The following is a 60,948-nucleotide window of genomic DNA, read 5'->3' on the forward strand; positions in this document are numbered from 1 at the left end:
TCAGATCGTCTATAAGTACGTCTTTTTACCCTGGTCCTCTGTAATTGTGTAAAGGCTCCCCGGTCCCTTAAACTCTTCAACAAAAATTTTCAGGCTCTTTTTATGCACCAACATAATTTGAACCGTATTCATCTATAAAGAATACACTGGCCTTTAATTACACTGTCGTGGACTTCTGATTGTCTATCAAAATGTTTCTAAAATGGTTTCTTGACTTTTCAGATCTTTTAAAAGTACTCCCCAGTTTTAAGGCAATCTGTAAAGTATTTCTGGCCCTTAAACCCTTCGACATAGATTCTCAGGTTCTCTTCTTGTAAAATGACACCCTGGCCTTTCAGCATATTTAAAAATATTTCTGGGCTTTCTATCGTCTATAGCATCTCTACGACTTTCATCTCGTCCATTAGAACTCCCTGGCCTTCATCTTGTTTGCAATGACTCACTCGTATCTCAACTAGTCTACAAAGATTCCGCGGACTCTCCGATCATATATAAAGTGTTCCAGGTCATTCATTATTATTACAAAGACTTTTCGCTTTTTAGGTCATCTATAAAGGCACCCTATTCATTCAATTTGTCTACAAAGACACCCTGACTCATCAGCTGATTTTTAAAGGCTCTCTGGACCTTTAATACACATACGAATGCACCCTGGCATTCAGCTCGACTATGATGTCACATAGCCTCGATTCGATTATAATTTCTCCCTTCAGCTCGACTATATAGTCTCTCTTCAAATCGTGTTCTAAACATATTCTTCGCCTTTTATAAGAAGACCTTTTTCGCCTTAATTTTTTGTCTTCTATATAACTCCATTCTAAGTTTTTTCTTTTAAAAATTCTCATCAAAAATGGCAACACCGTCATAATGAGGTCAATAAATAAACAAGTGACACCAAAAAAAAATTATACGTATGCGTGTGTAAGTGTGTTTTTGTGTATTTAATATAATTCATAATTAATGGATTACATGAAGCGCCATATAAAACGGCACTGTGTCAGAGCTCTGAGAAAAAAACAAACGGCAAAAAAATAACCAAACAACCAAAATAAGGTTTCTAAACCAGTACTCACTCCATGAATGAAGAAGAAGAACAATTACACGGTTATGGCTGAGCTTGAAGTCAAGTGAGAGTGACGTGTAAGTGTCTGTCGGCTTTGAGGTATGGATAACACCCAAAACCAAGACCGACCGACCATCCACCATGGCTAAGAAATGACGAATTTGTTGTCACCAAATCTGGTTTGTTCGGTTACACCACGACCAGAACCACCACCATTATCACGACCCGGTAATAATTTTTTGAGTCATACATGCCGGTGGTGTTGGTTTCTTTCACAGCCAAGTCTGTCAATGCGTCTTCTTTTGTTGGTCATAAAAAATTCATAACCGGAAGTTTTGAGTTTTTTAATTAAAAACTATATTTAATGTTTCGGGTGAGAGCGAACGAGTCACACTCACGATTGTCAATCAAAAGAATTCTATTTTTTGATAATCTCACGTTTTGTTCTACCGTTGGTTTGTTGACTTTATTGCACCCCATAAAGAAGACCAGTAGTCAGGGAGACAATAAAATATTTCAGAATTTCAAACGTATCGCAACGAAGTGACAAAAATGTTAAATGACCAATCGATTGAATGATGATTAAATAAAGGAATGCTCAGCTGTGTAGAAGAAGAATAAATTATAAAAATAAAAAGAGCCACTTAACCCATTCTGCCATAGCTGCAGGTGAATACAAGAAGGCTATAGGAGAGTTCTCGAACTGAAGAAGGTATCCACAGTCAAGTTGAATACAATGTAAACTTCCTGGACTTCAATTCATCTGTAGGCTCCCTCACCTTGGGTACCCTCATCTATTAGAACTCCCTGGTCATTCATCTAGTCTACAAAGGCTCTCAGACCTTTCATCTGGTCTATAGGACTCCTTTTAGTCAATATAGATTAAGAATACAACCTTATGACTCTTCAATGAAGAATGAGAATCTACGTCTTATCAATAAAGAAGACCTACAGACTCTTCTGTGCATAAGGAGACCCGCAAGACTTTCAGACTCTTCTCCTTCCCTGAAGAAGAAAACTTTCAGTACCTATGTGAATAAAAAGATTTTAAGCCTTTCTATGAAGAGGAAGATCTTTAGGCTCTTCTATGAAGAAGACCTTTGGATATCCTATGAAAAAAACCCTTTCAGCCTCTCTATAATGAAGACCTTCAGCTCTAATGATAATATTCTGAAAAATAGGGTCATTATTTTGAAATTGAGATGAGTTCATAGAATTTATGTAAAAGTTCATAAATTTTTTGAACTGATTATATATCTAAGGAATTATATGACCATCACAAGGGCCTATGATGACCCGACAGTAAAGACAATCAACTCGTTATCAATAAAAATATTCTGAAGAAAAACGATTACTGCAGAATTGAGAATTGTTCATAAAATGTATAAAAAAGTTCATTGATTTTATGAATGGACTAATGACATAGTAAAATTGGCCACAAGAAGTAAATTGTTCGTCCCCCTTTTTATAAAAATGTTTAGAACTAGAGTCTATAAAGACGATCAGCTCGTTATTAATAAAAAATTGCAGCAAAAATATTCTAAAGATTTTGAAATTATGTTAGAATTGAGAATTGTTCATAGAATTTATGTAAAAGTTCATATATTTTATGAATAGAATAGAAAATCGGCTAAGGAGTAGAATTTGACACAAAAAAGGCTTTCAATTTGCCTATAAAAACTCCTTGACACTTCAGACTGTTTATAAGAACTCTTTGGACGTCCTTTAGCTGGTCTATAAAGACTCAATGGTCGCAGCTTGCATATGAGAGGACCCCCAGTCTTATTAGCTCGCATTTAAACATTATATATCCAATCAGAACGTCTATAAAATATTACTGGCCGATTATTTTAAAATTGAGAGATGTTCATAGAATTTATGTAAAAGTTTATATATTTTATGAACTGATTATAAAACGACTACAAATTAATAAAAAAAATGGACAGAACAAGGTTCTGTAAATGCGATCAGCACATAATTAATAAAAGATTGAAGCAAACATATTCCGAAGATTTTGAGATCATTATTAGAATTGAAAACTGTTTATAGAATTTATGTAAAAGTTCATATATTTTATGAATTGATATAAAAAACGTTTTAGTTCGTACATAAAAACTCCCTGGCACTTAAGACTGTTTATAAGAACTCCCTGGTCTCATAAACTCGCCTTTAAAGACTCCTGGTCTCATAAACTCGCCTTTGAAGACTGCCTGGTCTCATAAACTCCCCTTTAAAGACTCTCTTATTCTTCAATTTGTCTATATCGACACTCTGGTCCTCTATGTTCACATATAAAGAGTCCCTGATCCCTTTTAACTCACATATAAGTGTACACTGACCCTTCAACACGCATGTAAAGTTACCCTCACCCTTCAACTTGTCTATAAAGGCACACTGACCCTTCGGCGCGTCTATAAAAAGTCCTTGGCGCTTCAGCTTATTTATAAAATCGATTTTGTCGTTTCAGATGTCCTATAAAGACTCTCTGACTCTTCATTTCGCATATAAGGACTCTCCCTTACATTTTAGCTCGCTTAGTAAAACTCCCTGACATTTACGTTCTCCTTTAATGACTTCCAGATTCTTACAGCTCGTGTTAAAAGGCTTTCTTGCCTTTTAGTTCGTCTACGTCTAAATTCCTTGACCCTTCAGCTACTCTAAAATGACCCTCTGAGCACTTTAGCTCGCATAAAGAGACTCCATGCCCTTTCAGCTCGTATATAAAGTCTTTGGCTCACTTGAAATGACTTCGTTGCCCTACAGCTCGATTATAAAATCTTGCTGGTTCTTCAGATTGTCAATAGAGACTGCCTAGACGTTCAGATCGCTTATAATTACTCCCTATATTCTTCAGCTTTTAGCTCGCTTATAAAGAGTATCTAGTTCGCTTATAAAACGTATCTGGCCCTTCAGCACGTCGACAGAGGCTTCCTGGCAGTTCAGATGCCAAAAAAAAAAAAACTTGCTGACTCTTACGTGTGAAACCTGGCTATTCAGCTCGCTTATATATACTCCCTGTCCTTTTAAGGTCAAATAAATAGTTTTCCTGATTATTTGCAGATATATAAATATCATCTGGAACTCTAGCTATCTGTATTGGACTCCCTTCTTCAAGAATACCTTTTGGTCTTCTTAATGAGACCTTCTGGTGATATAAAGAAGGAGTGATTTTGTTTCTCTCTAAAGGAGGCCTTCTGGTCTTCAATGATGGGGCACTTCTGCTTTCCAAATAAGACCTTCTGGCACATAGTAAAGACGCCCCCCTGTTCTTCTTGGCCGTCTGGACTTTTGGATAGAAGTCGCTCTGTCATTCAAAGAAAAAACTTTTGGTTTTCTAAAGGCCTTCTTCTATGGCGAAGACCCTCTGAGTCGTCTATAAGGAAGACATTTGGGTCTTCGAAAAGAAGACGGTGATCTCTATGGTGAATACCCTTTGGTAATTGAATGAGACGACATTCTGACCATCAGTGAAGAAATTGTGGTATTCATAGCCTGTAAGATATCCAATGAGGAAGAAGCACTTTAGATTTGATATGCATTTAAGAAGAAACCCTGATGGGTATTCTAAGGAGAATATGATCTTCAGCTCTTCTTTGAAGAAGAAGATCTTAAGTTCTTCTGTAAAGTGTAACAACTTCAGTTCTTCTCTGTTCCCTTAGTTTGTCTATAAAGACTGACTATCGAGCATTTAAATCTGCCTATAAAAACCCTCTGGGCCTTCAATAGCATATCAAATTTAGTGACCCAAAACCTTTTCTGAAGAGTTACCAATTCCGATTTCCCCATCTTGATGCCAGTCAGAAAATGAAAGGGGAAGTAAATGGCCAAGACACAAAAAAAAAATCGTCGTCATCAAACATTCTTATCATTTGAGAATGGGAAACAGATTTTGTGCGGGTTGTTCGTGTTGGTGGTGGTTTGAAAATCGTCGCTGTCTTCTTCTTCTGGTTTAACTTCAAAACCCAAAATTTAATTCTAAACACGTACGGTAAGCGTGAATATTTGCTAAAGTGGAAGTTAAAGACAACATCACTTGTTGTTTTTGGTGGTGTTGTTATTGCTGTGTTTGCTATTGGAAGTCAGCGGAATTGAAAGAAGTGGTAGAGGATGATTGTTGGTTGCACATTGTGTGCTACAGCAACAACAACAACACCATGGACAATAATAAATATTAGCAGACGACACAAGAGTCGCATAGAAGTGGTGAAACAAAAACGAAGAAAGAAAAGGTGGGGGTGGATAAAGGCGTGTGTATGTTTGCGGGGTGAGTGTGCGGTATGTGATGTGCGTCTATGACTCTGTGTGAAAGGGGGCATGACTGTCGGTTGGTCTGTCTGTCAAACAAAATTACACATATTTACGCAAAATGAACAATATTTCTTCTACTTCGTTGTCTACTTCGATGACGAAAATTAAAAAACGCAAAAGAAAAAGAAACGCAAAAAGCAACAAAAGAAATATACAGACAAAAAGGAGAACACGAAGAAGAAGAGGAAAAAAGTGTCACCAACACTAGAGACATAAGGATAAAGAGGAACGGCTGCATGGCATGGCCTGGTCTGACAGCCAGCCACAGTCTTTTTTTTTAGAAAAGTGCAATGGAATTTTTATTTTACAGCTGTCAAGCGGGCAAGCAGGCAGTCAGGTCGTCTTTCGTCTCTGCCAGGAAGGTAGGAAGGATGCATGCATGCCCATGCAGGCAGCACATATTGTGCCATAAGAAAAAAAAGAAACAAACAAAAAACCTGCTGGTAGGAGCTTCGCTTCCATTCCATTTTAGATGGAATAATAGAAACGAAGCAACAGCAAACAAAAAGGAAGAGATTAAAAGCAAAAACAACAACATTATCCTTATGGTGCAAAGGATGTGTTTTTTCATGAGTCGGTTTATTTATTATTAACAACAAATGTTAACTGGTAGTAAGGATAAACAGACAGGCACACACACGTACATACACACAAACATATGCATATTGCACGCAAGGCTTCTCGTCCAGACATAGGCTCCACTCTTTGGCTGCTAGGAGGACCGAGCAAGCTGTGTTGAGCTCCTTTTTTTGTTTTGCCTTTTGATTGAGTTCGTTTTGTTCGTTCGTTCGTTGGTTATTGTTGCTCCTAATGAGGCCAAACAAAACAATCAAATTCAAAGAGGGATTCAATTGTTAATCTTTGTTTTCTATTGTGTGTGTGTGATGAGGAAGAGGAGTAGGAGGGAAAGGGATAGATATGGAAGAGTACACAAATCGAAATGGCTAGTGTCGGGCATAAAAGATAAGAGATGTAAAGGATAAGGATAGAAAAAAAAATAATATAATATTCGAAGAATACGTATCAGAGTTGTCCTGCTGTAACAGAGAGACTCAAAGACCAGGAGAAGGCATTCAGGTCTTCCAAAAAGAAAACCTTCTTGGTATTCTATGAAGAAGACCTTCCGAACTTCTATGAAGAATACATTCTACCAAGATGCCCGCCTTATGCAAAGATGATCCTGAACTCTTTTATAAAGAAAATCCTCATACCTCTCTATAGGAAGCTGGTCGACGAAAAATACCTTCTCGTCTTCTATAAAGAAGCCTCACTGTTCTAAGAAGAATATTTTACGGTCTTCGATGAAGAAGTCCCACAGGTCATCTATAGAAAAGTTATCACTGAACCTTCAGCTCGTCTATAAAGACTCACTGAACCTTCAGCTCGTCTATAAAGACTCACTGAACCTTCAGCTCGTCTATAAAGACTCACTGAACCTTCAGCTCGTCTATAAAGACTCACTGAACCTTCAGCTCGTCTATAAAGACTCACTGAACCTTCAGCTCGTCTATAAAGACTCACTGAACCTTCAGCTCGTCTATAAAGACTCACTGAACCTTCAGCTCGTCTATAACGACTCACTGAATCTTCAGCTCGTCTATAAAGACTCACAGAACCTTCAGCTCGTATATAAGAACTCACTGAACCTTCAGCTCGTATATAAAGACTCACTGACCCTTCAGCTCGTCTATAAAGGCTCACTGACCCTTCAGCTCGCCTATAATGACTCTATGACCTTTCAATTCTCTGCTCCCTCAGCTCGTATATAAAGATTTCCAGATTCAGCTTGTCTATAAAGAATCTCTAGTCCTTCATGACTCCTATAATGACTCCCTGGATCTTCAGATCACATAGGAAGACAACTTGACGTTCAGCTCGTCTATAAAGACTCTATGGCATTATAAATTATAGATTATCATTATAAATTATAGAATCCGTAAAATATAAACTTCCATATTGTAGAATTTAGAGTTGTTCATAGAATGTATGTAAAGGTTCATATATTTTATGAACGTGATTATAAATGGACAACGGAGTTAGTATAAATGGCCACAAGAAAGAAAATACTATGAACAAAGAAAATTTACTCAAGAATTGGATGTTGTTCATAGAATTCATGTACATGTTCATATAATTTATGAATGTGATTTTAAAACTTTTAATGAGATGATATAAATGGCCACAAGAAGGTATTTAAGCTCGTGTACATAGAATTTCCGGCTTTTGTCTCGTCAATATGAGCTAACTACTTCTTTTTTAGATCGGGAGTTGTTCATAGAATTTAAGAAAAAAGTTCATATATTTTATGAACTGATTATAAATCTACTAAGGATGTAATGTAAATGCCCACAAGAACGATCTCTAAATGATCGTCTATAAATTCTCTGGCTTTCGTTTTGTCTATAAAATTATGATAACATCCCTGGATTTATCGTCCTTTTCGAAGTATAGTTCTTTCTGTAATTCTAGGAATCCCCATTTCAAATATTTTGGTCTGATAACCTATGAAGTCGTGCCAAGATTTATCGTCTTCTTTTCGAGCTACAATTATTTTTCTGTAATTTGATTAAACCCCATGGAGATTATGCAAAAAATCTCTTATTTGACATCCCTAAAACGATAACAGGTTAATGTAGTGTAACATTAATGATGAGAATGGAAGAAGAAGAAGAATGAAAACAATTGAGTGGCACTATGTGTAGTTTTTATACCTCAAACAGGGTGGGGCTATACATTTGTTGTGTGGCCTATTCATTGCATGTGTGTCCTTTGCAGTCCTTTTTCATTGTTTGTTGCACAAAACAAAAAGGAACAACTTCCAGTTATGTTTGAAACAGGAAATTGTGTCTTTCTCCCCATATACCGACATACATACAAACATAACTCTGTTAGTGAAATCATAAAAGCCGGAGTGTTTTATTTTTTGTTCTGAGCAGTTAATATTGCATTACATTGTCTCCGCAGAATTATGACGATGGTGGTCTCGTAGTGGTGGATGGTCGGAATTTGTTTGACATTTAAATAGGTTTTTAGTTATCGCAAATTGTAGTAGGTCTTCCTTCGGCAATGGGAAGAAGGAAAATGAATTTAATTTCAAATCAAAGAAAGGTAGTTTTATATAATTATTCTTCCAAGAAGGAATCAAAAGGAGGAAAAGAACTTTAAGAATTATTCATTAAATATATGTAAAAGTTCATAAATTTAATGTCGCGATTTCCGGACATAGTCTAAAAGAAATTTAATTTTTAAATTAATTCAGTAACTTTATTTAGAAATTATTATGGAAAATTAAGAGGTTTTCTAAAATTTTATTTATTTATTTTATTTTTTTTTTTTTTGATGTGAGATAAAGGCATTTAAGTATTGTTCATAAAATGTATGTAAAAGTTAATAAATTCAAGTAGCGACGTTCTTAAAAGTACTGTAAAGGAATCTAATCTTTTAAATTAATGGAGTAAAATGATTAGGAAATTAATCCAGAGAATCCAATGGATTTCCGAGAAGTCTGATCGTTTTGCGAATTGTTCCTAAATTCATAAAATGTATGTAGAAGGTTCATAATTCGTTATAAATATCGTAAGTCGTAAATATACTGAAAGATTTCAAATTTACAAATATTATAAAATTAATTCAGAAAGTCAAGAACGTTATTAGGAGTCTAAATTAAATTTCTTACAAGTTATGAAGTTGTTCGTAAAATGTATGTAAAAGTTCATAATAAATAGGAAATTTTCAATTCATTAAGCCCGTATTTTTTCGTATATTTTTTCGGGGATCAATAATTACGAAACCTTGAATTTTTAAGAATGTTTTTGGATGGGCCTTTAGACCTTTAAACGTGAATTTTGTGAGAATATTTTTGTCAGTGCTATTAGTTTGATAAGCCTTTTTAAGAGAAATTTGGGAAGAATGCTGAGATAAATACACGTGGATTTATTTAAGAATAATTTTGGAAGATGCGTGGATATTTTTCGAGAAGCGTGAATATTTTTGGAAGAACCAGCAGACCAAGAAGCCTTGATTTTAAAGAATATTTTTGAAAGAATCAGCAGAACAAAAAGCGTGGATTTTTTTAAGTATATTTGGAATATTTTTGGAAAAAAATACTGGCTAATGAGCAAGAATTACACTGAAACGTTTTTGGAACGACTCACTGACCCTTCAAATCATCTTTAAAGACTCAATAACCATTTTATAAGGATTCACTGACCATTCAGCTCGTCTATAAAGATTCACTGACCATTCAGCTGGTCTATAAAGATTCGCTGACCCTTCAGCTGGTCTATAAAGACTCACTGACCATTCAGCTCGTCTATAAAGACTCACTGACCATTCAACTCGTCTATAAAGACATACTGACCATTCAGCTCGTTTAAAAAGACTCACTGTCCATTCAGCTCGTCTATAAAGACTCACTGACCATTCAGCTCGTCTATAAAGACTCACTGGCCATTCAGCTCGTCTATAAAGACTCATTGACCCCTCATCTCGACTATAAAGACTCATTGACCCCTCAGATCGTCTATAAAGACTCACTGACCCTTCAGCTCGTCTATAAAGACTCACTGACCCTTCAGCTGGTCTATAAAGACTCACTGACCCTCCAACTCGTCTATAAAGACTGACTGACCCTTCAGATCGTCTATAAAGACTGACTGACCCTTCAGCTCGTCTATAAAGACTGACTGACCCTTCAGCTCGGTTATAAAGACTGACTGACCCTTCAGCTCGTCTATAAAGACTGACTGACCCTTCAGCTCGTCTATAAAGACTGATTGATCCTTCAGCTCGTCAATAAAGACTGACTGACATTTCAGCTCGTCTATAAAGACTCACTGACCCTTCACCAATCAGCTCGTCTATAAAGACTTACTGACCATTAAGCTCGTCTATAAAGACTTACTGACCATTCAGGTCGTCTATAAAGACTCATTGACCCCTCAGATCGTCTATAAAGACTCACTGACCTTCCAGCTGATCTGACCATTCAGCTCGTCTTCGTTATTTACAAGAGAATCTAGCGGAAACATGCTGAAGATTTGTTCGAAGAATTTAAGAAAATTTTCATATATTTTATGAAATTGATTATGAATCGACTACTGAAACGATAGAAATGTCAACATGAAGACCATCAGCTCGTTGTTAATATAATAGAGCAAAGAATATTAGGAAGAAAAAATTATTATTGTAGAATTGCTATTTGTTCATTGAATTTATGTAAAGGTTTTCTATTTTACGTACGGATTATAAATCGAATTAATATAAAGACCACAAGATGGTCTTATAAACACCATCAACTTTTTATTAATTATATAATCCAGAAGAAATAAATATTATTGTAAAATTTCGTTTTTTTATAGAATTTATGTAATATTTCATATATTTTATGAACGGATTATGAATCGAATTAATATAATCGCCACAAGGTGGACTTATAAACGCCACCAGCTCGTTATTAATAACAGAATCCAGCAAAAAAGTATTGGGAAGAAAAAATGATTACGGTGGAATTGAGAGTTGTTCATAGAATTTATGCAGCAGTTCATAATTCTTATGAAAGTGATTATAAATCGACTATGGAGCTAATGTCCCCTGAAGGGATTTCAGCTCGTGTACATAGAATCGCCGTTATTTAGCTAGTCAATATGGGTTCACTGCTTCCTTTTTTAAATCGGGAGTTATCCATAGAATTTAAGGAAAAGTTAATGTATTTTATGAACTGATTAAAAACCAACCAAGAATTTCTAAAAAGTATTTTTGGAACAATCAACAGGCAAATAAGCGTAGATTTTGAAATAATATTTTCTGAAGATTGAGGAACCATTAAGTAAGAATGGTGGATTTTATATATTTCCTGTGGAACGATAAGGAGAATCGTGGATGCTTAAAAATATTTTCTGGGGAACCATCATACACTCGGATCATTTAAGAATACTTATTCAAGGACTATGAAACATATAACAAAGCAATTTTAAGAGCGTAGCATAAATCCGTCCTAACTTATGAAACTTGTCCATGTGCATGTACAACATTAATCAACTTTCGTACTGTACCACATAAACGTCATTCCTAAACGTCACTTATAGAATATAAGTCTAAGTGAATCTAGCCGAAATATTCTGAAAGAAAAATGGAATTATTGTTTTTAAAATTACGAATTATTCATAATATTCATGTAAAAGTTCGTACAATCTATGAACGAATAAGAGTCAGTTATATACTCAAAACATTTTCTTTCGATTTCCAATAATACTTTATCATTGAAAATCAAATATAAATACTTGAATATAATTCTTAAATTTATTATTTAATTTCTTCGGGAGAGAAAAAATCCGATTTAAAATTAACGCCAAACTTATTTTGCCAATAGAGCAGAATATGAAAAGGCAAACGTGAAGTGGAGGGGAAAGAAAGGTGAAAATTGATTGAGTTTTTTTTTTTTGTTATTTAAATTTCCCATTGTAAAATCACTTGGAAATTTCCTAGTCAAGTGATTTCTTGTTAGGTTAGAGAGAAGAAAAGAGGAAAAAGCAAAAAAAGTAAGATGTGAGCAAAGGTAGCTATTCTACACCGCCGCTTGAGTTTATTTTTTAAAAACTTGTTATTAATCGATATCGATGTGTTTAATGGAAATGTATTGAAAGGAAATGATGTAGAATGAACGGAACAGGGGAAAAGTTCTTTAAAAAAGAAAGAGGGTGAGAGAGGGAGAAGTTGAGTTGGGAGGATGTTGTACGTTGAAAGAGGAACTACAACAATGCAAACTAACATACAAAGAGGGAAATATTTTAATTTCGCCAAGAAAACGGTGTTGCTTTGAGTCTCGCCATAGACGTCGGGCTCTTAGTTTTCTTTTTAAAATATTGAACTTCTTTAGAATTGGGAATTGTGAATGAAATCAAAGCAAGGAGATTGTTTACCGTTTAATAAAAAATAAATACAGGCTGTAAATAACTCCTAAAGAATTTTGTTCCTTTGTTAATAATATGCTAATTAGAATTTGAGAATCTCGGCAGAAAAATAAAAGAGGAACTTATGTGGAAGTGATATTAAATACCAAGGGGGAAATATTTTGTTGTTGGATGAAAATTACTTAAATTTGGGGAAAAATCTAGGATTAAGATTTTAAATAAGTTTCGATTTTTGCGTGGATTTTTAAATTCGAATTAATTTTTTGAGTATTTTTAGGTTCGAATGATTTTTATGAATAATTTTTTGGCAATGAACTAACAAACCAATAATCTCAGGGTATTAAAAATATTTATTTGAAGAATCATCAGATTATTCAGCATATTTTTTAAGCATGTCCAACAGAAACAAAGATGAGTAAACGATTTAGGAATTGTTCATAAAATGTATAAACAAATTTGTAAATTTCACGTTTTGTATTCCTTGATATATAGTAGAGAATTTCTATTGTCAAATTGAAGGAGTAATATAAATAATAATTTATTTCAAAGAATCTAAGTGGTTTCGCAGAAATTCTGTAAATTTATGAATTGTTCATAATTTCATAGAAAGTATGCAAAATGTTCATAATTTTGATAATACTATAAATATTCCGGAAAATTTATTTCCAAATGCTATTGAAATTCTTCCGTAGATTTTAGATCATTACTAAGAGTCTAAATTAGATATCTTAACATGTTATGATATAGTACGTAAAATGTATGTAAAAGTTCTTAATTAATTTTCAAATTGAGACCAAAACCAAGAGATATCTGAAAACAGACCAATTTTTAAATACTATAAAATTATTTCAGAGATTTTAGCTCATTATTAAGAATCTAAATTTAATACCTCAAAAGTTATGAACTTGTTCATAACATTTATGTAAATGTTCATATTAAATTAATAACCTTTAGAACAAAAAGCGTGGATTTTAAAGAAATGTTTTGTAAGAACCATCAGACAAAACTGCATGGCTTCTTTCGACATATTTTTAAAGAAGCTTTCAGTCAATAAGCAAGGATTTGTGAGAATATTTTTGGAAGAGCCATTAGTCAAGAAATCGTTGATATATTTTAATATTTTTGGAGGAACCTTCAGACAAAAGTAGCGTGGATTTTTTAAGAAAATTGTTGAAGCGGCTCACATAAAGAAATATGTATTTTTCAAGATTCGAAGAACCATAAGACAGGGAAGAAGTGATATTTTTTTCAAATATTTTTGCTGAAACCTCCAGACAAAATAGTGTGGAAGTTATAAGAATATTTTTCGATTGGAAATTAAATTCCTCACAAGTTATGAATTTGTTCATAACATTTATGTAAAACTTCATATTTAATTAGCAAATTGGGTATACTATTGAAAATAAGCATGGATTCTTTAAGAATAATTTTAGAAGAACCTTTAGAACATAAAGCGCGGATTTTAAAGAAAAGTTTTGGAAGAATCATCAGACAATGGAGCGTGGATTTTTTCGACATATTTTTGAAGAAGCTTTCAGTCAATAAGCAAGGATTTGTGAGAATATTTTTTAGAAGAAAGCGTTGATTAATGTTAAATACTTTTAGAGGAACTTTCGGACAAAATAGAAAATTTTTAGAATTTTATGAAAATTGTTGAAGGACCTCAGATAAAAAATGTGTATTTTTGAAGAGTATTTTTTGGAAGAACCATATAACAAGGAAGATATTTTTGCAGAAAACTTCAGACAAAGTGGCGTAAATGTTTTTTAGAATAATTGTCAACAAACCAATTTAGACAAGCGAGAATTTTTTATGAATATTTTTGGAAGAACCTGGAGCTGTTCTGAGAGTGGCTATTTTAAGAATATTTCAAAAGAACCAAAAGACCTATGAGCATGATTTTTTTAAGAATACTTTTGGAGGAAGCTTTAGTCCATTAAGTGAAGATTTTTTATGAACATGTTAGGAAGAACCATCGGACTAAAAAGCGAGTATTTTTCAAAGAATATTTTTTAAGCTATTCAGAAGCTTGGATTTTTTAAAGAAATAGTTCTCAAACCCCAAAGCAGAGTGTTTTTTAAGAACTTTTTGTAGAACCACATTTTTTTCAATGACCTGCAGAACCACAAATTTTTTACAGAAATAAATTTATTTGAAGGTCTTTCAGAAGATTGGATATTTAAAATAATGTTTTTTAAAGATACAATAAAGCGTGGATTTTTTATGGAATATGTTTTCAAAGACCAAGTAGAGCTGGAATTTTATAAGACACCCGTTGGGCGAGGATTTTTAAAGAATATCTTTTCAAGGACCAAGAAGAGCTGGAATTTGTTAAACAATATTTTTATAAGCAACAGTAGGGCGAGGATTTTTCAAGAATATTTTTTATGGACCATACTATAGAAGCGTGGAGTTTAAGCATTATTTTTTTCGAGAATCATCTAAAGTACCAGAAGGACTATAAGGAATAGTTCTAAAGCCCAGTAAGAGGACTTTTAAAAACACTATTTTTGAAGTGGTCGTAGGAAGACATACTGTAATTTTTTAAGGAATATGTTTGGATCACCAATAGTAGGGCTTAAAAAATACTTCTGAAACACTGGAATTTAGAATTGGTGGACTTCTTAAGGAATATTTTTTGAAGATCCAATAGGACTATAAACGGAAATGTTAAATAGTTCTTTTGAAGGCCTAAGAGGTCAATAAAAATGATTTTTAGAAGACTCTGGCAATGTGCGGATGATTCAAAGAATAATTTGGAAGCTTGAAGAGTTTTGAACCCAATAGAAGGGTTTTTTTTACCTTGGGTTGACATTCGATTTCTTAGAGACCTTTGGGTGAAAGTCATTATGTTGAAGTCATTCTATCTGTAGAAACCCTTTTGAAGATCTTTCGTCTTTAGAAGAACTGCTAATATGGTTTATACTAAAAACTCTTCCTGCATAATGCTTTTGGATGACCATCTGTCAATTGAAGGCCTTTTGATGGTCATCTATTTATTGACAGCCTTTGGATGATCTTCTATTTTTTATAAGATCTGTAGAAGGTCCTGTATAGATAGAAAAACTTTTGATGGTATTTTATCCATAGAAAACATGGTGAAGGCCTATAGAAGGCCATTCGAAGGTATGTATATAGAACATAAAGACCAATAAGCATGGATAAAATGTGTTCTTCAGAACCGAAAGCTCAATAGGATTGGTAGGTTAAAGAACTATAAAAATAATAATCGTGGATTTTTTAAGAATTCGGAATTTTTAGGAATATTTTGGAAGAATTATAAGAGGCAGAAGCAAAGATTTTAAAGAATATTTTTGGAAGAACTAATAGACCAAGAAGCAAGGACTTTTGAGAATATTTCTTCTTAGGGTTTTTTTAAGAGTTTTTTACGAATATTTTTTGAAGGAGACCATGAAGACCCTTAACTAATTTAGAGGTTAATCACATTATCTATAGCATTGCCTCATAAATATTTCCCAACATGAGTACCCCTAATTGAGTGTAAACGAAAGAAAATAAATTGAACATGTGTAAATACTCCAATGACAGTGACATCTGTCGCAGTGTCGACGTCAACGACAATTCCTTTTTAAATACAATTTGTATTTGTTTCCCTTTCCCTTTTCATCTGTGATTCGAATATATCTTACCGCTTCTTCTAAATATAGAGAGATGCAAACATGTAGAACCTTCGTGTCATTTGTTTTAATTATTTAAGAGTTCAAAATGTGTTCGGCGGCGCTCTTCGCCATATGTGTCGAAGAGGACAATAGGAAGTGCAGTCTTCGGGGAAGCACATCGTAAAGATAGAAGGAGATTGAGTGAGCGGGTGTGTGTTTGTATATGATTTGATTTATTTTTTGTTTTCTTTATTTTTATCATCACACACATACACACCAGTGAAAAAATAAAAGAAAACCCATCAAGTAAATATAAATGATTGTAATGACTTCTCATTATTATTGTGTTCGGATTCTTTCTTCGGCACATCCTTTTGTTGTTGGCGTGGTGTGGTTGTTAGCTGGCTACTCATTGCCTATTGACATAAAGTGCATTCTGCTGCTGCCAGCTTATTTTTTTTTATTATGGTATGTGAAGTGGCAGCAGCAGCACCAGATGATGTATTGGTAACTCACACTCCTGTGGAGAGTGAAAGGGGCAGGGGTGGAAAGAATTTTTAGGATTTTAAGAAAGAAACACAAACTTGGATTTTTCGAAATTTTATTTCGGCAAAATCCTTCCTCCAGGTCAAAGATTTTATGAGAAATATTTTGGCAAACTCCAATAGAAGCTTGAATTTTTTAAGAAGGGGTTCTCAATGACCATCCTATGTGTGGATTTTTTAAAGAATATTTTTTCAATATCCACCTTAAGCGTTGGGTTTTAAGGAATATTTTAATAGGCGAGGATTTTTATAAAGAATATTTTTTCATGTACGTGAATTTTTTAAAGAATATTTTTTTTTAATATAAGGCCTTTGGGAGGCCTTCTATCTACTGGAGAACTCTGTAAGACTTCTTTGGAGAGGTGACATAGAGCAGTGTGTGCCAGATTACAAACCTATAGGTTACGATTTTTCATTTGAAGGACGGTGATGAAAGACCTATTATCTATAAAATATTTGCAAAAGTGCATCTATCCACAGATCCTTTAGATAATCATCTATCCATAGAAGAATTTTGGATGTATTGGAATCTGTAGACGGACTTCCATTTGAAGAAAACTGTTGATGCTGTTGATGAAAATCTGAATAAATTCTTCCATTTGCAGAAATCGTGCGGATAACTTTTATAAAGTCTTTGGAAGGCCTGTAAAAGGTATATTCTCCATAGAATAGTTACCGAAGTTAATTTGAATTGAAGGCCTTTGGATGGACTTATATTTATAGAAGTCTTTTGAAAAGCCTTATATTTTTGTATAAGAGCTGTATATTTTTTAATCCATAAACAGTTATTTTTATTAGTTATTATTTTTACATAGAAAACAGGTTGAAGAGATATTACCTGCAGTAGTTCTTCCCATCTATATGGGACATGAAAAAAAATATTCAATCGTCCTCTATTCCTGCTAAAGGCTGTTGGAAGATTTGTTGGAAGGCCCTCTGCAGAAATTCATATAACCATACAGAACCTGGAAAAATCTGTTCACATAAGACCTTTGGAAGATCTTCTATCCATAATGGACTTCGATCCAAAGAAGATGTGTAGAAATTCCCTGCATAGAAACTTGCTGAAGGGCTATAGAAGACATTGGAAAGCCTGTAGAAGTTCTTATATCTATAGAACACCAGCAGAACCTAGAAAAAGTAGTTTATTCATTTAGGACCTGTTAAGATACTTCTATTCAAAGAAGTTCTGAAGAAGGTTTTCTATTCAAAGAAACCCTGCAGAACGTCTACAGAAGACCCATAGATTATCTGCAGAAGTTAATATATCTACCGAGGAACGGGACAAATTCTTCATCTATATAAGTTCTCTTGAAGGAGTTCGATGCAAAGAAGTTCTGTAGGTCTTTCATCCACAAAAAAAAAACATTTTGAAGGCCTAAAAAAGGCTATTGCAAGCCTCGTTGAAAGTCTTTTATCCACACAAGAGTTCTTCTATCCAAATATAACCTCAAAAAGTTTTCTATATATAAAAGAATGATTAAAAGTATTTAATAACAAGACCTTTTTAAGGTCTAAAAAAGGCCATGTGGATGTGGAAAAAAATCTTCTATCCATAATATGACCTGGTGAAAGACATCGACAAAGAAGATTTTAAGGGCTCTCTACCACAGAAAACCTGCGGAAAATCTATTAAAAATCCCATAGAATATTTCATCTGTCTGCTAAATCTATCTAAAGAAAAGTTGCAGGTCTTCCATCCACAGAAAACCTTCTGAAGATCTATAGAAGGTCATTGCAAGCTATGTAGAAAGTCTTTTATTCATAGAAGAAGTTCTTTATCCTGCACAGAAAACCTGCTAAAGTTTTATATCGATGGCCTAAAAAGGGATATTTTATTCATAGCATATCTGCAGAATATCATCAAAACATAAAAAAGGAAACCTGCAAAAAGTCCTCAATCCATATAAACCCAAAAATGTATGTAGAAGCTTCTTCTCAGTTATAGAAGTTATTTAGAAGGTATGCTGTTTGTAGAAGACCTGTAGAAGGCTTGTTACAAATCGAAGATCTATAGAACACATTCTATACACACAGGTGGTCTTCTATTCAAAGTATAACTGTAGATTTTTTTCTCATTTATAGAATACTTGTAGTCATTATCTAGGATATATTTGTCTGTAGAATGCACGTAGAAGGTCTTCGATCTATTAACGGCTATTTGAAGGTGTCTCGATAAGTTTTTTTATGAATTCTATTACTAGGAACCTCTTTGGGTTCCAATCCTTCTGCTGAATATCAAATATGAGATATGCCTCTTTTCAGCCGATTATTGCAAGGAAAGAGCCCAATGTGTGCATGTTACTAGTTACCTTAGTTCATTCGGTTAGATAATAAATAGTTCCACATCAGGTCAGCTGGTAAATTGTGGATTTTTGTGGAATGGTTTCAATCTATAAAATATCAATAGAATACTTTATATAAGTCCTTTAAAATTCTTATATTTTTAGAAGATCCTTCTATCATTGTAATTTCGAATTTCCAACCCGTTCTGCCAAACACAACCCATGATTATAGCAGCCAGTTATTTGAAAGAACAGTGGTCAATGTCCACATGTTACTAGTTATCATACATCATTACTAGTTTATAACTATTTCCACATCAAGACAATCAAACGCGGTTTTTTTAGAGAACCATCAGAATCGTTCAAATATTCTATTAATAGAAGCCCTTTAGAAGGTCTTCTAAGCATTGGATACCTGTTGAATTTATTTTATCCTCTACTATTTTTAAAAATAATTGAAAGATCAGTCTATTTTTTACAGATTTTCAACCCTTCTGCCGGATATCACATCACAAAAAATGCCTTATTGCAGGCAATTATTTGCAAGAAAAGTGGTCAGTGCCTGCATGTTACTAGTCAACATAATTAATTACAAAACTATAACTAGTTCCCCATCAAGTCACCTGGTAACCCGTATATTTCTCAACTTGGGACCTCTTGTCTCATAAAAGTTTTGTTATATGCACACACATACATGCATACATATTTGACACATTTAGAATGCCGTCGAAGCAAACCCCGATCCATCTTTTGGTTCTGTCTGTCTTTGTGTTATTTTAAATCTTTTGTTGTCATTTAAGTTGTCATAATTATCTCATTTTTAGGGAGCTGGAAGTGGAAGTCGCCGAAGTGGGTGGGTGAATAGATGAATGGTTACTAGGTGTCTGCGGCTCTCTATACGTCACACATATCACAACGTTAAGTGGTGGTCGTTGGTAGTTTAAAACAGTGGCACTTTGTTAATTAAATATTAAAATAGAAAAAATACAACAAAAGAAAAAATACAAAAAACAAAAGCTACAAATTCTTGCGGTAAGACGTTAATAAATATTTAATTTACACCTACTATCGGGGCTAGAGTTTCACACACATGCTGTTGTTATGTCTATAGAGGTGGTTTCTATACTTCTCAACGATATCTTTTCTACCGCTGTTATCTGCATGTATGTAAATACACATGTGTAGACAAGTGGTGTATGTGCTGTAATTATGACGTCTATATTTAGCACAATTTGCAACAATAATAATAAAAATTATATACAAAAAATAAATAAACAATAAACCCTGTGACAACATTTTTTCGGAGGACGGACGGACTTCGGTCTTTGCGAACGGACGGGCATACAAAATGAGTTGCTTTATTTGTCAAGTTTTTTCGCACTTTACATAAATGGTTGGCAAGCAGATGTAATTCTTTCCTCCCATATATGTATGTGAGTACATATGTATGCCTTTATAAAAGGGCACACACATGTTTCTCGTTTTGTTGAAATTAGCATTCAAAATTATTTGTAAATGAATTTAATTTTTTGTTTGTTTGTTTTTTTTTTTCTGGCATCAATTTAAGAATGGCGATAAGATTCTCCTCCGCTACGTTGTGTAATTTAAATGGTTTTTTCTATAACGAAATTTAACCTTCACAGTGGAACTAAAATTTTGAGTGTGAGCCAGCCCAGAGAATTTCTTAAAATTTTGAAGGTCGAAATCAACCGGGGATTTAATTTTTTTTAGGAAAACGAAAACAATTTTGTTTGTAACTTTGATAAGAAATTCGAATTGAAATCGGAAATAATATAATAAAATAATTTCATTGTGGTTTGTTTTGGTGGCAGAATGTTGGGATACCAAAAGAACTAAAGTTTTGTTCCAATGAGAGCTTCTGAATACCATAGAAGACCTGTAGAAATTCGTCAAACCATAAATAAAACTATTGAAGCTCTTCTATAAATAAAAGACCTACGAAAGTTATTTTATGTACCGAACACCTGCAGAACATCTTCTATTCACAGAAGACTAGCTATGGATCCCCGAAATGTCTGTAAAAGATGTTCTACATGTAAGAACCTTATAATTCCTTATATGTCACCGATGGCCAAATTCTAATGAAGGCATTTGAAATGTCACCTATATCTAGAAGAACCCTAGAATGTATTTTGTCTTACAATATCATTTAGAAGGGCTTCTACCTGTAGACAGAAGGGCTTCTACCTGTAGACAGAAGGGCTTCTACCTGTAGACAGAAGGGCTTCTACCTGTAGACGACCTTCTATCTATACAAACCCTTTGGAAGGACTTCTATCCACATCTAAACTGTGGAAAATCTGCTGAGTCTATTGAAGACATATTCTGTCTACAAAAAAGCCGTTGGTAGGCATATAGAAAATCTGTTATCCATAGAACACTATTTCCTTTGAAGAGGTATACTATTTATTCTAGACCTATGGGAGACATTTTTGTCAATTGAATATCTATATAAGGCTTTTCATCCATAAACAATCTTTTAGAAGTCTTCTTTCTATCAGTAGAAGGCATGACCATATTTATATATTTTGAAGACGTTTGGATGGACTTATATCTAATGAAGGTCTTCTACTTGAAGAAGACTTGGAGAAAGTTTATTATCTCTAAAATTTTGTTTGTGTATGCTATCCTTAGAAAACCTGCAGAAGGTTTAAAAAGTTTTTCATCCAAAAAAATTCTGCAAAAGGTCACTGAAAAGTCTTTCAAAACGTCTTCTATGCACAAAAAAAGCTGCAGAAGTTAATCTAACCATTATGGGTCTTGAAGAAGTCTTATATTCTGTGGTAGATCTTTTTAGCCATAGAAAAATCTTTAGAAAATTTTCGATCCATTGAAAACCCTAATAAAGGACTATAGAAGCCGTTGGTAGCCTATGGTAGTTCGTCTATCCATAGAACAGCGTACCTGGAACATATCTTCATACACCCGTTGAAGAACTTCTGCACCAAGATGTGTAGGCACTCCTCCATCCACAGGAAACCTGCTAAAGATCTAAAAGGGTCATTGGAAGATCTGTAAACGGCATTTTATCTCACTACAATTAACATGCATAAAATACGAGGGCAGTTCGGAAAGTTCTTAGCCTAGCAAATCAAATTGGGTCACCTTTGGCATGATATTTTGGCCCAGACACTATATTTCAACGGATTGATATCCGGAGATTTTGGTGGCCATTGTGCGCTGGAAATGAAGCGATGAACCTCATTTTGTAATGAGGTTCATCGCTTCATGTCCAAGATCTGCCAAAATGTTTGCGTACCAAGGCTTTAATACGCTATAATATTCGGCATTTATTTTGATGCCCCGGTCGATTAATACGAGCGGAGAGCGACCATCGGCTGTTATGGCGGCCCACACCATCACCATGGCCGGCACTTGAGTTCTGGTGGCCAACCGAAGGTGCCATTTTCAGCTGACCTCTATGGGAAGTAAACACGATCATTTTGTTTTTGTTTACAAACTTCTGGACAACGAATGTTTTCTCATCGGAGAAAACCAAATTCGACAGTTCAACCCCTCTTTCGGCCAAGCGAAGCAACTTTTTAGCTCTTTTGAGTCCATTTTCTTTCTGTTGCGGTGTATGTTCGTGCACTTTTTGCGATATCAATGGCTTTACCGCGAGCTCATTTTTCAATATTTGCCGAATGCAATATTGCGATATGTTCAAGTCACAAGCCATTTTTTTGGCCACTGCGACGCGGGTTTCGATTAAGTCGGTACTTTACTTTTCGAACCATATCTGCTAATGTTGATGTTTTCTTCCGTCCACTTCCTTGACGCCGGGCTACGCTATCACCAGTATCACGGTAACGAGCGATGTTGCGAGACACAAAAGATTTATTCACATTTAAATCCTGGAGTGCTCTAACAAATATAAATACACTATGACACTTGAATTCCATTACGATTTGTTTCTGGAAAATTCTCAACAAAATCCTTTTGTAAGCTTGTAAAGAATATAATAAGCTATCACTGGTATATTTTTTTACAGCTGTCGGACGAGTGGCTTAGAAACGACAGCAGAATTTGGTTGCAGTTTTTCATCTCACCCTTTATATATAAATCTCACACTTTATATACCAGCAGAAGTTCATGTATATATAGAGAAACTCTCCATCTATAGATAACCGGAAGCTCGTTATTACAAACCTGAGGAACTCTTGAATGGCCAGTTATTTATTGAAGACCTACAGAGGCCCTGGAAAAAGTTTTCGTCCATATAGGATCTGTAAAAAGACTTCCTTTCAAAGAAGATCTATAGAAAGTTTGTCATACACAGCAACCTGCTAAATGCCTATAAAAGTCTGCAGAAGTTCATCAAACTATAAAGAATCTGCCATTTAAGACGTGCGAAAGATCTTCTATCAAAAAATAACTGTAAAAGCTTTCCCATCCATAGAAGAGTTTTAGAAGAAGATATTTACCTTTGAAATCATGGAACTGGTCCTTCCAAGGAGTAAACTGACGGGTCACACCATTGCGATGTCTAAAATTTGATTCAAAACGGACATTGCATTCGCTTGGGGGCTTGATTTAAAAATTTTGAAAATTTTTTGAACCTGTACCTTTGAAATCACCAAAATGGACCTGGTCCTTCCAAGAAGTAAACTGACGGGTCACACCATAAAAATTATTGCGATGTCTAAAATTTGATTCAAAACGTACATTGCATTTGCCTGGGTGTTGAATTTATAAAAATTGGAAATGTTGACGATTATACCCACTTTACAAGAAAATACATTCTAGGTAAAATATTAGCTGTCCAATATTAGTTCAAATCGAAAAGTCCGCGTTAACATGATTAATTTTAAGTAAAATTTCGAACATTTTATGACGGATGTAACAGAATCAGTGGACCGATATTCCCCATCGTCGAACTTGGTTTAAGTTCGGATGAGAAAAATTACGATGTGCAAAGTTTGTTTGAAATCGGTTACTCTCTTCAAGAGTTATTGTGCACAATACAGACAGGCGGATGGACATTTTACTATTGCTTTTAGAAGCGACCAATTTCGTAGGTCCCTTGAACCGCCATTGTAATCGATTTCGAATTATCTTTTTTACAAATATGTATAGCTCACTTTCAGGTAGCAATTATTTTTAAAATTTTCTTCCACCAAAACGAATTTTTTTTTCAAAAACCCTCAAAAAAGGCGATCAAGATTAAGATCTTCTATATTCCATTTTTACCAAAAACAACAACAGCAAAAAAACCTTCGCTAGACAGATAAGAGCCATTAAATATGAATTGTTTACAACAGACATACAAACACGCACTCGCACACACACATTGCTACACATATGTTGTTATTGTTGCTACAACCGCTTAAGTAGTTCTGTGAAGTTATATAGTGGAGTGTTGAATGATTTGTATTATGTTGTACGAGTAGTATATGCTCTATCCTAAGATAGATACTTTTTGAAAAAATTGTTTACACAATTTTCTTCCACTTTGTTTTTTTTATTAATTTTCCACTTTGTTTGAGTAGAAAGTGAAAATACCATGTAGTAAAAGACCAAAATAAAAGTAAACAAAAAAGAAAATTGAGAAAAATTAAAAAAAAACAAACATAAACAACAACTTACTTCAGGTGGATCCCAAACACATTCACCGGTGGTTAAATTGGCATACATATGCTCTTTGGTCCGGGGTTCGATAATTTCCACCCATTCTATCCTGTAAAATATATAAACATTAAATATTAAAATTATTATTTTGATATGTGATAGAAAATTGTCAATAAATAAATTGAATGTGTAAGAAAATGGCAATGGGGTCATTGAAATGTCTCCAAATTAACATAGGAAAAAAAGATATTTGATAAAAATGCAAATTTTTAAATCTTACGACTAACAATTTAATATGATCAAATATATACATCATCGAAACATCGATCCGTTTCAAGCAATTAGTAATCGATTTGGAAATTTCCGTATCACTCGCGGCGAGCTGGTGCCCAAGGTAAATCACAAAGGGAGTAATAAATTGAAAACAAAATTTGCAGGTTCAAAGATGGTTATATATATACCCCGATTCTGTAGCCTCTCAAACAAAATGATCAACATTTTGAGGAACACATACACTCTAATCCTACATTCCATGAATTATCTCCAAAAGTTATTTAAATCGGTGGATATACAACATACCTAAAATCGATGGGTAAATTGGTGCCAGGAGAAAACGAAATATCAGACTACAGACACTCAGTTTGAAAAATTGGGTTCAAAACTTGAATTTACCGAAAATGACGAATAACATGTTTATGACGGCTCTAAAGAATCATCGACTTATATTATAAAGGTTCTGTGAGGAAGTTGTTTACCCAGCATGGTTCCGGAATTCCAAATTATAGTCACTTCATAATGTTAAAATATGTATAGTCAATTCGATCGAATAATGCACCTAAGGTCATAAAAGGTTGCAGGGCCTTTTTATGGGATCTATATCCAAAGATCAATCGATATTTATAATAATTTGTGGAACGATTTGGCATCCAAAGAAATCTCCAAATCAGATACCAAATGTTTCTGAAATATGGGTGTTATGACAAAACCAAGACTCATGGTGGCTAAAAATCGCCAAATTTTTATATTTATATAGGATCTTCGTAAAAAGAGGCATTACCTTTACTATTTGTGAGAAAGGTGCTAGAATGATACAGGCCTTACTAAAATACTAGATTGTGCAAAGTTTAGTTCAAATCGGCAAAATTTTGTGTGGAAGGTGACCGAAGGACTGGACAGATGGTCCCATCGGCGAACTTGATTTAAGTTTGAAAGAAATAGTACAATATTCATATTTGACATAAGATCGGACATTACATTCAATTATTATTGAATGAACCAATTTTCAAAATTTTGACGAATTGTGGGATAAGTACCAGAAGGAGTGGAACGATTTTCTCCACCTTCGAACTTATTATGAATTTAAAAGAAATTTTACGATGTAAATAATTTCGATCAAATCGAAAATTCCATTAGCCTATTATTGGATTTATTAATATCGAAAATGTTGACTCCTTGTGGGGAAGGTGCCAGAAGGAGTGGACCGATGGATCCCATCTTTAGACATTATCTAGGCTTGGTAAAGAAAATAGGTTGTGTAAAGTTTTGTTAATGTTAGGCATTCCAATCGGCTGATATTGGATTTGAAGACATTGTAAATTTCGACCATACGTGAAGGAGGTATCAGAAGGAATGGACCAATGAATGGACTGTCTTCAAACTTGATCTAGACTTGTTAAAGATAATAGGCTGTACAAAGTTTTGTTCAAATTGGATAGTCCGTTCGCAGAATGTAAAAATAATTTGCACCAAAATTTTGACCATTATATGGATGAAGTACCAGAAGAAATGGTTCGAACCATTTCATTACAATTTATAAAGAACAGACACACGGATTGACATATATACGTTGCTATATAAGTTCAATTCATCGTGTTATGACTATGATTATACGTAATGTTAGATCTCTAAATAAATTAAGACTAATCGAAATAAATTAAAAAATAAAATGAATACTTTTTTGCATGTTGACATTTTAAATTGACAAATTCCCCGACACATAGTCTCGGACTTTACATAGGCTTTAATCAAAACCCTACTTCTGGAACGATTTACTCATGTCCGTCCGTTTGGACATGCATTTTTGTAAACCAAGATTTGGTCGCATTTATTATATATTTATTTTACGGCATCAATACTTTGGCCTAAAAACGAACCCTATTGGAATTTGTGAGAATCGGTTCACAATTAGATATGGCTCTTTTATATATCATTATCGTCCGAATTTATGTAAATAGAGCATCAAATCCAAGGTTTGTCTGTTTGGCAGGACATTTTGCATTGCCTTCTAAATTCGACCTAATGGTACATATAGGGAACCATATAGTTGGCCTCGCACGAGTTTGGCCCTCACCACGCAGGCTATTATTATCATTCATTATTTATTTTTATAACAACAATTTGTGTTACTAATTTTCCTATTATAGGCTTCTGTTTGATATTTTATTTCTACAATTTCTGCGTTTCATTCGTTACACTATTTTATTTCTACAAGGGTGCAAGGAACCCTATTCTGCAAATAAATAAAGTTATTATTTAATATATCACTCGCTTTTCTATTGTTTTTTACCAAAGATTTATAGAAATATTTCAAGGCCTCAACAAACTGAATCTACTGCAAAAAGAAATCAAGTACAAGGACATTTTGTAGTGGCCGTATTTTTATTTTCCAAAAACTAGGTGACATGAAACACTATTCCAGCTGCATAATTAGGTTTTGCAAAAGCAAAGCAAAAAAAAAAAGAGTTCAAGAACGAGGTTTTATTACTGCCAGGCTGGGACTGACTAGGCTGGGACTATGTGATGGTCATATGATGACACCATTGTGAATTTGCAAATATAAAACAGCAAACTCACAGAATAAAATGTAAGCAAACACAGAAAATAAATCATTTTTAATATTAAAAACCAAATATTTATTTTGTTTTTGTTATTAAATTTATTTATTTCTTTAAAAATCCATAAACTCTCACATTTATTTGTCGTTTTGCCACTAAACATCAAATTATCATTCACAATAGCCGTTTGTCCTTGTTTATTGTGACTCATTTACATCTGTTGTGTTCTGTTTGGGGGAAAATCAATTCAATGAGGGAGATAGAGAGAGCGCGCAAAACTATGGAGAGAGAGAGACCCAGCAAACAAATCAGCACAATGTGTGAATCTCTGAGTGTGACACTCACTCATCAGTCTGTGAGTGACAGTTTTAAGCTCTCTCCGAAACAAGGAAGTATTCTCGTTTGACTGTCTGTCTGTCGGCCTGTCAAAGCAGGAAAACTCTTTCCAAACAATTAAAATTGCATTTATTAACTCCGCTAAACACATAAATGGTGGCGCTTTTGTGGCGGCGACGGAGGCGGCAGCAGCGGCGACATTTAACGCCGCCACTGACACAACAAAATGCAACATTTTGCCGAATGAGAGAGCGGCGAGAAAACTTGTATGAATTAAATTAGGAAAGAGAGCAAACGGTTATTGGGTGGGTGTTTTTTGTTGTGGGGAGGATAAATGGAATATAAAAGAGGAATAAATTTTTGGAAGAATATATTTTTTATTTTGGACAAAAGCCATCGTACAACAGCAAAAACAAATGGTAACAAAGTGATGAATGAATTTGTTGTTGATTTTGCAAAAAATGAAATATTGCATTACATGAAAGAAATGACCTAGTTAAAAAAAATTTAAAACAACAAAAACAAAACACTGTAATTAATTATTGACTATTGCTTTTAGTTGGGTCACCACAGCGAATGTTGCTTAAAACAACAAATAAAACCATTAAACCACCATCATAGTAATTTTTTCTTGTTGGGGGTACCACAACAACAAATAACCAACAACTTATTAATTAAAGCAATAAAAAAACAACAACAATTGTTACTGTTGTTGTTGTTTGGCAGACAATTAGCCCGGAGTCTCTGCCAATGACTTAAAGAAACACAACCGACATGAAGAAAAACTTCATTTAACAAAAAAAAATGCAAAACACACACCCAGACCGGATAACCCGGACTCCACAAAAAAATAAGCACTAGAAGATATTGTAGAGGCGAGGAAAAATGCAAGCTAGGCACAATCTATTTTGCTGGCTGGATATATACATACCTTTCACAACTCGAACTCATTTTGTTGGTGTTTTTGTTCTTATTTTGTATTCCATATAAAAATTATTTAAAAAAATTGTTATTTTGTTGTTTTTTTTTTCTCTGGCAAGGGAACCAAACAAGTTTTATTATCCACAGATTTTCTTGGTTTTTAAGGTTTGGCAAATTTAATTCCTTGTGGCTCGCTCCTTTGCCGTCTTTTTTTCCTTGGTCTATACAAACGACGGCGGTTGTGTTGCAAAGGCTGTAGCTTGGCAGACAGGCAGAGCCCAAAAACACCCCACACACTTTTGCTTGCTGTGGACGGACGACTTTTATGTTGTTGTTGTATTATTTTCCACCTTTTCCGATGGTGTTGTTGTTGTCGTCTCCGTCGCTGCTGCTGCTGCCTTGGATTTCTTTCATACAGCAAACACTCTCACTCACATACACACAACACTCCACCGCAATACTCCCCGCAAAACATTTGGGAACATTTACACAAAAAAAAAACTATATCTTCTACGCAATGAAACATACAAATATTTTTTTCTTCCTTCTTCTTCTTTCACTTCACTACTTCAAGAAAAATGCAATTTTTTTCCTTCCACTCCCATAAATTAAAAATCACAAAGAACACAAACACATTTTTTGCTCCTTTTTTCACTTCCTTTGACAATTTTTCGTATTCGTTATTTCATTTTGGATGGATATTTTTCTTCCTTCTTTTATTTCAAAAACATTGAACTTTCATTTAGAAAAAATAAAAACGCCAAACTCTATTAGACAATCATTCAAATTTGCACTAGTTTAGTGGTTTTTTCTTTTCATTTTCTTCAATCGGAAAATCTTTTTTGTGCTTCACACACCGAATGAAAAATATACCCGTCAACCGTCCGCGTCCGACTATACAAATATGACGACCGTCTCTGTTATAATTGAAAACTGCATTGAGCAAAAATCACCAACATGTCTGTGAATGAGTGGAGTGCGCGAGAGAGAGAGGGAGTGTGAAAAACAAATGAGCACAAACAACACATGACAGTCGGTGTTATTGTGAATGATTTGTGAATGAATGTGGCCAGATGGGGATTAATTTGAAGTGGGTATTTCATTGTTATTAAAGAAAATATTAGAATGAAGTTATTAAAAAAAATTAATGACTATTGGAAATTAATAGGTCTGTTCACGTACTCAAAAACTTTTTACATTTATAGACGAAAAAATCGCTAATATAAAAAATATATAAAAATATTTTCAGAAATTTACACTCATAATGACCCTCTGTAAAATATTTAAAAATCACCTATTTAAAAGCTATAAAAGTATTTTTGTAGGCATGTGAAGAAAAATTACCTTGGACTATATAATATAATAATATAATGTTTTGAAAAAAAATATACTATTTTATATATAAAATATTTTAAGAAAATTAAACTCATTTTGCGTTACTGTAAAATATTTTTAAAGAAAGGCCTATATATTATTTCCTTTAGAAAAAAATCCTCAGGTCCTGAAAGTCAATTTTTTCTTATAAAAAACATAAGGCCATGGCCACTTTTTTTTTGAAAAAATTATCAATTCCTATTCCGATTTTTTTTTCTTTATAGAAGAATATTCCTCAGTGTCCTGTTATTTTCTATAAAAAATAATTCATCAACGTCCTGAATATCGGTCTACCTTGTATGCCCAGAAAAATCAACTAAAAAGCAATTTGAACTTTGAAAAAAGGCACCACAAGAAATTTACACTAATAATGGGCCACTGTAAAATTGTCTTACAAAAATCTTCACCTGTTCAGACTTTTTTTTGAAAAAAAATCACGCCTATTGTGACAGTATACACATATTCTAGAACAAGTAAATGTCGTTATGTTTTAAAACCCTCCACCCTACTATGCGGACATTCAAAATACCTAAAATCGAATCGATCGATTTTATATGAAGGCAATTCAGACTCTATAATAATATTTTTGAAAAATTCCAAAGTTCAAAAGACTTAAAATCCGATCGATTTTATATAGAGGTAATTCAGACTCTTTAAAAATTATTTAAAAAAATTGAAGGCTATTGTAAAATATTCTTTAAAAAATCATCGCAAATTTATAGTGACCCATAAAAGAAAAGTTACAAAGGGGAAGAAATTCAAAAGAGTATCGTAAAGAGCAGCAGCCGATTTGCTGAAAAATATTAATGATCAATTTTGGTATGGTAATTTTCAGTTCAATGAGAATCCAAAATATGAAATTACAGCCAATACGATTGAAAAACGTGCCCAAAATACTAAATATTGGGGAGTGACGCTATGAGAGGTCTATACCAAACCAAAATGTGGATCGATGTATCCAAATTTCAATAACAAACATCCTAGTAGTGGAAGCAATTTGTAGAAAAAAAAACAAGTAAAGTTCTCAAAAATATTAAAAGTCCAATTTAAAAACATCAGTTTTCCCCTCCTAGGTGAACTTTTTAGTAGGCTTTATTTGTAGTAAGCGAACATACCTATTATTGAAAATTATTGGAGAATGCCTATTGTGAATGATTAGTTTATGTGCCATTTGTTTTCAAACTGTAACCGATCGTGAACAAGATCTATTTTGAAAATATGAGATTCTTCATGGAGAAACATATTTCATTTTTGATTCGAACAATGAGCCTTAACAGATATCAAAGTTCGGAAATTTTAAACAACTAGAAGTAAGTAAATTAACATAGCCTTGGTGGCAATAGTAAAACGTCTGTTTTAAACAAAATATGGCTCATATCTCGAGAAGTATGCATTTCCCCCACATAAAATGTATATCACTGTAATCAGCTCAAGGAGGACTACTTATGGAAAATTTCAAAATGATTCGAGTGGAGCCGCTAAACTTGACTTGTTCTGGTTCAGATTTAGATATAGCTCCCATATATATTTTTACATGCGATTTTATTCAAATGATGCACCTAAGTCCCCACATATCTTTCGATTTGCATAGCGAACTGAATTAAGTCCAGGATGAAGTGTGTTAAGTTTCGTGAAATCCGTTAAAATATAGCTCCCATGGTACCTACACGAAATTAGCAGAGCTCTTCATCACATTCAAAGACCTCTGTTGGCTGTGCCTACACGTACCTCTATAGAGCTCCTCAATCTTATATTGAATATTCCTCAGTACCTACACGGACCTCTATAATGCTCATCATATCAACATGGACCTCTATAAAACCTCTCGGCACCTAAACGGACCTGTAAAGAGCACCTCAATACGTACACGAACCTCTATAGAGCACCACAATATCTTCACGAACCTCTATAGAGCACCACAATGCCTATTCGAACCTTTATAGAGCTCCTCAATAGCTGCATGGACCTCTAAACAGTTCGTAAACAACTATATAAACCTCTATAGAGGTTTATCTGATGTTTCTTTTAAAAAAGTCCCTCAAGGTTGTGAGATCAATTTTTTCTTCATGAATCCTTTCACTTCAAATTTCTCTCTTAAAATTAAAATTCCCCAACAGCTTATGGCATATTTTAAAAATTATTTCACTTTATTTAAAAATCATACATAGTATACAATTTAATAATGTTTCCGTATAAACTATACAAAAAATAACGTATATTATAGTAAATAATATGTGTACGTAGTATGTATATATAAAAAATATATACATATATTTCAAACACTCGTTTCCAGTACTTTTAATAACAATCAGCGAACAATGAATCATCTTCGCATTTGATGGCCACAATTATGTCATCTAACAATGATATAAAGCTCTCGGAGCCCAACAGCCAATCGTTGTGATTTTTCAATAGCATATCTAAGTCTAAACTTTTTATGGCACGCATAAATTCTATAACGCCCACCGTTGTATAGGCCTTATATAGATTTGTATCGATTTTCGATACGGGTGGTTCAATGGGTACTCCGCTATTCATTAGTTCCATTTTTTGTTCATATTGTGCGACCAGTAAATTGATATCCTGCGATTGTAAAATATAATCGATTGCTTCTTCGGAATTGAGAGGGGTTTGTTCGAGCGAGGATGGGGGATGTGGGTGAGGTGATGATTGTGCTGTTGTTACAGTGGGTGCAGATGGTTGGGCAATAAATTTGCTATTATTATTGGTTTCACAAAAACCAAATTTATTTAACTCAAAATCTTGTTGAACGCTCGAAGGCATCGGACTTGTAGCGGGGGTATTTTTGGCACTGCTATTTGTGGAACTTGAATTCGGTGATTTTTCCATTTCATCAATCATCGATTCGAAATTATATTTCTTTAGCTGTTCCAGCAGATTGTGGACAATGCATACAGCCGTTTTCAACACCTCCAAATCACAATCTTCCTGCAGGCACTTCAACATAACATCCAAGCAGCCCCGCTGTGACAGCTCATGGAAAACTTTTATGATCCGCAATTTAATCTCTTTTTCGTTGAGGGTAACGATTTTTTTATATTCTTTGGAAAAGGTCACTGTCGGAAATGTGCCATCAATCATGCCTTGATTCGTGAATTGTTTCTTCAATTCCAAATCCCAGACACGCAGTACCTCGACTTTTACCTCCCAATGTAGATCGGAGATGAGGCAATGTGTTAGGGTCGAATAGAAGGTATCCATATATTGTGGTGGTATTTTGCGATTGTCATATATAACGGCCAAGGTTTTGACAGCCTCCTTCCGCACAATGCCCTCACTTTCATTATATAAAACAAATAACAAATGTTCCTGCAAGGGAAGGGGTATTTAGTATAAAATATTTCGGATATAATTCCATAGAACTCACAATCAAATCGGTATTGTTTAAATCATTTTCCCAAATGACATTTATCATGGCCATTTTGGAAAGACATTTTAGCGCCGATGCCCTGACATAGGCCTCCTGGTCATGCTTGGCCATTTGCAAAATTATAGGGCACATTTTGGCTTCATAGAGGAAATTTTGGAACGCTGGAAATTCTGAAAGAAAAATAAATTAAATAGAACACACATTCTTACCCAAGAACCAAAGGGTTTCTTTTGTGGAAAAAATTGGTAATCGAAAAAACAAAATTCCCGAAAAATTTCTATAGAAAATAAATTCGTCATGGAAAGTAGAACATTTCTGTAGCACGAACTCTTTAGTGTCCCGAGGGCCGATTTATTATTCCTTAAAAAAAAAACAGTTCCTCAAGTCACTGAGATCCGATTTTTCTGTAGAAGAATATTTATGAGAATTTCGCTGGTGCCTCACTTCGTTTTTAAGAAATTTAAAATGGTGCCCGCGGTACATATACAAACTTATATAGAGCTCCTCTATAACTACACGGAGATCTATGTGGAGCTCCTCAATACATAAAAGGTATCTAAAGAGCCATTCGGTACATATAAACACCCCAATGGAGGTCCTCAGCACCTACCTACTCAGTACCACGGGCCACTATAGTGCTCCTCATACCAACACGGACTTCTACAGAACATCTCAGTACCTAAACGGGCCATTATAGAGCTCCTCCATACATACGCGGACCTCTCTCCTCAGGGCATAAAAAGGTTACCTATAGAGCCCTTTAGTACATACTAAACGGACCTGTATAGAGCTCCTTAATACCTACTCAGAACTCTATAGAGGTCCTCAGTAGCCGAACGGATCGTTATAGAGCTACTCAATGCCTACGCGGTCCTCTATGGAGCTCCGCTATACCTACACGAACCTCTATAGAGCACCACAATACCTACACGCACCTCTTAGAGCTCCACAACACTAGACTGACCACAATAGAGCTTCTCAATATATATATATACGGACCTCTATAATGTTTCTCAATGCCTATTCGAAGCTCTATAGAGTTCCTTAATACCTACACAGACCTCTATAGTGGTGCTCAATACCTAAGCGGATCTCTATAGAGCTCCTCAATATCTACACGAACATTTATAGAGCACCCTAAAACCTATACGGACCTCTTAGACCTCCAGTGCACCGAGGAGCGAAGTCCCTCAGAAGGACATTTGCTCGCGTCATTGAGACCTAATTTTTTTAGACAATTGAAGGCAGTTTTTTAGAAAAAAATACGGCCTTGAGCACCGATTTTTCTATTGAAATTCCTCGTTATTTTGAGTTTGGATTTTATAGGCCCTGAAGACGGACTTTAAAAAAACTCCTTTGGTTCCTAAGTACCGATTTATTATTGAAAAAGGGTCCTGAACATAGAAAAAAAAAAATTTCGAGTTCTGTGCCCCAATTTTCTAATATTCAGGATACAGGGTATGGACATTTTTTATAGAAAAATAATAATATCTAAGCTCTATGAGATATATTTTTTTTAATCGATCATCTACCATACTCAGGTCCGATTGTTTTTTAAAAAGCCAAAGTTTCCTAATGACACAATTTGTTTCCGTAGGTTTCTGTGGTCCTACATAGGGTTCTGCAGTTCTATTTTTCACAAAAAAAATCCAGAGGACCACTTTTTTCTATGGACAAAAATCATTCCTACGGACCGTGGGATTTTCTTTCATATGGAATCCTGAGGTTTGATTTTAAAAAATCCTCAGGTTACGAACTTCTTCCATAGAAAAAATCTTAGCCATTATTTTTTTCGAAGTGTGTTTTTTTTCAATAACATAATACTTACTAACTCTTGAAATGCTTGCAATGGATGTTGTCAGCTCCAAGGTACTGTCTCTCACCTCCCAGGAAATGTCATGAAATCGTTTAACAATAATTGGACCCAAACATACCAAACCGCTTCCCTGGAGATTATCCACCAACAAGGCCATATTGGGCGATAGGAAATGTTCTATGGAAAGTTGAACCAGCTTCAGAGCTTGAACAGTAGACTGAAATTGAAATGAAGATACAAATTTTTCAATATTAAAATATCATAATAATAAAATATCAAAAAATATTTGAAAAAAAATTCACGTCTCTGAAAAAAATATTTTTTAAAATTCTTAAAAAAAAAAAATTTGGAAAAAAATAATATCTTTAAAAAATCCAAATCTAAAATTTTTTAAATCCTAAAATATCTGGAAAAACTGTCTCGCCTTTTCAACTAAAATTTCAAATTTAATATCACTTTCGCACTTACCGCCTGCGTTAAATTTGGCTTTTCCAATATCACAGCTACCATATTAACGACACATGTTGTTTCGATGCTCTCCTTCCATGATATTCGATAACGTTTGATGAGTGTCTGCAGACCACTCAGTATGGCATTCAACACATTCGGTATGGTGACCATAAATTCTAGGCCAACCCAATTACGAAATGTATCGGACATTGGTGGACTACCAAATTCGATTTTGCGATCTTCACTATACATTGTATTCGATTCACTTATAAACTCTTTCATGGCATATATCATTGCCTGAAACACCAATATGGCCTGTTCACGTTCCAAAATATTTTGCATTGCCAATATGCCATGTATTGCCTTATAGGCCAAATCGGCAACAGCTAGCAGTGAAGAATTTTCCGAAGGTATTATGGCATCACGAAAACGATAACAAATACGCAGCGTGTGTTCACAGGATATTTCAAATAGCTTCATGAGGTAATTATCGAAGAGTTCCTCTTTACTAAGGCTACCGTATCGCAGCAGAAAGAGTAGCGGCATTAGTTGCAAAGTGATCAGCTGATTTTCAAATTTCACCCGTTCCGTTTCAATTTGTATTTCGGAGGGTGCACGAGTGCCCAACTTTTTCCATAGTACATGATATAGTTCGGCAATTTTAATGAAACTCCGCAGCTGGTGCCGCGAAACACAAAATTTCATTGTATTGTAAAAATTCACACCAAAACGATTGAAATTTTCCGGTGTTATAATACCATCATCCCACTGATCCTGAACGAGAGTGGCAAAGTTAAGACTTGTCAAGGTATTGAGAATTTTGTAAAGGAAGTGTGTGTTCTGAGTCATTTCCACCAATTTCCATATGGTCAATTCCAAATTGTAATAGGTTTGGCATAAGTTGGCTATGTTTGTTTTCTCATCCGATTCCAAGGTCTGTTCGAATAAATACGACAACAAATCCAATGTTGAAGACATTTTATGCTGCAACTCGGAATCATCAACATTAACCATAATCGATTCACTACCCACTTTGAAAACATTTTCCTGTATGGGTTTTAAAATTTCATGTAATATTTCCCGGACGACATTTTCATCTTTGGCCTTAGCGGAAAATGTATAGATTATTTCGTAAAGTAATTGGCGGGCTTCTCGAACCACATACAAGGTATGATCACGATTACAGAGCTCCAGCAGATATTGCCAACATTTCTTGCTGGCAATGTAAGCCATACCCAGACTGTAACGTGATATCGATGCCATCAGTCGTATACAGCCCAGCTTAATCGATGGATTGAAGCGCGTCTTGTTGCTCTCAATGATGTGAAGAACTCTGAAAGCAAACAAATGAACATAAGGATTTCTGTTTGTTATCTTACAAGCAATCGCACACACTTACTTGTCCATTATCTGCCGCTCGCGCACCATTACCAGCACCCATTCATTTCTCAACATGATACTGCAAAAGTTGAACATAAACGATGTTACTTTGGTATTAATTTTACTGAAATCCTCGTTCAGTATGGCCACACACTTGTCCACCCATTCGATGGCGAACGGAGCTTGCAACACAAATAGATTATCTAGAATCAAATTTAAATACAGACATTACAACAATACGCCAAAATACAAAAACAACTTGCGATCTTCGTCTTCTTCTTGTTGGCTGCTTACCTTTCTCCGATAAGTGTGTTATGAGCTTTTCAAAATAAACATTATTTGTGGGGGTAAAATTTTCCTGTAGAAATACTTCGAATATGCGTTGTAAACGCTTAAGCACCTGTTGTTGTTGCTCCATGTTGTTTTATGTGTGTCTTATTATTATGTTAAGCTCAGCATAGTATTTTGGATGGAAAACAGTTTGGTTTTGGAGCCCGGCTAATTGGTGATGATGAACAAACAGCAACTGACGAAATTCCACTTGTTTTTGTTCGAGATGCCGAGAAGAAGCACTCCCAATCAATGTGTTTCCTCTTCCTCCGTTGCCTTTGACTGTTCTACTGACAACAAATATCAAGGGTTCTATAGTTTGATTTGTGGCTAAACGATATATCGATAAGTAATCGATAATTTGCGATGTATGACAACGTTTAGATAATAACGGAAAGTATGTGATCATATGGTAGACTGTTTAAAGAAACAAAAGCAGCGTTTAAATCAAAAACTATTTTCAAAGGTCAGACGAGACCTGAAATATAAATTCAATGGCATTTCTGTATTTACTCATTAGTTTTAACGTGGAAAAGGAACGTAGAGGAAAGAAAGTCTGATAACTCTGTATTCTTGCAACGACTCAATAGGGAAGAACTGGTGACTGTCACCGTTCATCGTACATTGGCTATATGATGCAGTTGTCCTATGGTGGATATTTTGTCTGATGGGAGGCACTGAGGAAGAGAACGCTGTTGTCCGAAATAAGTAGTGGACAAAAATCGGCAGCAATACATTTATCCGGCGCTCCTAAAAGCACTCCTCAGCTGATCTGAATACTATAATAAATATTCAGGAGTTTATACGTAACTCCTTTTCAGGCAACCAACAGCCCATTTATGATGATGGATATAGGGATATGGCGAACTTCATATTATGGGCACTCAAATGTCCAAAACTTGACAAGTGATTACGAACTCTGTCACAATAGACACAATTTAAGTATCCCCATACCTTAATGTTGATGAATTTAAAATAGCAAAACCCCGAAGAATCCTGAGCTTCCTCCTGATGGTCTATCAATATATACAGACTGAACCATGGCACAATGAGTAGATAGTCCATTTAGAGCAGCTGATTTCTTGATTAACGGTCAAAGTGCGTAATTTCTACTTGAATTCGATGTGCAATATTAGTTCCGTTCCAGAACCTAAAAGAATCTACTAATTTTACAAGTTTTGCAACTTTTTACTCGAAACCCGTTCCTGAACCCACAAAACTGGTAAACATTGAATAACATTTAAGAGAGCACACAACAAAATGGCGTTCTTTTTGTAAACTTTTTACTCGAGAAATTTGGTCAAGTAAAAATGGTAAACAGGAATGCCTACTTCTGATTGGCTGTTATGTTGATTTTGAAGTATTGCCATCTAATGTAGGCATATTTACTAGATTTGCGTTCTCGAACTTTTCAAATTATTTTGTACTGAGAACGTTTTTGAAATGTTTCCCTTTTACAAGCTTTACTATTAAAAAAGTACTGGAACAGACCAATTGTCAACCATGTAAAATATTATAAAGAAAAATTTGACAGATGATCGAGACAAAAACAAAGGTTTTTGTTTTCATACATCACATTATTGTGTCATGGACTGAACAAATATGGAAGAAGGCACAGATACAGGAGGTTTCTTTGACGAACTTTCAATTAAGATCTCATACAAAGCACCAGAGTTAGTCAAGGCTGTTTGGGAAGTTAATTAGTATAAATCTGCTCTGCGGGATATGCTTTTTGTTAGACTTTGTTGGCTTTCAGGTCGTAGTGACACAAAGTGAAAGTATCAGACAATTTTGCTTGATATAGATCGCAGACAATCGGTCTTCTTTTTTAAGAAGAAATTAAGAAATTAAAAACAATATTGAATGGCAATTCTTGAACATCAAAATCTAAATCATTAATTTATATGAACAGAAAAGAGATTAGGAAAACGTAGGGACCATAACAAATTACTGCAGAATCAAATCTCTGTTTTCAAAAGGGGAGTAAAATCAGGTGAATTATTGTCATCAATGCAAGGACGAAGAGGAAAAAGAAACTATCGAACATATATTTTGTTGATGTCCCATGCTTCGATGCAGATGCGTCTTTGAATGGAGCAACTAACTTTTTTGACTGTTAGGCTGTCCATTTGGTGGTTGTGTGATTGTAATTTACTTTTTCGAAAACGACGGTTATTGTCATATGATAACCGACTTCTTTCAAAGACATAGAAACCGTAAAGACTCGACAAAATGCATTTTGACAAAATAGTTTATGAAAAAATATCCAGGGGGAGTCAGGCATAACAGAGGCATGTTAACAATAAAAACGCAAATACGCGATAATGTGTGTATAAAATGTAAATAAAATTAGAAATCTGTACTCAAAAAATATGTTTTTATTTTATAAGCTTGCAATATAGCGTTTAAAACGTTTAATATTGTTTGCTCTGTTGTTATGATATCGTAACAACAGAGGAAAAGCCATCTGTTGAAAATTGTTTACGTATCAATTGTCCTATCTTTATACTTTTATGTCTTTGCTTCTTTGCCTGCTATTTAAAAATACCAAGTGGAGAATATGTGGTTTCAACAAGACGGTGATACATGCCACATAATTGGAGTGAATATATTACATGGCGATATCAACAGGCCACAAAGATCATGCGATTTTACACCATTAGACTTTTTATGGTAATGTTTTAACGTATGAGCACTTTGACCCCAACATTGGTAAAGTTACGGCTGAAATACTGCCCAATATGTGCCAAAAAGTGTCGATAGTTTTAATCTCGTATAATTTGGAAACCACGAAATTGATAACTCCGAATGACGATTTTGATAGGAATATTCATCAACCAATAAATATAAAATTACATCATTTATACAAATGAATAATCTGTCAGAAATCCGCAAAATAATGCAAATTGAAGGGTACCATGATGTAGAGCCTATACATAAACGGCGACCGATATATCCCATATTTAATAACGGATACCTTGGGAGTAATAACAATGTATGAGCCTGATTTCAAAGTTCCATCTTTAATATTGCAAGCTCTTTCGGGATTTAAAAAGACGACACGATTAAATCAACATACAATTTTATTTTGATCAAGTGTATGTATACTTTATGGAGTCACTAACGATTATATCAAGGTATTGTAAACGGAATGACAATTTATTCATAGTAAATATGACAATTGGTCTGTTCCCGTACTGCAAGAATCTACTATTTTTTACTACGATAACACTTTTTTCCTTTATGATATCGAAGAAAATAGTAAAATCGAGTAGATTCTTGCAATACGGGAACAGGCCAAATAATAGCACCTGTAAAATATCCTTTAGTAGATTAACCTTTTTAGATTTAATAAATGGTATGTTCCCATACTATAAGAATCTACGATAAACAAATTTTCCTTCAAGACATCGAAGAAATAGGAAAAACTAATTGATTCTTCTTGTCATATGTTAATTTCGTTCCTAGTTTATTGTTATTTTTTATATATGATGCAAAGGGAATAACAATACTAAACCAATAAAAATGTTTATATTAGTTTCTCTAAAAGATTTTCAGAACTCACAATAGATTATGCTGTGTTCTGAAAGGTTTAAATCTACATATTTTATTAATATTGCCACCATTCTTATTGGAACGGAAGCAAAAAATTCCAATATCACCGCTTTCACATCCAATTGCCATATTACGGCTTTCACTGTTGACGCCGTTCACTGTGGTAATTAAACGGCAACTACATTTATATTTCGATTAATCGATAACATAAACGTCGATTTATGTTGTTGCTGTTTTAGATTTGCGAAGAAATTTATTTATTTAGGTCTTTAGAAAATAAAAAAAAAATACAATTTTACCATATAATTTCATAGATAAAAATAACGAAAAACAACAAAATAGAACCGGCTAACTCCTCTTTCACTAAAGTCATGTTGAATTATCGAATGTAGACTGTTAGGGAAGTATATCAGACATCAAAAAAGTGTAATAACATCCAATTGGCAGTAGTAGCAGCCGCGGCAGCAGATCGAAACACCGAAAAGAATTGCACTTTTCAACTCATCCAACAACAATTAAGCTGGATATGGACAATAATGCAGACAACAACGCGAAAACAACAACAAATTTAGCAAACACATCAACGCAAGCAAACAAAACATCATCGGTGTCGTCGTCTTCGTTATCATCCTCCTCCTCAATTACCCATCAGCAACATCAAATTCAACAAATATCCACCACAGCAACAACAATAACAACAAGTAGCACTAATTCATTTTGGAAGAATAGTAATAGGGTTGTGCCCGGTCGCCCAAGTCCAAAACGTGACACCAATTCATTATCATCGGCTAAGGTAGGCGGTGGAGTTGGAGGGGCTGGTCACAGTGGCGGTATGATGGCAACCTTTCGTGATTATCAAAATTCGGTTAGTGATGCCTGGGATACGGGTGATGATGAATTTTGTATAATATCTAATGCCACGCAACAACAACAACAGCAGCAACATCAACACCATCAATTAAATAATCGAGTCGGCACCAATAATGCATCAGATGAATCCTCTGCAGCTCCCATCCATAAAACCGGTAATTTGGTGAACTTTTGTTTTAATTACTGTGTTAATTTAATTGCAAAGATAAAAAATATGTTTGTTTTGAATGTTTTTATATTTTTTTCTTTTGATAATGGTTTTGAATTTCTTGTTTTACTTTTAGATCCCCGAATATCACGTCAAGTTTCACAAACATTGGCTCAAAATGTTATTGAAGTTCATAAAATGACAACAAATAATAGCACAGTATCAGCGGGTGGTGGTGGTGGCGCAACATCAACTCAGAATACAATGACGTGTAACAACAATGCGACGACCAATGAAACTCATAATACCGCAATGGATAATTCTGCAAAGAATGTTGCTGAGAGTATGACAACAGCAGCAGCAAAACAAATGCAAAAGGATTTGAAATTACAAGATTCTGATGACATAAGGTAAAAAAGGCAAATTGTTGAATGATTTTTGTATACCCTCCGACATATGGTAAAAAGTGTATCGCAAATTTTAGATAGAGATTAGAATGTTTGCATATGCATTATTACTGCATCAAGAATCTATGGTGTTGAAAATACGATATTTTTTTATATAACCGCCATATAACGGTACCGCGCCGTTATGTTTTTGTATTTTGAAGATCTCTGCCGAGACTTCAAACCGAAATGACTGTAATTGGTCATTATGGATTAATTTCTTCTTTATAAAAAATACCATTATTTAGATTATAAAGTTCCCGGCCCCTTTTTATACCATCCAGGATAAGGCGAAGAGTTTAATAAATTCCTCATTCCGTTTACAACACCTCGAAATCTTCCAATTATAACGTTAATATTTCTGGCCTCGTACCCATATATGAGGAACCCCGATTTTCGATATTTTGAAAATTGTCGCTTATTGTGCATTACGTCGGTGTAGAATCGGATCGGATAAAGAACCCTATGGTAGAGTGGGTACTCATTCTTATACAACGGAACTTAGATCTTTTTTCGCTGTTTTTATATCCTTCACCACACTGTGGTACATGGTATTATGGCTTTTTGTGCATATGTATATCCATGTATTTTTGTGAACAAAGTACAGTTCACATTTTTGATCCGATTTGGATGAAATTTGGCACAGCTCACTTATTTGGCCCAAGGACGAACCCTATTGAAATTTAAGAAAATCGGTTCGGATTTTGATATAGCTCCCATATATAGTTTCGTCCGATTTTATGTAAATGTAGATGAAACTGAGATAGGTCCAGATAGACGTATGCGGAAATCGATTCAGATTTAGATATAACACCTATATACAGCTTCCTCCGATCTTAATTTAATTTAATTTCATTTATTAAGCTAAATGGTGCATCAGAAAAACTTATATCTATAATAAAATAACATATAAAAACTTCCAATATTTGAGCGATTGAGACAAAATTTTGCACATTTTGCACGTACTGAATTAAGTCCAGTTTGATGTCTGTAAAGTTCTGTTGAAATCGGTTCAAATTTAGATGTAGCTTCCATATACAGTTTCTTCCGATTTATCTAAATGGTGCGCCAAACTCCCGCCCAATAAGTTGAAAAATAGGGGAACAAGGTCCTCAAGTTGCTTGCCGTCAGTACTTGGGGCGCAGATAAGGAAACCTTGATGATATCTTACAAAGCGATAGGCCTGTCTGTGGCTAGCTATGCAGTTCCAGTGTGGTCTGCTAATACTAGTGATGCGTAATGGAGAAGTATTCAGACCAGTCAGAACGCGGCCTGATGGAGCCTCTAGATCGAGTTGCCTATCGAGCAGGTCTGAATAGCATTCATACTCATGCAGTTGCAGCAATTATTCAATTGCCTAGCCAAATCTACTTGTCTTACTCCTGAAGATCTGTGATTGCCGCCAGTGGAAGTAGCTGCATTTCTTAACTTGGAGACAGAACCAGATTTATTTTAAATATGAAATTAACATTCATATAAACTGCTACAACAACAACCAAACTCCCAATATTGTACACATTTGGTATGTTCCCGTATTGCAAGAATCTACTACTTTTTACTACGATAACAAATAGTAATGTACCCAAAGTGGCGAAGGGTATCTTATAGTCGGCCCCGTTCGACTTTTAATGTTTCCTTACTGGTTTTCAATTCAGTTTATTTATTATTTTAAAGCTTTCAGGTCCATTAAAAATAAATTACAAAATGCGCTTAACCTACCAAAGGATAAACTACCCAAAAATATAATAAAAACCAAAGAAATTATTTCATACCGCCGAACTTCTCGCCTTCTTTAATTTTTTCTTTTGAATTCTGAATTCATCTAAGTTTTCATTTTTGGTTATTTTGTCTCTTCATTTCAGACCCCGTATTCGTCATATTCAAGCATTGCCTGGACGTCCACAATTACAAAAGTTTACCTCGAATTCTCAGGACTCCGAATATGAAACAAAAATTGAAAAATTCCAAGTTTTATTGGATTCACCGCTATTGGATTTAGTTGCTCTAAAGAAACTAAGCTGGTCCGGTATTCCTAGAAAGGTGAGTAAGAATAAAAAAGAAAACGCACGACAGTCCAGTTTTGAAATGAATTACAGCGCTATATTTGGATGGGTACAAATGTACCACGTAGGGGTTAATTAACCTACTTGCCTTAATTTTTAATTTGTATTTTTTTTTCTTTCAGATGCGTGCCATAAGTTGGCGTCTATTGTCAAAATATTTACCACCTTCGGGCGAACGTCGTAATGGTGTTTTAGAAAGTAAACGACAAAATTATCAAGACTTAAGACATAATTACTTTAGGGTTGATAGTCCCGATGAATCGCAACAGGATACATACAGACAGGTAAGTTTTGTTCAACTTTTTTTCTAAAAAAAACAATAAAAGAAAATGTTAAATTGTAATTCTACAGATCCACATCGATGTACCACGTATGAATCCCCAAATATCGCTCTTCCAACAAAAATTGGTGCAAGAAATGTTTGAACGCATTTTATTTATATGGTCTATACGGCATCCGGCATCGGGTTATGTTCAAGGCATTAATGATTTGGTGACACCATTTTTTATTGTATTTTTACAAGAGAATTTACCACCAGGTGAAGAAATTACATACATATAACCCTATAACTTATAGATTGAATTAATACAATTAAAACCATTTGTTTTTATTTGTACCCTAGGAACTGATATCGAAAAATTCAATATGGAATCATTATCGGTTGAAATTCGTGATGCCATTGAAGCGGATGCCTTTTGGTGTCTATCGAAATTTCTCGATTGTATACAAGATAATTATATATTTGCTCAATTGGGAATACAGGAGAAAGTGAATCAATTAAAGGATTTAATACAAAGAATAGATGGTAAGTTAGGCACACCGATTTTGATTACTTTTTTATTCAAATATTAAAATATTTTTTAAAATCTATATTTAATGTTATATGCTTCTCTTCTTGTTGCAGGTAACCTTCATCGTCATTTACAACAACATGGTGTGGATTATTTACAATTCTCATTTCGTTGGATGAATAACCTATTAACTCGCGAATTGCCTCTGCATTGTACAATACGTTTATGGGATACCTATTTGGCGGAATCGGATGGTTTTGCCTTATTCCACCTATATGTTTGTGCCGCCTTCTTATTACATTGGAAAGAACAATTAATGCAGCAAGTTGATTTTCAGGTGAGTATACGATTAACGAAAATAATCCTGTATATTTTTTGAGGGATATATTAGGATAAAAGATCGACGGCTAATGTAAGTTCTACGAAACAATCATAGTAAAACACCACCCCCCTTTTAGAAGTAAACATTTTTATCATGTTTAGGGTGCTGTATTATTTTCCATGAGATCGTTGCCCTGTTAATTGGATTTGAATTAAAGAAAGACGCTTTAAATGTCGAAAAATTATTAAATGATATCTCTTTCGAATAAAAAATGTGGTCCTTAGAATCCTTCGAAAATGTATTTTAATCTATGGGTCTTGCGGGAGTGTCTTGGAGGAAATTAACGAGTACCTATGATCCCGAGATCGACAAGACGAGATTGGCGTCACTAAATATCCACTTCTTGATCATTAGGTCACCTCCTTCCTAGTTAGGGTACCGCTTGTATTCGAACGGCCTTTCACCTCAGCCCATTGTATAAAGGCAATAGGGCAACTGTATGGCATCAGGACATTGGTGCAAACAGGGGACCAAAGTCAGGAAGCGACTAGGCGACTGTAACTGAAGCCTTACCGACTAAGGTCGAATTCTCTCAACACAACGTAGCAATGAAGGGCATAAAATTGATGTAGTAACATTAATCAGCTGCGAGTAAACCGTTGCTGCTAAAAACCGACTTCCCTGTCAGATTTTTACCCTATTACGTATTCAAAGGATATGGCTCAGCGAAAAGAAGGACCCCAATTTAATTATCGAGAAGGAATTCATTTAGATAAAAAAGACCCATAGGGTCGTGAGAAAGTACGATAGAGAGAGAGAGAGAGATACTACCCTTAGATTACTCTGGGGAACTTCCAGTTGTTCGAATTTCTACCTCGGGCATAGAGGCTACCTCTGCCAGAACCTCTGCAATGGTGACAGCAAAGGAAAACCACTGTGAGCATAGTGCAATCACCGGACCTTAGTCCGGAGTTGGGACGGCAGCAACATCTGTGACTCTAGCAGAAGTTGTACCGAATTAGGTAAAATACTCTCAACGCCTGCATTAATGAAGAGGATGAGATCGACGGAGAAACATCAACCGACTTCCTTACCGTATTGCTATTAGCAACGAACTTGATCAGCGAGAAGGAATTCATTTGAATCAAGAAGCACTCCAGGGAACTTCCGTTTAATCGAATTCATACCCCACGTATCGTGGCTATCTCTGCCGGGACCTATAGGAAGGCGACATCACAGGAACCCCGCTATACAGTAAGTCAAACGTCCAACGTCCGTTTAAGGAGACCCCCCACATTCTCGCCAGTACTGAGTTGAAGATGTAGATGTCGTTATTTCTAGTAGAGACGACTGGAACCGGAGTAATCATCCTCTGGATAAAGCAATCAAATCTTGTTATATCAAATCTGAGGCCGTCCCCAAGTGTAGAACAGGTCTGGAAGAACTTAATTACAGCTATCGGCTGTGTTGGGTACCAGGACACCGTGACATCTTGGGCAATGAAAGACGAATTAGCTAGATGAGGACCCCAATCCACAGATCTAGCAATTGATGACTCAATCAAACAAACATATGGCATCTTTATCAGAACTTTAAGGCGTTCTTCGACGAAAGAGCCTATGAACTTTCCATTGGGCCGACTCTGTCTACCAAAAGGACACACTCACTGTTGAACCTTAGCAAAGCTGAAATAAGACAGGAATCATTACAGGTCATTGCAATATCAGGGCCTTTACTAGTAAGTGGGATCATGATGCAATTGATTACTGTAGACTTTGCGTTGACGAGGAGGAGACGGAGATAATTGAGCTGATCTGCTCTAATCTACAGCACATTTAGAAACCTAAAGTGGTTGGGAAGCGCAACTTTGACACGTAATATATCTTCTGTCCAATATCTATACCCATCGATGCTATTTCAAACTTATCTTCTTAAATTTTCTTGTAAGCTTCTCATTTCTCTTCTTCCCTCCCCCTTCTTCTCTCCCCCATGGATCTCTTCTTATCTCTTTTCTTTTCGTTGATGATCACAATGGACCTGACTGTATCAGAGTGCTGCAGCCACATAAGTGACTGCACATGCCCAAACCTAACCTTCCTTATTTTTTAAATCTTTGATTATATATGTGTAAAGTTACAAAACTTAACATGATTGGTATACATTTACCAGCCCAATGAAAATGTTGAAAATTTAAAATCAAGAATGGGGGAGGTCCCCTTAAATATGAAGATGATGAAATCGACGGCGGAACAGCAACAAGCTGCGAATAAATCCTTGTTGTTAAAAACAGACTTCTATTCCTCATTTTTTCCCTATTTACTTATCTAAGATTATAACTCCACATAAAATGGAATGGGAGAAAACTGATAAAGGATTTATATTGTGCCGCTCTTCTTTCATTTCATTTAATATTGTGTGTTTGTTTCTTCTCTCCATTTCAGGGCCTTTTATTACTGCTACAAAATCTGCCTACACACAATTGGTCTGATCGTCAAATCAATGTCTTAGTTGCTGAAGCATTTCGCCTGAAGTTCACCTATGCCGATGCTCCTAAGCATTTAGAAGCCAAAAGTTGACATCAACGCCAATATATGTATGTGTCCACATAGAGAAACCGGCAAGAAAAACAAGCAAGCCGAAGCAGCAGCAGCAACCGAATCAGTGCTATAATGGTAATGACTCCTCCACTCCCAAATAGAAGAAAGCAAAAAATAAAAGCGCAAAGAAAAGTAAAGAAAAAAAGCAAACAAAAACAACCAACAATTGGTAAACCATATTAATTTAAACTACATTTAGAATGATGAGTAACAAAAACACAACAACAACAATTTATTAAATATATATAAAAAAACCTAGTAATTATATTAAAAAAATAACAAAGCTTAAAGCAAACCTTAGTTTATTAATTGTAGTGTGTCAAAGATATAAAAAACAACAACCCCAAAGGCAAACTCTTCGTATTCTCCCAAAAAAAAAAAAAGAAAAAACATTTCGATGTGTGGTTAAAAACAAGCCAAAATTAAAAAAAACGTGTTTGTCTTTTTTATTATTATAAATAAATGAAAGAAAAAAGAAACAATTATTATTCCCTAGAATTACAAAACTAAAAGAAAAAAATGCAGTTTATATTTTTTAATCACTTTGTTGTTTTTATTTTTAATTTTTTCTTATTTAAAATGTTTTATTAATAAGAACAATTTATTTTCTTACTGTTTATCAACTGTGCATCTTGGACGCATTATATAATTGTTCTATAAAATTTATCTTTGTAACATTTTTTTAAATTTTTATTATTATTAGAGAATATTAAAACCAAATTTCAAATGAAACAAAAAAACCCCTATACGAAAATGAAGGTACACAAAACAACAAACCATATACACAACAACACAACATTCGCATATAATTCTAATTTTAAAAAAAATAATTTGTATATAGAAATAAAAAAATATATTATATAAAACAAAACGGATAAATAAAAAATCGATTTCTTAATATAAATTTGTTGAATATTTTGAATTTCAAATTAAAAGAAAGGAGTAATACGATTTTTATAAAATATCATTCGGATCACAGATCGGTATTCTTTCAAATTTCTAGCCTAGCCAAATGCAGAAGCCAAACCCTTTATTCCAACAGGATGCGTCAAGTATCTCCGTTGATGCTGTTGGATGCTCGATACACCCAATGACGGACGAAAGGAAAATTACTGCCATCAGAACTTTGTCCTCTAATCCGTTGATGACGTGGACTCTTCCGAAGTAAAAACTGCTGAATCTTAGTTGACATTGGTCGCCAAGTCGATGTTCTTGAGGCAGACAAACACTTAGGGGAATCCTCGTTGTCGGCTCCACCACCCAAAAATTGCCAAATCTAAAGAAGCATTTTATAGAACACGTATCTGAGGGCAATATGTAACTGACAAAGATATGATAATGACCCCAACTTGACCAGCGGAAACGAAGTCCTTTGGATCTCAAAGCACTTTGTGTGGTCGTATGTGAAAAACCATCCTACCACAAGACTATTAGGGAATTTCAGGTCAATCGAATACTTACCTCGCCTGCAGTGGCTACTTTTGTCGGCCTGATGAAAAATTATCTTCAACGCATGGACATTTGTTGCTAAAAACAGCTCAGTCTTCGGTCTCGCATATAAGACTAACGCGAAAAAGGTAGTAAATATTAGCACAATTTTCCAAAACTTTCTACATAGCTCAATTCTACACCCCAACAGTGATCCTAACTCCAAATTTCAGGATTCCAGCTCTATCCGATCAACCACAATTCAAATTGTACCAAAATGAGTACAATTTAGTACACATAAGTACGAATTCACATAACTATCTGGATACCTCACTTCTAATCTCTAACAATAATCATAATTTCAAATGTTTACTATTCCAGCTCTAAATCCAAATTGTATCAAATTTAGTACCATTCAGTAACCATAAGTACAAATTTACCAAACTTCATCCATTCCACAAATCCTACACTGCAACAATAATCTTTTTGTAAAAATATGGATTCCAGCACTATTGGTTCACACAAAATTCAAATTGTACCAAATTTAGTACACATTAGTACGAATGTCCAAAACTACACCCTAAAAACTCCAAATTTCAGGATTCCAGCTCCATCGGTTCACCCACAATTCAAATTGTACCAAATTTAGTACACATTAGTGCGAATTTCCAAAACTTTCTATTCCAATCCTACACTCTAAAAGTAATGCTAACTTCAAATTTGTGGATTCCTGCTCTATTGGTTCACACAAAATTCAAATTGTACCAAATTTAGTACACATTGGTACGAATTCCCAAAACTTCCTACAACGCCTAAAGTGATCCTAACTCCAAATTTCCAAATTTCTGCATTCCGGCTCTATTAGTTCACACAAAACTCAATTGTATCAAGCTTAGTACCATATAGTACCCATAAGTACAAACTTCCAAACCTTCATCCATACCATACCCCAAAACTACACTCCAACAGTGACCTTAACACCAAATTACAGGATTCTAGCTTTATCGGTTCATCCAATATTTAGTTCTCATTAGTAATAATTTCCAAACTTACATCCATATCCCAATCCTACACTCCAACAGTGATCTTAATTCCAAATTTCAGGATACCAGCTCTATCGGTTCACCTAAATTAAAATTGTACCAAATTTAGTACCCATAAGAAAAAGTTTCCAAAATCCAAATTTCCGGAATCCAGCTCTACTGGTTCACACAAAATTCAATTTGTACCAAATTTAGTACATATTAATGCAAATTCTCAAAACTTCCTACATGCTCCAATCGTACACTTTAACAGTAATTTTATTTGCAAATTTCTGTGTTCCAGTTCCATCGGTTCACCCAAATCTAAATTGTACCATTTATAGTACGATTTAGTACATTTCACATGCATAAACATGTAAAAAATCCAAAACTTCGTACATATCCCAATAGTACACTTCGACGGTAATGTTTATTTCAAATTTCAGTATTTCAACTCCATCCGTTTCTCCAAAATTCAATTTGTACCAAATTTAGTACAGTTTAGTACTGTAGTACCCATTTTCAAAACCATCTGCCTACCTTAGTACTTTTCGGATTCTTATCGATCGAATGTCCAAAAAACCATTGCTATATCTATCCTACACTCCAGAAAGAGGCCCCTCATTTCATATTTAAGAGTTCTATCTATACCGGTTCGCAAAATTGAAATGGTACACCATTTATTACTTTTTAGTACTTTTTGTGCCGTTCTAGTACGAATTTCCAAAATTCGAACTTTATCTGACAGCTTTGGACCAGGTGTGAACCTCACCCCAAATTTCAATGTTCTAGTTTCAGTCGTTTCGTCTGGGCGTTGATGAATCGTTAAGTCAGTAAATCAGTCAAGTGTAAAATAATAATTTTTATAATAAAATAATATAATATTTGTTAAATAATATAATTTATTTATAACTTGCACTTTTTTAAAGCCTTACAAAATTAGTTAATGTTATACATTCACATATATATTTCTTTTACATAAATATAAAATGAATAATTTGTTTTAGTTATTTTTTCTTTCGTTCTTTATAATACCCAATTGTTTTAAATTTTTTGTTTTGTGTTCTGCTCTCAAAATTTTCTTTCGAGGAATGTGTGTGGGATATCTCAATTTTGCCGTTCAGCTAAATTTTTCAATTGTTTCAAAACTGTTTCCAGCAGTTTTTTCTTATCATTCTTACGCAGACCCGAAAACATTGTTTTACGATCGGCTTCGCGTATCTTTTCCAAAATCACAATAATCGATTGTGGATGTACCAAATTGTAGCGATCTTCTTTGGTGCCATAATCATGCAGATATGTTGCCCACTCTTCCATTGTCAGCAAATCCAATAATTGGCGACATTTCAAGAAGTACTTGGTTAATTCACCTTCTTTAAGACCGGGTACGGGATCTTTGGCTGCGAAAAATTCACATTGCATTAAATCTAAATTGATTTGATGTAGGGCCCCATTAGAGATTTGTTTAACCTCATCATCAAAGAGAATGGACCAAATTTTCTCAGCCATATGTTCACAGGTGCGATGACACGCCGTCTGTGCTATACTCGGCAGTTTTGAGGCAAAACTTTCAATTGTATTTGAGAGGTAGGAAATCATATCGGTAATAAAAGCTGAAGCTTTTCCCGGTGGCTCCACCAACATCCAATCATATTCTGACAATTCAAAGAATTCATCAATTTTGGAACAAATCCTAATACCCACTTGTCGCTCAGCATCTTGTCGTGCCACATGAAACATGGCCGAATGGGATTGCGCTACACTACTTGAAGTATTTGTCATATGACACACAAATTCATCCAAAAATGGACTGGCCTTTTCTAAATACTGGGTATCGATGATAATTTGTATTAGCTGAGGTAAGGCCACACTGGGATTACGAAATACCACCGATAGGCAGCCACTAAAACTTCGTGTCAATAGAAGATTTGCAGCTTTGCGTACCATGGCAGCAACTTCGTTGGGAGAGAGAGTTAGATCTTCGGCGAATTTCATACAGGCATACATAAATTCTTTGGCTTGATGATAGACTTCTGGGACCATACGGGAGAAGGGGAACTTCTTGGGAAACGGGGCATTTTCCAATTGCTCCGAGTGGAAGGGAAAACGTTCTATGATGGCCTCATATTCTTCTTGATTTTCCACAACCATGGGCAGGAATTGTTCCTTATCGAGTATGTCACGGAACACGTGGACCCAACGTTGTAAAAGAACCTGAAATGAGAGGAAATTTTATTAGTGAGGAAATGGAGAGAAAATTAAAAAAAATAATTTTGAGTTTTCAAAAATATTCTTTAACAAATCCAAGCCGTTGAAAAAATAATTTGGTCTTAAATTTTTTTTTTAATTCCAAGCCTTATCTGTGGCTTGAAAAATATTTTTAAAAATCCAAGCCTCCACTGGGGCTTGACAATTCCAACTCTGCGTTGAGGCTTGAAAAAATATTTTTTAAAAAATCCACTCCTATGAAAAAATATTTTTTAAAAAATCCACTCCTATGAAAAAATATTTTTTAAAAAATCCACTCCTATGATAAAATATTTTTTAAAAAATCCACTCCTATGAAAAAATATTTTTTAAAAAATCCACTCCTATGAAAAAATATTTTTTAAAAAATCCACTCCTATGAACAAATATTTTTAAAAAAAATCCACTCCTATGAAATATTTTTTAAAAAATCCACGCCTATAAATTTTTTAAAAAAAAATCTACGCCTATGAAAAAATATTTTTTAAAAATCTACGCCTCTGCTAGGCCTTGAAAAAATTTTCTATACAATATATTCGCCTCTATAGGGGCTAAAAAAATATTCTTTAGAAAAAATTAGCCTCTATAGGGGCTTGAAAAAATATTCTTTAAAAAATCCACGATTATGCTAGGCTCCAAAAAAATATTTTTGAAAGAATCCACGCGTATGTTAGACTTCAAAAAATATCCACTCCTCTTGTGGTGCCAGAAAAAAATCGGATTAAAAAATGATTCTAAATAGGTATATACTAAATATTATCTATAGCTCTATACAGTGGTGTAGGGTAAAATTCATAGTCTTTCCTACCTCATTATAATGATCTCTCATATTTTGCAGCAATTCCCACAGGACATTCACCGTATAACCATAACATTTAAACGTGTTGATGGACAGCATAATAAGATTCTTTATCCGCAAGAGAATATTTGGATCGGTACACGATGAAGAGCTCATACTGATTTCATTTACAAATTTCGTTAACGATGTGGACCACAGCTCTTCCAAGTAACTGGTGGTTACCACTTCACCTGCTGTATTCTTGACATGATCTTCGACAACAAAGAAGCCGACAATTGCACAGATGTACAATTTATAGGCATCCAAGTTATCATGCATGCCGGGTGGTGGTTGGAGAACCAATTTCGCCTGATCCTGTCGTTGTTGGCGATAATTTTTCTCGAAATATTCTCGCTGACCCAATACCGTGTAGATGTGAAGGCAACGATAGATGGGTGAGAAGTCTATTAAATCTTGGGCACTTAAGTTGTCATCATCGGCGGCGGAATCACGTTTCTTAACCGAATTCTTATGGTCTTCGATAATGGTGTTAATATCCCGTTTCTGTAATTTCTTTGTATGCTCAATGGCATCCTTGCCGATTTTCGGTGAGAAGCCACGTATATTTTCGAGGAACTCAAGAAAATCCGCCTTCGAGGAACTTCGTATATTCTCCTTTATTACCGGTATGGCAGAACGCATTTGTGTAACAAATTTATAGCTTTGCAGTTTGGGTAAATGTTGCATCTCCAGTGTTTCAAGGGTCCGCAGCGATTGGTAGTACTGTTTATTGAAAGCCTGCTGGCAAAACTTGATATAGCACTCCAGTGCAGGCAGACATTCCTTGAGAGCATCTATGGCCGAGGCCAAATTTGATTCAATTTGTCTTGCCTTCACCAATTCATTGCCCTGCTGGATGAGGGTTGCACTAATTTGCTGTAGAGATTTATCTAAAGTCTGCACCTCGGTGGCCAGTTGTTGTGCCTGGGTCCGCACCTGCAATAGCTCTTGTATAGAATCGATGAATCCCTGATATGAAAGATTGCAAATTCTTTCGATTTCCTTGTCATGGCTGCGTATACGTTGTTCCAATTGTTCGGATATGGATTCCTTGTTGTCACCTAGAACGATAACAATAACAACAATAATAATGGGCGTATGGGAATGGTCATCCGTCATCATCAGCAATGTTTTGATATGATTAATAATTTTCCTATCATACCTTCCAGAATTGAACGAAATGTTGGACCCCAATAATCGTCCACTGCCTCAATATCCTGGACCGTCACTTTAGACATTTTTCAGCTTTCTTCCTTCTCCTGTAATATTGTAAATATAAGCTATAAACAAATCCAACCAGATTCCAAAGTAACAAAAATAAATTACTCAAAATATTTTCGATTACTCACATAACCGATTACCGCTTCGCGTAATTTCCAAAACGGGAGGTGGCATCATTGCATACCGCAATATGGCATGTCTACAATGAATGATTTGATAAGACAAGTGATTGATAAAAATCAAGAATCAAAACAAAAAGCATAGCATTAAAGATTCGAAGATCGAAAACGATATATACGGTATAGGGATCTGTAAACCGTAATTTAAATTATCTTCTTTACTTCAAGATGTATAAATCGATTTATGTCGTGATTTGATATTTCCATAGTTGCCAAGCTACGATTGGCTTATAACCCTACGAGGAACAGAGCTGAATTATATCGTGTGGTTACAGGAAAGTCCAATAAAATTCATTGGATGACTGCCCCAAGAAACTATCATATCTTGGGGGAGAGTTCCTCGTGGAGAATTAACGATTGCCAATGGTCTTAGATTGGCGGTACCTAGATCTATCAATAAGTCCGATGAATCGATTGCAGTAGTTAACCTCTTTCCGGAACATCTCCTTGGCCTCGACTTGCCTAGCAGTTACTGGTACTGGTGATACATCCATCTTAACGTCTCATCAGTACCAGTATCCGCTTCGACAGCCAACTGCCTGAGTTATCTCGCGACATCACTACAGGCCATAGAGATTGAGAGCGGATCCTCAACCTCGCCAGGGTTTACATCCCTACTCATCATCTGGGAGAACTCACCTTGCTTCGGAGGAGACACCAGGATCGCTACCGTAGCGCTAATCACTGTAGTTTCCACGATGTCTTTCTCGTCTGACAATGGCAGAGCTGATTCGGGATTTTCTACTGACTAAGGCGGAAGGAACCGGTTTCTATTAAGTTGAATGAGAAGATCCGACTAAAATTATCCCACGCAAAGTTTACTATTTCACTTCCTGGGCGCGAAAAGTCAATTGAAAACTTGATATTTCCACCGTCCATAATCCGAAAATCCTTAGGGCGGTCTTCGATAACCTCCTTTATTTCTCTTCGCATTCCAACTACGTCAACCAGAAGGTGAAAGCTAGGAAAAAACTTTGAAAGCTTTGGCTGGCACCTCCTGGGGCAAGGATGAAGAAACTTTGGCAAAGAACTACAAGATCATCAGTCGTTTCATCCCTAATTATGCTGTCTAGTTCTGTACTTATTCCCTTAGTGAGACACAATGGATATGCTTACATACTACTCAATGCACTCCGAATTGCAATCGGGTGTGTCCAGATGATGAGCGTCGATCACCATTATGAGGAGACCAGTATGTCGTCAGTCAAGCAAAATAATGTGTTCTTGACTAGACAGTTCCTGCTGGCATGCAATCTGCCGTGTCATCCCAATCATCACTCAGTGACGGCTGATCCACCTCCGTGATACAGGACTTCAGACGCTATCTTGAAGGCATCCAAGACGTCATTCCATCGGACGTCATTGATCGAGGATATATACCTAAGGATTCCCGTGCTAAATTATAAGAGAAGCATAATTTTCTTTTTTAAAACTATTCTAACTTCCCTCTTGGATAGATTTTCATATTCTCCATTTAATATGAGAAATAAACGATATCAAATATTCAAACTATTAATCCGCTAGCAAGCTAAGTCAATTCATTACATTTGCTATGGTTCGGTAACTCTACTTTTTTCACCTATGACACTGTGAATGATTACATCAGTATCCATTCACAATAATTGAGGTTCAAATTTCAACTTTTAGATCCATTGCTACCGGCAAGCTTTTTGTTTTGATTCCTTAACATTATCAGCGGCTTCTCTTACCTCCCCATTCATATCAGAGTTGCCACATCACCGTATAAGATGATGCCATACCACGAACAGAATTTGCAAGCGTGTGTGTACATATATATGTTCATATAGTATTTGGATAGATTATCGAGAAGATTCAGCGGAAGACTAATTTTTGTGGAATTCCTGAAAGAATACTTCTCTGAATCGATATCATGGAATCCGAATTGGATGTCATCGACTCGTTGAATGCCCTCTCGTATCAAGGAAAGTGCCTGCAAAATGATGAACTGACACGAGCCCTGGAGGGTGGTACACGCAGTCCCGAATTTCGTGAAGTGGTTGCATGGCTGGCCCAAGAATTGCACATATTGCGAAAAACCGATGAATCAGTGAGTAAAGACTGTGATGATCCCAGTGAATTTGCCATGGAGCTGTCGGCTATGTTGAAGGAGTTGAGTTGTCCCTATAGTTTCTTTGTTACCGGCCCATTGTCGGATAGATTCGAGAGCCGGGAACATCGATTGCAGCTGCTGGACTATCTGATAACAGAACTGATGGCCACAAAGATGTACATGAAATTGAAACCAGCCGAACAGGCTTATGTTATACCCAAAACGGAGACCAACACGGCAAAGGCTTTGGAACAAATGACTAAAGATTTGGGTTTGGGTAAACCGCCAGAGAACATCACGGCCAAGGCCTTTTTCGATAAGTTAAACTTTAAGGTGGAAGAGGTGATGCGAATGATGAAACCCGGTGTGGTAAATGAACCATTGTTTAGAAATACCAAGTCGCTGACAGATAAACAATGGGAACAGTTGGAGGAAATTCATCGTGATTTGGATGCGGAATACAACTTGAGAAGGCAAATGTTATTGACCCGTCTCGATGTGACAATACAGAGTTTCCTGTGGTCGGATAAAATGAAATCTCGCGAAAAGGAAATCGATGAGAAATTCCAAAATAAATTAATGGAATTGGAGCGCTATAAATATGGTGGTATGGAGACTGATATTGCGGCGTTATTGGCGGCTCGAGCCGATTTGGCGATAATTGAGAAAACAAGCTCTGCAAATGTTCGCAAAAATACTGGATCTAAGATACATAAACATGTTATTGGTAAAGTGCCAGATCGTGGTGGCAGAGCCCATGAACATGCCCCACCACCACCAGAAATGCCATCGTGGCAACAGCAGCGTTCCTCGGGGCCACAAGGAGGTGGTGGCGGCGGTAACTTCCGTGGTGGTAGAGGTGGCGGCGGTGGAGGTCGCGGTGGCCAAGGTGGTGGTCGTGGAGGTCAAGGTGGTGGTGGCGGCGGCGGTGGTCATTGGCAACAGTATACCTCCCAGCCGCAAAGACAACCCTATCAACAGAATCAGAATCAACAACACAACCAGTATCAGTCACAACCTCATCAGCAGCAACAACAACAAAATTGGGTTCACGGTAGTGGCCGTGTCCAGGGCTCTGGCTGGTCTCAGGGTGGCGGCGGTGGCGGTAATGACAATTATCGTGGTGGAGGAGACTACCGGGGAGGTGATAATTACAATAGAGGCGGTGGTGATAATTATAACAGAGGTGGCGGCGGTGGCCATCGTGGACATTCGAATTATAACCGTGGCGGAAGACGTTAAACGAATTTTGCATTTTGATGTTGAGATTTATTGATATATATTCAATATATTTATATATAGAGAGAGATTTATAATTATGATAACAAATATAATTGCCATTTCGAAAAGAAATATTTATAAGATTTATAATTTGATTTATGTGGTGGTAAAATAATCGGTATTTTTTATTGATAAAATTGGGTGTTCTATAGACCGAATATCTCTTCTTTGAGTAGAAGAGTACAGTAAATATAAGTCTTCTATCAGAGATCTTAAAATAAAAAATAGGTTCTATGTATAGAAGAGGTTTTGTATGTATAAAAGTCTTGTTTTATGGATAGAAAAGGTTTTCTTCCATATATAGAAAATGCCTTCTTCTATGGATAAAAGTCTTTTCCAATGGAGAGAATATTAATTTTATGTTTGGGAGAAGTCTTTTATATATAATTCCCACTAAAACCAGAAATATTTATATGATTTTTAACAATAAATATAAATCATCCACCGGAGATCTATAAATAAAATATGTATTATGCATAGAAGAGGTATTCTACGTATAGAAGATATGTTCTATAGATAGAAGAGGGGTTCTTTTATGGATAAAAAGGTCTTTTCTGTAGACAGAAAAATTCTTCTTCTATGGAGAAAGGTGGTATTTTTGGATAGGATAAGTCTCCTATAGTTCGAAGAGGTCGTCTATGGTTAAAAGAAGTCTTCTGTGGATAGAATAAGAAGGTATATATGGGTAGAAGAGGTCTTGTGTGGATAGAAAAGGTATTTAATATGAATAATTGGTTAAAAGAGGTCTTCCATGGTAACAAGAGGTATTTTATGGTTAGAAAAGTGCTCATATGGTTAATAAATGCTTTCTATGGATAAAAAAGTTTGATTTTCTATAGGCACGAAGGATAGAATATGATTTCAAAGTAAGAAGGAGGCGGATATAAGATGACTTCTAAGGATCAAAAAGGTGTTCGGTAAATAAGAGAGATCTTCAATACGTTACTGAATAGACTGCTGGAACAGCGGTCGCATGAAAAACGTGTCATTGGGCATTCAAATATTGAATTAACACATTTTCAAAAATTTGACACTTTGTGGGGAAGGTACCAGAAGGAGTGGACAGATGGTATTACAAGTTTGGATCAATCAGATATCGTTTGATATTGAATAAACAGATTTAAAAAATATTGACACTGTGGGGGAGGTATTAGACGGGGTGGACCGATGGCTCCTATCTTCGGATGTGATGTAGGTTTAGTAAAAGTATTACGATTGGCAAGGTTTGGATCAAATCAGAGTTTCCATTCTTTGATATTGAATAAATACATTTTCAAAATATTGATACTTTGTGGGGGAGGTATTAGAAGGGGTGGACCTGAGGCCCATTGGTCCACCCCTTCTAATACCTCCCCCACAAAGTATCAATATTTTGAAAATTCGGAACTGATCTGGGTTTGGTAAAAATGTTACGAAGTGTAAAGATGGCGTCAAATCGGACACTACTTTCGTAATAGAAGGAATGAGCCGATAAGTCCCACCTTCAATATACAGAAGGTACAGTAGGGGGTACCAATTCCAAGAGGACGAAGTACTGATTACAAAAATGTAATTATTTTGATGGGAATGTCCATAGTTCCTTAGATATGGGATCCCAAAATTCCACATAGATTCTTACAGATGTGAAAAACAGCTATGCGACAGAATAGCCTTTGGCCGGGACTTCAACTAGACTTATTGCAAGTGATGCATCCAAGACGCTACATCTTTCCAAGAAACATTAAAATTTACTTTATCAACCGCATTAATTCTATAATGACATGCACCATTTGTTTAAATCGGTTTAGATATAACATGCATATGCAATGTTACGTGTGTCCGAGAAAGACATTTTACCTAGCCGTCCTCATATGTTTGAAAAAAGGAATGCAAAAGGAACGTCCATCATATACCCAAATTGGTGTATGATGTCATATAGTTGGCCAAACCAATTAGGTCCTTTACTTTCTATTTACATTGTGAGGTTATAAAAGAATATATATATATATTAACAGTTTTTTTATTATCGTTTATTCTTCATAATTCAAATAACAGTTTAAAATATCAGATATTAAAATAAAAATTAAAATCGAGTCTTAATAACCCTACTGAAACAATTCCAAATACGTGGTTGGTTTAAAACGAACCAGTCGTTCATTCCAATAGCCAGTTTTGAAATCCGTTTGCCTATTATTTGTTACGGTCACACGCAATGTTGTGCCGCGACGATGATCGTCCACACCCATCACCTGCTGATCCTTGCGTGGACTTTCTTCATGATGATGTTGATGCGATTTCTTTTCAGTCACCATCCGGCTCAACTCCAACTGATGTAGTAACACTTTAATACTTTGTAAACGAAATTCTTTGGGGTTGGCAGCTACTTCACTACCACGATGTGGTATCATCAGAATTGAGATGCGTAGCGTATCAATAAGATTCATCATATTTTTACGAACTTGCGGGGTGCAATCGATGGCGAGTAAATTCGTTTCCAACCATGTCAAGAGATCTTTATAGAATTGAGAACAGGCACCGGTACGTATAGCCCATTGGAGGATTTGTTCACTTTCACAGTGTCCTTGATAGCCACAATTTTTAAGAGATTTTTGAAGGACTTTCATGGTTGAAGATGGAAATTTTTGGTTTTAATTGCGAATCTTTTTTTTGCGACGAGATTTTTAAACTAACGGTACTTTGTTTGTAGTCTCTTTTCATATGACATTTGGTGGCAAAG

General features: G+C 35.2%; 4 protein-coding genes across 4 annotated transcripts; 2 read left to right on the forward strand and 2 right to left on the reverse strand.

Annotated features, from left to right (window-relative positions):
- Positions 1-32,078: 32,078 nt before the first annotated feature.
- LOC133328863 (uncharacterized) lies at positions 32,079-37,245 on the reverse strand. The gene is made up of 6 exons (XM_061537373.1): positions 37,118-37,245; positions 36,843-37,026; positions 35,462-36,776; positions 35,006-35,210; positions 33,175-33,347; positions 32,079-33,116 (listed from the first exon to the last, which is right to left on the reverse strand). Exons 1-6 carry the CDS (start codon positions 37,239-37,241, stop codon positions 32,085-32,087), a joined length of 3,033 nt encoding a protein of 1,010 aa, XP_061393357.1. The 5' UTR covers positions 37,242-37,245; the 3' UTR covers positions 32,079-32,084.
- A 3,989-nt stretch (positions 37,246-41,234) lies between these two features.
- On the forward strand, positions 41,235-47,979 carry LOC133328864 (TBC1 domain family member 22B). The gene is made up of 8 exons (XM_061537374.1): positions 41,235-41,642; positions 41,853-42,136; positions 44,035-44,212; positions 44,358-44,519; positions 44,587-44,773; positions 44,858-45,040; positions 45,140-45,363; positions 47,790-47,979. The coding sequence occupies exons 1-8, from the start codon at positions 41,235-41,237 to the stop codon at positions 47,922-47,924; spliced, it is 1,761 nt and encodes a 586-aa protein (XP_061393358.1). The 3' UTR covers positions 47,925-47,979.
- A 3,523-nt stretch (positions 47,980-51,502) lies between these two features.
- Positions 51,503-54,718, reverse strand: LOC133328857 (exocyst complex component 6). The gene is made up of 3 exons (XM_061537366.1): positions 54,643-54,718; positions 53,451-54,541; positions 51,503-52,609 (listed from the first exon to the last, which is right to left on the reverse strand). The coding sequence occupies exons 1-3, from the start codon at positions 54,716-54,718 to the stop codon at positions 51,503-51,505; spliced, it is 2,274 nt and encodes a 757-aa protein (XP_061393350.1).
- Positions 54,719-56,751: 2,033 nt separating this feature from the next.
- Positions 56,752-58,193, forward strand: LOC133328865 (protein FAM98A). Its single transcript, XM_061537375.1, has one exon. The coding sequence runs from the start codon at positions 56,772-56,774 to the stop codon at positions 58,191-58,193; it is 1,422 nt and encodes a 473-aa protein (XP_061393359.1). The 5' UTR covers positions 56,752-56,771.
- The last annotated feature ends 2,755 nt before the right edge of the window (positions 58,194-60,948 follow it).

The sequence above is a fragment of the Musca vetustissima genome, unplaced genomic scaffold, assembly GCF_032173495.1.
Source record: "Musca vetustissima isolate MV318-11 ecotype Yass unplaced genomic scaffold, APGP_CSIRO_Mvet_v1 utg48367, whole genome shotgun sequence".
Taxonomy (NCBI): Eukaryota; Metazoa; Arthropoda; class Insecta; order Diptera; family Muscidae; genus Musca; species Musca vetustissima.

What these genes read in the sequence shown, in the direction of transcription:
- LOC133328863 (XM_061537373.1), bottom strand. Translation starts at nt 37,241, where the DNA reads ATGGAGCAACAACAACAGGTGCTTAAGCGTTTACAACGCATATTCGAA. An exon ending in TGCAAGCATTTCAAGAGTTA is followed by an intron (nt 33,348 to 35,005) that starts GTAAGTATTATG and finishes TTTTTCTTTCAG; the next exon opens with AATTTCCAGCGTTCCAAAAT. An exon ending in TAAACAATACCGATTTGATT is followed by an intron (nt 33,117 to 33,174) that starts GTGAGTTCTATG and finishes CTTCCCTTGCAG; the next exon opens with GAACATTTGTTATTTGTTTT.
- LOC133328864 (XM_061537374.1), top strand. Translation starts at nt 41,235, where the DNA reads ATGGACAATAATGCAGACAACAACGCGAAAACAACAACAAATTTAGCA. An exon ending in ATGCCACGCAACAACAACAA is followed by an intron (nt 41,643 to 41,852) that starts CAGCAGCAACAT and finishes GAATTTCTTGTT; the next exon opens with TTACTTTTAGATCCCCGAAT. An exon ending in TGCAGCAAGTTGATTTTCAG is followed by an intron (nt 45,364 to 47,789) that starts GTGAGTATACGA and finishes TCTCCATTTCAG; the next exon opens with GGCCTTTTATTACTGCTACA.
- LOC133328857 (XM_061537366.1), bottom strand. Translation starts at nt 54,718, where the DNA reads ATGTCTAAAGTGACGGTCCAGGATATTGAGGCAGTGGACGATTATTGG. An exon ending in ATTTCGTTCAATTCTGGAAG is followed by an intron (nt 54,542 to 54,642) that starts GTATGATAGGAA and finishes TTATCGTTCTAG; the next exon opens with GTGACAACAAGGAATCCATA. An exon ending in TGAGAGATCATTATAATGAG is followed by an intron (nt 52,610 to 53,450) that starts GTAGGAAAGACT and finishes CTCTCATTTCAG; the next exon opens with GTTCTTTTACAACGTTGGGT.
- LOC133328865 (XM_061537375.1), top strand. Translation starts at nt 56,772, where the DNA reads ATGGAATCCGAATTGGATGTCATCGACTCGTTGAATGCCCTCTCGTAT.